This window comes from Triticum aestivum, chromosome 7B, assembly GCF_018294505.1.
Source record: "Triticum aestivum cultivar Chinese Spring chromosome 7B, IWGSC CS RefSeq v2.1, whole genome shotgun sequence".
Classification (NCBI taxonomy): Eukaryota; Viridiplantae; Streptophyta; class Magnoliopsida; order Poales; family Poaceae; genus Triticum; species Triticum aestivum.
This window is the reverse complement of record NC_057813.1, coordinates 205,329,872-205,401,960: the sequence shown is the minus strand read 5'-3', so window position 1 is coordinate 205,401,960 and position 72,089 is coordinate 205,329,872. Positions and strand designations below refer to the sequence as shown.

At 43.9% G+C, this 72,089-nt stretch overlaps 2 protein-coding genes across 2 annotated transcripts; one reads left to right on the top strand and one right to left on the bottom strand.

The window, feature by feature from the left end:
* Window positions 1–41,320: 41,320 nt before the first annotated feature.
* Window positions 41,321–46,164, top strand: LOC123156947 (uncharacterized). Its single transcript, XM_044575146.1, has 8 exons — window positions 41,321–41,579; window positions 42,815–43,646; window positions 43,745–44,051; window positions 44,331–44,537; window positions 44,619–44,792; window positions 44,964–45,164; window positions 45,253–45,366; window positions 45,564–46,164. The coding sequence occupies exons 2-8, from the start codon at window positions 42,847–42,849 to the stop codon at window positions 45,927–45,929; spliced, it is 2,169 nt and encodes a 722-aa protein (XP_044431081.1). The 5' UTR covers window positions 41,321–41,579; window positions 42,815–42,846; the 3' UTR covers window positions 45,930–46,164.
* A 7,685-nt stretch (window positions 46,165–53,849) lies between these two features.
* Window positions 53,850–55,272, bottom strand: LOC123161282 (uncharacterized). Its single transcript, XM_044579130.1, has 3 exons — window positions 54,814–55,272; window positions 54,607–54,718; window positions 53,850–54,487 (listed from the first exon to the last, which is right to left on the bottom strand). The coding sequence occupies exons 1-3, from the start codon at window positions 55,156–55,158 to the stop codon at window positions 54,309–54,311; spliced, it is 636 nt and encodes a 211-aa protein (XP_044435065.1). The 5' UTR covers window positions 55,159–55,272; the 3' UTR covers window positions 53,850–54,308.
* Between the last annotated feature and the right edge of the window lie 16,817 nt (window positions 55,273–72,089).

The following is a 72,089-nucleotide window of genomic DNA, read 5'->3' as shown; positions in this document are numbered from 1 at the left end:
CCCGGGGTTCGGACGAAGGCCGACTGTCCGCCGAGCACTATTTTGAGGAAGTCCTACAGGGCGCTCGTTTAATAGAGTCGCAGTGCTCGAAAGATGTTTTGTTTAAATGATATGTATGATTTCTGAGATCATGTTTATAATGCAACGGCTTTTTATACTTGTGCGTTCAAGTATTTAACTATCTCCTGTGCGGCCGTTTGTAAATAATCCTGAAAGATGGCAGTCTTTGGCTTCAGCCCCCACGCACAGAGTGCGGGGGTGTTTGCTAAAAAAAAGCGCGTTTGCACACTTAATCCAACGTCTTGGTCCTTTGAAGGAGGTGATAGCATAGCAAACTAGGCAACCGGACTATAAAGCTTTATAACTTTCACTTAGCCATAGGAGCTCGATGGTGGGGGTACTATATAGCCCCTAGAGGCACCGCGCTCTCCGAACTCGGGGCACGTATGTGCCTGACCGGGAAGCGGTCCTTCGTCAAAGCGGAGGAATTCTAAACATTCCAATGGTCGATTGAGTGGTTGACCAGTCTCTCGCTGTATCATGACAGTTAGTTTTTGGCTTTCTCTATTGAGGCGCTCGCCCGGCCGAACCGGGGCACAATCGCAGTAGTTCTCCTGGTGCCGCGTTAGCCGATGATACGGAATGTAAGGCAGCAAAACACAGGAGCCGGGCAAACCCAACATTTGACCAAAGACATGATTCGGAGCGGATGCATATAAGGCCTAACTCGAGACGCCGAACACTCCCTGAGGTATTCGGTCTTTATGATATCGGGCAGAACAATGCCCTAAGCCCCTAGTGTCCAGGTACGGCGGGAACTGCTGACGCGGCCGATGCCAAAACGTCAGCCTCCACCTCGGTTATGGTAACAAACCGGGGGATGTGTATCAACAAGAGACAGTAAGAAAGGTTTACACAGGGTCTTAATCTGAAAAGAATCCTTGCAACGGGTCCCTGCTACACGTCTGCGCCTGTGTCTCCGTTGTGCTGTATCCTGGACGGGTGTAGCACGTGTTTCATCTGTAAAAGAGAAGAACTTAGTTATGAAAAAATATCGTGCAAAAGATTTATTAAAATAAAGTATGATTTAGGAAGATGAATAAAGTTGAGCTTTATTGGCCCTCATCGTTTATGCGCGTGGCTCCTTGCAGAGAGGTATGCGGCTATGGAGCCCCTTGTTTATTTACGCCGGACTCGTCCAACCGTGTCCGAGGTCGGAATGACCTGCTCTTAGGGGTTTTGACCAGTAAGGTCGGTTTAGTGTGTGGCTGTCAAGGCAGTCTCACGTTTTCTGTGGCCGAGGAACACTCAGAATTATCTTTTAATGAGTTTTATGCTGCGTGGGCCGGGCATTTTAAGCGATAGAGACGCGTAATGCGGTATTGCGTTAGAGCGGGCGAAAGCTTCGCATCCCAATAGTGCTTGATGGCTACTTTTGAGTGGGGCGATATGGCAAATGAGCTTTTCGCGACGGAGGTTGTCGGGTGAACCGAACACGACCTCTAGTAGTACAGAGCCTGTATAATTGGCGTAAGGGCCTGGCGTCACTCTTTTGATAGAAGTGCCGCTACAGCGAATTTTGGTAGGGTCTATCCCCATTGTGCGGACGGTGTCTTGGTATAGCAGGTGCCGCACTAAGTTTCCGTGTTATCACATGAAGTGAGTTCACCGTTTTGACTTCTAGTGGGAAAGTCTTCTGTTTTCCGGCGTGCTGCTTGTGGGGTTCATCGTCTTCGCTTGGCGTGTCGAGCCCCTTGTGTTCGGCGTTAAGTCGGCCGGACTGCTTGAAGACCCAACAATCTCTGTGGGTATGGTTTGCAGGCTTCCCGGGGGTACTATGGATTTGACATATCCTATCCAGGATTTTATTTAGGTTTGATAGCTCATCACTGTTGTCCTTGAGGGGCAGTGTTTTATTATTCGGCCGAGAGCTTTTGAATCCGGCGTTGACCGTCGTGCTATTTGGGCCGTTTTCCTTATTTCGGCGCTGATCTTTTCTGCGTCGTGATTTCTCGTTTCCATCCCTTACTTCGGATGTACTCGGATCGCTGGTGCTGCATCTAGCCAGCCAGCTGTCTTCCCCCGCGCAAAAGCGGGTCATGAGACTTGTTAGTGCGGCCATTGTTCTTGGTTTTTCCTGGCCGAGATGTCTGGCGAGCCATTCATCGTGGACGTTGTGCTTAAAGGCTGCTAAGGCTTCGGCGTCCGGACAGTCGACTATTTGGATCTTTTTGGTGAGGAACCTGTTCCAGAATTTGCGTGCTGACTCTCCGGGCTGTTGAGTTATGTGACTTAAATCGTCTGCATCCAGAGGGCGGACATAGGTCCCCTGAAAATTTGCTCAGAACGCATCCTCGAGCTCCTCCCAACTTCCAATGGTATCTCCTGGGAGGCTTTTGAGCCAATGCCGAGCTGGCCCTTTGAGCTTGAGGGGTAGGTATTTTATGGCATGGAGATCGTCTCCTCTAGCCATATGTATGTGTAGGATATAATCCTCAATCCAGACTCCGGGGTCTGTTGTTCCGTCATATGCCTCTATGTTTACTGGTTTGAATCCAGCTGGAAATTCGTGGTCCAGCACCTCGTCGGTGAAACATAGTGGGTGTGCGGCGCCCCTATATTTGGGTGTGTCGTTGTCTTCAAACACTCGGCGGGTTGTGTTGCTTCTGGGAGTCTTCTTTTTTGGCCCATAGATGGACCTGACCGGGTCATCCTTTCTGCGAGGATCTTTATTGGGGTCGTGTGCCGGATTGTGTGTGGCGCCCCTTGCCGCTCGTGGCCTGTCCTCTGGTCGTCTATCCGGCCAGGCGGCCTCTTTCTTTTTCGACTGTGGGGGCTCTAAGGCCTCCTCGTCAAATTCGGGCAGCAGCTTGTGTTTCGGGTAGCTCTTTGCCTGGTGACTGGCGCCATTTTTATCTGTGGTATTGAGTACTTTGCTCCATCTCATTCTGAGTGCGTCCTCCGCTGTTTTGAGCTTCCGCTTTTGCTTCTTCAGGCTTCTTGCAGTGGCGACGAGGTTTTCAAGCTCCGGTGATGCGTTCGGCGTGAGATCGTTTGGGCTCTTGTTTTCGCCGGGGATGGGTTGCTTGTTCAATACATCCTGTTCGGATGGTTGCTTGGTGGCATGTTCGTCGTCCACTGCTCCGCCCTGCTCTAGGGCCGGGTTGGTATGGGTGCCGTTTTTATCAAGGCCGGACTTCGGTCGGCGCTTGCGTCGCCGTTTTGGTTGTTTGTTGGTGGAGTTGTTCTTCGCCATGTCCCGTTGTTCCTCGTTATCGCTTTCTTTTGGTGTATCCACCATGCATACATCATGAGTTGGGGTGGCATTCCAGTGCCTGGTAGGCGCTGGCTCTTGGTCGTCTCCGGAGTCGTCGTCCATACCGTCGATGCCTTCGGAGTCGTAGTTTAGCATGTCGGTTAGATCGTCAACAGTGGCTACCAAGTGGGTGGTGGGTGGGCTTTGAATTTCTTCGTCGTCTGCATCCCAACCATCCTGACCGCAGTCCGGCCATGGTTCTTCTGATAACGAGAGATACTTTAGCGAACTTAAGATGTCGCCAAAAGGTGAGTGTTGAAAGATGTTCGCCGCGGTGAACTCCATGATCGGTGCCCAATCAGATTCGATCAGAGGGGGCGCGGGAGGTGCGGAGTCCGGCGAGGAGTCCGGCACCTCGGAGTCACGAGCTTCATGAGGGACAAAATCAGTGTTCGGCTCTATCGCCGTAGAGGCTGCAGCCCCCGAGGCAGTGTCCAGCCACCCGCCCTCGATCTGCGCAGCCGGCTCCGAATTGAAGATCGGAGTGGGCTCGGGTGCGGCCTCCAGGATACTGTCCAGCTGCAGAGCTAAATCATGCTCGTCGTGACAGTGCGGCACGCTCGGCTGTGGCTCGAATCCATCGAGGATCAAGTCCCCGCGGATGTTAGTCGTGAAGTTCAAACTTCCAAATCTGACCTGACGGCCAGGGGCGTAGCTTTCGATCTGCTTCAGCTGGCCAAGCGAATTGGCCCGCAGTGCGAAGCCGCCGAATACGAAGATCTGTCCGGGGAGGAAGGTCTCACCCTGGACTGCGTTGTTGTTGATGATCGAAGGAGCCATCAAGCCTATCGGTGACGACACAGAGGAACTCTCAATGAAAGCACCAATGTCGGTGTCAAAACCGGCGGATCTCGGGTAGGGGGTCCCGAACCGTGCGTCTAGGCAGATGGTAACAGGAGACGAGGGACACGATGTTTTTACCCAGGTTCGGGCCCTCTTGATGGAGGTAAAACCCTACGTCCTGCTTGATTAATATTGATGATGCGTGTTACAAGAGTGGATCTACCACGAGATCAAGGAGGCTAAACCCTAGAGGCTAGCCTATGGTATGATTGTTGTTCGTCCTATGGACTAAAGCCATCCAGTTTATATAGACACCGGAGAGGGCTAGGGTTACATAGAGTCGGTTACAATGGTAGGAGATCTACATATCCGTATCGCCAAGCTTGCCTTCCACGCCAAGGAAAGTCCCATCCGGACACGGGACGGGGTCTTCAATCTTGTATCTTCATAGTCTTGGAGTCCGGCCGATGATGATAGTTCGGCTATCCGGACACCCCCTAATCCAGGACTCCCTCAGGGATGCCCAAGGCACCCCAGGATAATATTTCAAGAAGTCTCAAGCATCTAAGCTTGGGGATGTCCTGGTAGGCATCCCACCTTTCTTCTTCAACAACTATCGATTAGTATCGGTTGAGCCTAAGTTTTTGCTTCTTCACATGAGTTGTGCTTGCAATGTCATTTTATTTTGTTTTTCTTGCTGCTTGAATACAATACCAAGATCTGAAATTCTTAAATGAGAGAGAGTCTTCACATAGTTGCATAATTATTTAGCTACTCATTGATCTTCACTTATATCTTTTTGGAGTAGTTTTTCATTTACTCGTGTGCTTCACTTATATCCTATGAGTAAATGATTGAATGAGTTGAATGTCATAAATCTGAAATTACATATGTTTCATATGCTTACCCCGTTGGGAGTAATGACTTCACATCTAAGAAGTAGAGGTAGTAAGTGTATTGAAGGTTAGCAAGCATTGTATTGGTCATTTGAACAATTCATGAAAGAATATCGAAGGAAGAGAGATTTCACATATAAATATATTATCATAGACATCTTTTATAATTGTGAGCACTCATTAAGTATGACATGCTAAAGAGTTGATGTTGGACAAGGAAGACAACATAATGGGTTATGTTTTCTCACATCTCAGTTAAAGTATATTGTCATGGATCATTCAAACATGTTGAGCTTGCCTTTCTCCCCTTGCTAGCCTAAATATCTGTACTAAGCGGGAATACTGCTTGTGCATCCAATATCCTTAAACCCAGTTTTTTCCATGAGTGTCCACCATACCTACCTATATGCGGTATTTACCTGCCGTTCCAAGTAAATTTGCATGTGCCAAACTCTAAACCTTCAAACAATAATATGTTTTGTATGCCCGAATTGCTCATGTAGCAACTAGGGGTTGTCAGTGTCTTCCATGCTAGGTGGGTTATTCTCAAGAGGAGTGGACTCCACTCCTCATTCACGAGAAAGTGGTGGTAACTGGGATGCCCGGTCCCATGATCAAAAAGATCAAAATCAAATCAAAAATAATTGCAAACAAAACTCCCCCAGGAATGTTGTTGGTATGGATGGTACCACGTTGTTTTGGATGGCCGTGGAGTGTGATTGTTGGTGGAGGGGGAGTAAAAACATTTACCATTTCGTTTGGGAACCGCCTATAATGTATGTAGTATGGAAGATATTGGGAACTCTTGGTTGTTATGTTGACAATGAGATCATACCTCTCAAAATTATTTATCTCTATTTTAAAATCGAGCTCTGGCACCTCTGCAAATCCCTGCTCCCCTCTGCGAAGGGCCTACCTTTTACTTTATGTCATTTACTTTATGCAAGAGTCAAGGTGATCTTCACCTTTCCCTTTTTCATTTTATCCTTTGGCAAGCACTTTGTGTTAGGGTGATCCTGATATATATATCCAATTGTCTGTACATTAGCATGAACTATTATTGCTGACATCACCCAAAGGTGAATACGTTTAGAGGCAACATTATAAGCACCAATCTTTCTCTGTGTCTGATTAAAACTTCATAACCACAAGTATTGCGTGAGTGTTAGCAATTGTAGAAGACTATATGATAGTTGAGTATGTGAAGTTTGCTAAATCAAAGCTCTGACATAGACTCTTCCTGAAAGTAAGATGAATTGCAATTGTTTGATGACTAAGAATGAAGTTTGCTAGTTTTCAAGAAAGTTTATGGTCTATGCTTTAACATGTGAATTGCTAGTTACTAGTTCGTGAAAAGTTTTATGAGATGACCTACTGTTATGACATATAATGATGCTAGTAAAGGTGATTGAAATTTTCATTGATCAAACTTGTGCACCTCTAGCATTCACACTTCATAAATTCTTTCTTTATCATTTACCTACTCGAGGACGAGCAGGAATTAAGCTTGGGGATGCTGATACGTCTCCAACGTATCTATAATTTATGAAGCATTCATGCTATTTTATTATCTGTTTTGAATGATTATGGGCTTTATTATACACTTTTATATTACTTTTGGGACTAACCTATTAACCGGAGGCCCAGCCCAGATTGCTGTTTTATTGGCTGTTTCAGTATTTCGAAGAAAAGGAATATCAAACGGAGTCCAAACGGAATGAAACCTTCGGCAGCGTTATTTTTGGGAAGAATATCACCCAGGAGACTTGGAGTTCACGTCAGAAGAGCATAGAGGAGGCCACGAGATAGGAGGGCGCCCCCCCCCTACTGGGCATGCCCCCTGTCTCGTGGGCCCCTCGAGCACCCCCCGACCGACTTCTTTTGCCTATATAAGCCTACGTACCCTAAAAACATCAAATATCAAGATAGATCGGGAGTTCCGCCGTCGCAAGCCTCTGTAGCCACCAGAAACCTCTCGGGAGCCCTTCCCGACACCCTGCCGGAGGGGGATCCTTCACCGGTGGCCATCTCGATCATCCCGGCGCTATCCATGACGAGGAGGGAGTAGTTTACCCTCGAGGCTAAGGGTATCTACTAGTAGCTATGTGTTTGATCTCTCTCTCTCTCTCTCTCGTGTTCTCTCTCGTGTTCCCTCTATGGCACGATCTTGATGTATCCCGAGCTTTGCTATTGTAGTTGGATCTTATGATGTTTCTCCCCCTCTACTCTCTTGTGATGAATTGAGTTTTCCCTTTGAAGTTATCTTATCGGATTGAGTCTTTTATGAGAACACTTGATGTATGTCTTGTCGTGCTTATCTGTGGTGATAATGGGATATCATGTGCCACTTGATGTATGTTTTGGTGACCAATTTGTGGGTTCCGCCCATGAACCTATGCATAGGGGTTGGCACACGTTCTTGACTCTCCGGTAGAAACTTTGGGGCACTCTTTGAAGTACTTTGTGTTGGTTGAATAGATGAATCTGAGATTGTGTGATGCATATCGTATAATCATGCCCACGGATACTTGAGGTGAAAATGGAGTATCTAGGTGACATTAGGGTTTTGGTTGATTTGTGTCTTAAGGTGTTATTCTAGTACGAACTCTTGAGTAGATTGATCCGAAAGAATAACTTTGAGGTGGTTTCGTACCCTACCATAATATCTTTGTTCGTTCTCCGCTATTAGTGTCTTTGGAGTGACTCTTTGTTGCATGTTGAGGGATTGTTATATGATCTATCTATGTTATTATTGTTGAGAGAATTTGCACTAGTGAAAGTATGAACCCTATGCCTTGTTTCCTACCATTGCAATACCGTTTATGCTCACTTTTGTCACTTGCTACCTTGCTGTTTTTATAATTTCAGATTACAAATACCTTTATCTACCATCCATATTGCACCTGTATCACCATCTCTTCACCGAACTAGTGCACCTATACAATTTACCATTGTATTGGGTGTGTTGGGGACACAAGAGACTCTTTGTTATTTGGTTGCAGGGTTGTTTGAGAGAGACCATCTTCATCCTACACCTCCCATGGATTGATAAACCTTAGGTCATCCACTTGAGGGAAATTTGCTACTGTCCTACAAACCTGTGCACTTGCAGGCCCAACAATGTCTACAAGAAGAAGGTTGTGTGTGGTAGACATCAGCGGCCATGGCCAAGGACGCCGAGCTGAAGGCGGCCCTTGCCAAGGTCACCAACCTGGAGAAGGCGCTTCAGGACCATGACCGTGCCATCACCAGGGAGCGGCATGGTACGTTGCTTGAAGCGCAACACCTGGACGAGACCTTCGCCAGTAAGTGCTTTCTTTGGATTTTGCCGGGTTGAGAAGCCGGTTTTCTTTTCTTTTGTTGCTGACTCGTCTTGCTCTTCCTTTGATAGGGCACTTCCTGGAGATGCACAGGATGGCGAAGGAGGCCGTCCATTTCCATCAGGATCCGCAGGGGGTCATGGGTTCCGAGACTGACCTGCAGGTCGCCTGGGCCTTCTTGGAGATCATGGCTACCGTCGAAGCTCGTCTGCGAGTCTTGGGTGAGCATATGGTGCGGCTCTCCGAGGCCGGCGTGGGGATGATGGCGGCCCTCTGGCCTGGCACCATTGCATCGAATAGCTTCTCGCGGCTGGCGTGATGGTTGAAGGTGGGCCCGGAGCGGCTTCACGCATGGCGTGTCTCTGCCGCTCGTGCCGGCACCAAGATGGCGCTCCAGTTTGTGATGTCTTGGCATCCGGATCTGGCGCTGGATCGGTTGATGGGCCAGCGAGCCGGCGCAGAGCACCAGTTGCAGGCGGAGGCTGGACGTATCACAGCTCGGCCCAGCTACATCGTCGAGTTCGCGATTCATGATGAGTTCCAGCCGGAGCGAACGGACGATGGCAGAGTTATTCCTGTTGATGACTTCGGCCTGCTTCTGGGCGATCCAGAGGGCAGCTCTAAGGAGACAGGTGTTTACGGGGACGAGGATGCCGAAGTGGGAGATATCGGCGCCTCGGTGAACCCGGAGGCCACCGTGGGAGAGCTGGTAGCTGCGCAACCCGGTGTTGGAGATGCCCGAAGCTGAGGTCGTCATGTTTTATCTTTGCGACATTTTTTCTTAGGTAGCAGTTCCACCTACCCACTGGGGGGTTTTGGGTGTAATGTAATGAACTTTGGCCTTGGGCCTGTTTTAACTTGTGATGTAAATATTTCATGAGTGTTTGCACTTTTGCTTCTGTTTTTGAGCCATTTTCTTTCTTGCTTCCCTTCTCGTCCCCCCCCCCTCCCCGCGAGTCAAATGACCGGGCTCCGGTCTATGACAAGGAGTTCGGCCTTTGAAAGGGGTGTGCAGTACTTAGGCTCTTCAAATGTTGAGCGCGAGCGAAACACCCACTGGGCCGGTTGGCGAGCCGCCGGTCGTGCGGCAAGTTAAGGTGGTCGGACCGGGTTGGCCAACCCGACGGACCCAACTTAGTATCCGTAGTGTGCTTGGTGCTTTGGCCCATGTTTCTTGCCGGCCAACAGCAGAAGACGGTTCTGTGGCGTAGGGCAAAGTGGATGGCCGCAGCAACCTGAACACGCCAAGGTTTGCTAAGGAAGACGGCGGGTGGTGGCCAAGCCGGTCAGCCCCCGAGCCCCCGGGTTTGAGCGAGTCAACCCAACGGTGGGTTTTTTTAAGGAAAATTGCACAAGTGTGTGAGACACAATAACTTGGTCGGAAAGGGCAGCCCCCGAGCATCGTTCATCGAGGAGTTCTGCATTCCACGCCCAGGTTATCTCTTCACCGATGGTGTCTCACTTGCGCTTGTTTGACTTGCGGGCATCGATGAGGCAGTATGCGTTGCGATCACACACGGCTTTGCTGACGATCAAGGGGCCTTCGCATGGGGAGGACAACTTGTGGTGGCCGGCTTGCTGCTTGACGAATCGGAGGACGAGGTCTCCCTCGTGTAACGCGAGGGGCTTGATCTTCTTGATGTGGTAGTGCATCAGGCCTTGCTGATAGATGGCTAACCGGTTAAGCGCCAAGAGGCTTGCTTCTTCGAGTAGGTTGACGTCGTCTTCGCGGGCTTCCTTGGCTTCGGCTTCGGCGTACATCACGACTCGCGGTGAGTCGAACTCGATTTCGATCGGGATGACGGCTTCGGCTCCGTAGATGAGGAAGAACGGGGTGAACCCGGTCGACCGGTTTGGCATTGTGCGGAGACTCCAGAGGACGGCCGCAACATGTCGAGCCATCTGCCGGGTGAATGGACAAGTAGCTCCACAAGTCGCGGCTTGATGCCGGATAGAATGAGGCCATTGGCCCGCTCGACCTGGCCGTTGGACTGCGGGTGTGCCACGGAAGCCAAGTCGAGGCGGATGCCGGAGACGGAGCAATACTGCGCGAGCGCACCCTTCACGAAGTTGGTGCCGTTATTCGTGATGATGTTGTTCGGGATGCCATAGCGCACCACGTTATCCTTGATGAAGCAGACCGATGTTAGCCCGTCCAGCTTCTTGATTGGTCGTGCTTCGATCCACTTGGTGAACTTGTCTAGCACCACCAGCAAGTGCGTGATACGTCTCTGTCGTATCTATAATTTTTGATTGTTTCATGCCAATATTATTCAACTTTTACATACTTTTGGCAACTTTTTATATGATTTATTTGGACTAACTTACTTATCCAGTGCCCTGCCAGTTCCTGTTTGTTGCCTGTTTTTGTATCGTAGAAAATGCATATCAAACGAAGTCCAAATGTTATGCAGCTCCACGAAGAATTATTTTGGAATATTTGTGATTTTTGGGAGTTGGAATCACCACAAACGGAGGCCCACATGGACCATGATACACCAGGGCGCGCGCAAGGCCCCTAGTGTGTGGTGGTGGGTTGTGCTAACCTCGTACGTTGGTTGGAGTTGTACTTCGGGTGCAAGGAAGCTTATATCAGGAAAAAAATCGTGTAAAAAGATCAGCGCAATTGGAGTTACGGATCTCCGAGAATATAAGAACGGTTTTCGGCTAGATCTGGAGAGCGCAAAACGGAAAAGAACAGAGAGGGAGATCCAATCTCGGAGGGGCTCTCGCCCCTTCCATGCCATGGAATCCAAGGAACAGAGGGGGAACTCTCCTCCCATCTAGGGGGGAGGCCAAGGAAGAAGAAGAAGGAGGGGGTTTCTCTCCCCCTCGCTTCCGGTGGCGCCGGAGTGCCGCCGGGGCAACGATCGGGGCGGCGATCTACATCAACAATCTTGCTACCATCAACACCATCACCTTCCCACATCTATATTCAGCGGTCCACTCTCCCGCAACCCGCTGTACCCTCTACTTGAACATGGTGCTTTATGCTTCATATTATTATCCAGTGATCTGTTGCCATCCTATGATGCTTGAGTAGATTTTTGTTGTCCTATGGGTTAATCGTGATCTTGGTGGTATGATCATATATTTTATTTATGGTGCTGTCCTACGGTGTGATGACCCACAAGTATAGGGGATATATCGTAGTCCTTTCGATAAGTAAGAGTGTCGAACCCAACGAGGAGCAGAAGGAAATGACAAGCGGTTTTTAGTAAGGTATTCTCTGCAAGCACTGAAATTGTAGGTAACAGATAGTTTTGTGATAAGATAATTTGTAACGAGTAACAAGCAATGAAAGTAATTAAGGTGCAGCAAGGTGGCCCAATCCTTTTTGTAGCAAAGGACAAGCCTGGACAATTTCTTATAATGAGAAAAGCGCTCCTGAGGACACATGGGAATTATCGTCAAGCTAGTTTCATCACACTCATATGATTCACGTTCGGTACTTTTATAATTTGATATGTGGATGGACCAGTGCTTGGGTACTGCCCTTACTTGGACAAGCATCCCACTTATGATTAACCCCTATTGCAAGCATCCGCAACTACAAAATAAGTATTAAGGTAAACCTAACCATAGCATGAAACATATGGATCCAAATCAGCCCCTTACGAAGCAACGCATAAACTAGGGTTTAAGCTTCTGTCACTCTAGCAACCCATCATCTACTTATTACTTCCCAATGCCTTCCTCTAGGCCCAAATAATGGTGAAGTGTCATGTAGTCGACGTTCACATAACACCACTAGAGGATAGACAACATACATCTCATCAAAATATCGAATGAATACCAAATTCACATGACTACTAATAGCAAGACTTCACCCATGTCCTCAGGAACAAACCGAACTACTCACAAGCATATTCATGTTCATAATCAGAGGGGTATTAATATGCATTAAGGATCTGAACATATGATCTTCCACCAAGTAAACCAATTAGCATCAACTACAAGGAGTAATCAACACTACTAGCAACCCACAGGTACCAATTTGTGGTTTTGATACAAGATTGGATACAAGAGATGAACTAGGGTTTGGAGAGGAGATGGTGCTGGTGAAGATGTTGATGGAGATTGACCCCCTTCCGATGAGACGATCGTTGGTGATGATGATGGTTATGATTTCCCCCTCCCGGAGGGAAGTTTCCCCGGCAGAACAGCTCTGCTGGAGCCCTAGATTGGTTCCGCCAAGGTTCCGCCTCGTGGCGGCGGAGTTTCGTCTCGTGAGCTTGCCTCTGATTTTTTTCCAGGATAAAAGACCTCATATAGCAGAAGATGGGCACTAGAGGGCCACCAGGGGGCCCAGGAGACAGGGGGCGCACCCTGTAGGGGGGGGGGGCGCCCCCCACCCTCCTGGCCAGGGTGTGGGCCCCCCTCAAGTACTTTCGTTGCCCAATAATTCTTATTAAATCCAAAAATGACTTTCGTGGAGTTGCGGGACTTTTGGAGTTGTGCAGAATAGATTTCCAATATTTGCTCCTTTTCTAGCCAGAATCCCCGCTGTCGGCATTCCCCCTCTTCATGGTAAACCTTGTGAAATAAGATAGAATAGCCATAAGTATTGTGACATAACGTGTAATAACAGCCCATAATGCAATAAATATTGATATAAAAGCATGATGCAAAATGGACGTATCAACTCCCCCAAGCTTAGAGCTTGCTTGTCCTCAAGCGGAAGCCGAAATCGAAAAATATGTCCACATGTTTAGAGATAGAGGTGTCGATAAAAATAAAATACGGACATGAGGGCATCATGATCATTCTTATAACAGCAACATATATAGATTTTGTCATATGATTTCTTATGCTCAAGTAACAATCTATTCACAATGTCAAGTATGGAACATAAACTTCATTGGAAACTAACAAACTATAATCTTAGTCATTGAAGCAATTGCAATTTACCATAACATCAGAAAGAGTCAATAATAGAGCTTTTCAGCAAGTCCACATACTCAACTATCATATAGTCTTCTACAATTGCTAACACTCACGCAATACTTATGGTTATGGAGTTTTAATCGGACACTGAGAAAGATAGGGGCTTATAATGTTGCCTCCCAACGTATTCACCTTTAGGTGATGTCAACAATAATAGTTCATGCTAACGAACATCCAATTGGATATATATATCAGGATCTTTCTAACACGAGGTGCTTGCCAAAGGATAAAATGAAAAAGGGAAAGGTGAAGATCACCTTGACTCTTGCATAAAGTAAAAGACATAAAGTAAAGATAGGCCCTTCGCAGAGGGAAGCAGAGGTTGTCATGCGCTTTTAGGGTTGGATACACAAAATCTTAGTGCGAAAGAACGTCACTTTATATTGCCACTTGTATATGGACCTTTATTATGCAGTCCGTCGCTTTTATTGCTTCCATAACAAGCTCGTATAAAGTTTATTTTTTGTGTACTAATAATTCATGCATATTTAGAGAGCAATTTTTATTGCTTGCACCGATGACAACTTACTTGAAGGATCTTACTCAATCCATAGGTAGATATGGTGGACTCTCATGGCAAAACTGGGTTTAAGGATATTTGGAAGCACAAGTAGTATCTCTACTTGGTGCTAGGAATTTTTGGCTAGCATGAGGGGGAAAGGCAAGCTCAACATGTTTGAATGATCCATGACAATATACTTTAACTAAGATGCGAGAAAACATAAACCATTATGTTGTCTTCCTTGTCCAACATCAACTTTTTAGCATGGCATACTTTAATGAGTGCTCACAATCATAAAAGATGTCCAAGATAGTATATTTATATGTGAAAACCTCTCTTTCCTTATTACTAACTATTAATAGCAACGATGACCAAAACTACGTTTATCAACTCTCAACAACTTTTAAGCCTCATACTTTCTATGTGTGAAGTCATTACTATCCACAAGATCGATATGAACTCTTTTATTCTTTTTAATCTTTCTATTTTTTTCTCAAGATCATAGCAAGATAGCAAAGCCCTTTGACTCAACACTAATCTTTATTATAGATAACTCACAGACTCGATTACATAGGGATCACAAAGCAAAACTCAAAACTAATTCATACCAAGACTTCAATCTACTAGATCAAGATATTACTAAAAGGATCGAACTAAGTAAAACGGTAAAGATAGGAGTGTGATGGTGATACGATACCGGGGCACCTCCCCCAAGCTTGGCAGTTGCCAAGGGGAGTGCCCCTACCCATGTAATTATGTCCTCAGAGGTGGTGAAGAAGGAGTTGTTGATGATGTAGGCTTGTCGTCCATCTTTCAAGGCATAGACTCACCATCATAGAAGGATGATCGAGTCTCCGGGATTCTCAAATCTACAACCAAACTCATCCTCTTGAATCTATATTCATACTCACAGTTTTGGTTCTGCAGGTCATAGATCTGGGCTTGGAGGTGCTCGATTTTCTCATGAAGTTTGAAGATGGTTTCCCCAATGTTCTTGGCATCCGCTTGTGGTTGTTGGTGAACTCCGCGATCATCATCTGGTTGGTGTTGAGTCCATGTTCCACCATCTCTTGGCACTTGAAAATTTGCTGCTCATAGCTTCGAGCCTTGTCTCCACGCTTCCGGTACGCCTTGGTCCCTCCACATCACGGATGTGCAGCACCCCCTCACGCATCTCAATGGTTTGAGGGTGTTGCAGCACCTCCGCAAGATAGGGGTTGATAACCCTCTCGAAAAACATGTCCTTGGGAGCGCTTGGAGACACCATGATGCTCTAGGTCTGTCAGAAAAATAGCTCGAAACAAAGACAGAAGATTTTTGCGTGATACGGTGGTCAAAACTTTCGGGGGATTATATAATGAATTTTTACCAACCAAAATACGTAACTTGCAAGAAAACGGATTCCGGGAGGCACACGAGGTGTCCACGAGATAGGGGGGCGCGCCCTGTAGGGGGGGGGGCACCCTCCACTCTCGTGGATGCCTCGTGTCCTTCCCGGATTACTTCTTTCTTCCATAAATTTTTAAATATTCAAAAATGGAGGAAAATTGACATTAGAATTGTTTTGGAGTCGGTTTACTTACCGTACCACATACCTATTCCTTTTCGAAGTCTGAAACGTTCTGGAAAGTGTCCCTTATGTATTCCTCCGGGGTTACGGTTTCAATAATATTAGTTTAAACACTAATAGGGTTACCTGAGATATAATGTTTGATTCTTTGACCGTTCACCACCCTCGGACTTGTGCCTTCGAAGTTGTTGATTTTTATGGCACCGAAATGATAGACCTCCTCGATAACGTAAGGACCTTCCCACTTAGAGAGAAGTTTTCCTGCAAAAAATCTTAAACGAGAGTTGAATAGTAACACATAATCACCTACGTTAAATTCTCGCTTTTGTATCCTTTTGTCATGCCATCTTTTAACTTTTTCTTTAAACAGCTTGGCATTCTCATATGCTTGGGTTCTCCATTCATCAAGTGAGCTAATGTCAAATAACCTCTTCTCACCAGCAAGTTTGAAATCATAGTTGAGTTCTTTAATGGCCCAATATGCCTTATGTTCAAGTTCAAGAGGTAAGTGACACGCTTTTCCATAAACCATCTTATACGGAGACATACCCATAGGATTTTTATATGCAGTTCTATAGGCCCATAATGCATCATCAAGTTTCTTGGACCAATTCTTTCTAGATCTATTAACAGTCTTTTGCAAAATTAATTTGAGCTCTCTATTGCTCAACTCTACTTGACCACTAGACTGTGGGTGATAAGGGGATGCAATTCTATGATTAACATCATACTTAGCAAGCATTTTACGGAAAGCACCATGAATAAAATGTGAACCACCATCAGTCATGAGATATCTAGGGACTCCAAACCTCGGAAAAATAACTTCTTTAAGCATCTTAATAGAGGTGTTATGATCAGCACTACTAGTTGGAATAGCTTCTACCCACTTAGTAACGTAATCAACAGCAACTAAAATATGTGTATATCCATTAGAGGCAGGAAAAGGTCCCATATAATCAAAGCCCCAAACATCAAATGGTTCAATAACAAGAGAATAATTCATAGGCATTTCTTGACGTCTACTAATATTACCAATTCTTTGACATTCATCACAAGACAAGACAAACTTACGAGCATCTTTGAAGAGAGTAGGCCAATAAAAACCGGATTGCAATACCTTATGTGCAGTTCTGTCTCCAGCGTGGTGTCCTCCATATGATTCGGAGTGACACTTGCGTAGGATCTGTTCCTGTTCATGCTCAGGTACACAACGTCTAATAACACCATCTACTCCTTCTTTATAAAGGTGTGGGTCATCCCAGAAGTAATGTCTTAAATCATAAAAGAACTTTTTCTTTTGCTGGTATGTGAAACTAGGTGGTATAAATTTAGCAACAATGTAATTAGCATAATCAGCATACCATGGAGCAGTACGAGAAGCATTAATGACCGCTAATTGTTCATCAGGAAAGCTATCATCAATAGGTAGTGGGTCATCAAGAACATTCTCTAGCCTAGACAAGTTGTCTGCAACGGGGTTCTCAGCTCCCTTTCTATCAATAATATGCAAATCAAATTCTTGAAGCAAGAGAACCCATCTAATAAGTCTAGGTTTAGCATCTTTCTTTTCCATAAGATATTTAATAGCAGCATGATCAGTGTGAATAGTAACTTTAGAATCAACAATGTAAGGTCTGAACTTATCACAAGCAAATACAACTGCTAAGAATTCTTTTTCAGTAGTAGCATAATTTCTTTGGGCAGCATCAAGAGTCTTACTAGCATATTGAATAACATTTAATTTCTTATCAACTCTCTGCCCTAGAACAGCACCTACAGCATAATCACTAGCATCACACATAATTTCAAAGGGTAAATTCCAATCAGGTGGCTGAACAATAGGTGCAGTGATCAAAGCTTTCTTAAGTATTTCAAATGCTTCTACACAATCATCATCAAAGACAAAAGGAATATCTTTTTGCAATAAATTAGTCAGAGGCCTAGAGATTTTAGAAAAGTCCTTAATGAACCTCCTATAAAAACCGGCATGACCAAGGAAACTTCTTATACCTTTAATGTCCTTGGGACATGGCATCTTTTCAATAGCATCAACTTTAGCTTTATCAACTTCAATACCTCTTTCAGAAATTTTATGCCCCAAGACAATGCCTTCATTAACCATAAAGTGACACTTTTCCCAATTCAGGACGAGACTAGTGTCTTCACATCTCTGCAAAACTCGATCAAGGTTGCTCAAGCAATCATCAAAAGAGGATCCATAGACGGAGAAGTCATCCATGAATACCTCACAAATCTTTTCACAAAAGTCAGAGAATATAGCCATCATGCATCTTTGAAAGGTAGCAGGTGCATTACATAAACCAAAAGGCATACGTCTATAAGCAAAAGTACCGAAAGGGCAAGTAAAAGTAGTTTTTGATTGATCTTCCGCTGACACAGGTATTTGAGAGAAACCAGAATAACCATCTAGAAAGCAGAAATGTGTATGTTTGGATAGTCTTTCTAGCATTTGATCAATAAAAGGTAAAGGGTAATGATCTTTCTTAGTAGCTTTATTTAATTTACGGAAATCAATTACCATCCTATAACCTGTAATAATTCTTTGCGGAATCAATTCATCTTTATCATTAGGAACAACAGTAATACCTCCCTTTTTAGGGACACAATGGACAGGGCTTACCCATTCACTATCAGCAACGGGATAAATTATACCTGCCTCAAGGAGCTTTAGTATCTCCTTTCTTACCACTTCTTTCATCTTAGGGTTTAATCTTCGTTGAGGATCTCTAACTGGTTTGGCATCTTTCTCCACTTTAATTCTGTGTTGGCATAGAGTGGGACTGATGCCCTTAAGATCATCCAAAGTATATCCAATAGCAGCACGGTGCTTCTTTGGAGTTTTTAATAATCTTTCCTCTTCCTGCTCTGAAAGGTTAGCACTAATAATAACAGGATATATCTTCTTTTCATCAAGATAAGCATATTTAAGATTATCAGGTAATGGTTTAAGCTCAAACACGGGATCACCCTTAGGTGGAGGAGGATCCCCTAGGATTTCAACAGGTAAGTTCTGTTTCAAGATAGGAACCTGCTGCAGGAATACTTCATCTATTTCCCTTCTTTCATTCATAAACATATCATTTTCATGGTCTAGCAAATATTGTTCCAGCGGATCATTAGGAGGCATGACAATAGAAGCAAGACCAATTATTTCATATTTACTAGGTAATTCTTTATCACGGAGTTGTCTACGAAATTTAGCAAAATTAAACTCATGAGTCATATCATCTAAGCCAATCGTAACAACATCCTTTTTGCAATCAATCTTATCATTAACAGTGTTCAAGAAGGGTCTACCAAATATAATGGGACAAAAGTCATCTTGTGGGGAACCAAGAACAAGAAAATCAGCAGGGTATTTGACCTTCCCACACAAGACCTCAACATCTCTAACAATCCCAAAAGGCTTAATAGTATCTCTATTGGCAAGCTTAATTGTAACATCAATATCTTCCAACTCAGCGGGTGTAATATCGTGCATAATTTCTTTATATAAGTCATAGGGTATTGCACTAGCACTAGCACCCATATCACATAAGCCATGATAACAATGATCTCCTATTTTAACAGAAATAACATGCATGCCTACAACAGGTCTATGTATCTTGGCATCGGGTCTAGCAATATTAGCAGCCTGTTCAAGAAGTAAATAACATGCCCATCTAAATTATCATCCAAGAGATCTTTAACCATAGCAATACTAGGTTCAACCTTAATTTGCTCAGGAGGTGTATAAGTTCTAGTATTACTCTTACGAACAAAAGTTGAAGCTTTAGCATGATCCTTCATTCTAACAGGAAAAGGTGGTTTCTCAACATAAGTAGTAGGAACAATAGGATCATTATAAGTAATAGTCTTTTCTTCAACTGTAATAGGTGCAACTACTTTTACTTCAATGGGAGGATTATATTTAAACCACTTCTCCTTAGGGAGATCAACGTGAGCAGCAAAAGATTCACAGAAAGAAGCTACTATCTCAGAGTCAAGTCCATATTTAGCGCTAAATCCTTGAAAAGCATCGGTATCCATAAAAGATTTAACACAATCAAACTTAGGTGTTATACCTGACTCCTTACCATCGTCGGAACCCCAATCTTCAAAGTTGTGTTTAATTCTTTCCAATAAGTCCCACTTGAATTCAGTAGTCTTCAGCATATAAGAACCAACACGGGAAGTATCGAGCATGGTGCGATCATTGAGAGAATGTCGAGCATAACAATTTTGAATAATCATTTCTCTTGAGAGCTCATGATTGGGGCATGAATATAACATTGACTTAAGCCTCCCCCAAGCTTGAGCAATGCTTTCTTCTTTGTGAGGCCAGAAATTATATATGTAGTTACGATCACGGTGAACAAGGTGCATAGGATAGAACTTCTGGTGAAATTCCAACTTCAATCGTTTATAATTCCAAGATCTCGTATCATCACATAGCCTATACCATGTCAATGCATCTCCCTTCAAATATAAAGGTAATACCTTCCTCTTAACAACATCATTGGGAATACCTGCAAGCTTAAATAATCCACAAACTTCATCCACAAAGATAAGATGTAAATCGGGATGCAATGTTCCATCTCCTCCAAAGGGATTAGCTAGCAGTTTCTCTATCATACCCGAAGGAATTTCAAAGTAAACATTTTCAGTAGGTTCAGTAGGTTGAGGAGAAACTCTTTGCTCTACAGGTCGGGGTGAAGATACCCCGAACAAGCCCCTCAAAGGATTAGTTTCCATAGTAACAAGTGACAGAAAATTTCAGCACACTATATAAATGTTTCCTTACCAAGTTCCACTCACCAAAGGCGCTTCACTCCCCGGCAACGGCGCCAGAAAAGAGCCTTGATGACCCACAAGTATAGGGGATCTATCGTAGTCCTTTCGATAAGTAAGAGTGTCGAACCCAACGAGGAGCAGAAGGAAATGACAAGCGGTTTTCAGTAAGGTATTCTCTGCAAGCACTGAAATTGTAGGTAACAGATAGTTTTGTGATAAGATAATTTGTAACGGGTAACAAGCAATGAAAGTAAATAAGGTGCAGCAAGGTGGCCCAATCCTTTTTTTAGCAAAGGACAAACCTGGACAATTTCTTATAATGAGAAAAGTGCTCCTGAGGACACATGGGAATTGTCATCAAGCTAGTTTCATCACGCTCATATGATTCGCATTCGGTACTTTGATAATTTGATATGTGGGTGGACCGGTGCTTGGGTACTGCCCTTACTTGGACAAGCATCCCACTTATGATTAACCCCTATTGCAAGCATCCGCAACTACAAAAGAAGTATTAAGGTAAACCTAACCATAGCATGAAACATATGGATCCAAATCAGCCCCTTACGAAGCAACGCATAAACTAGGGTTTAAGCTTCTGTCACTCTAGCAACCCATCATCTACTTATTACTTCCCAATTCCTTCCTCTAGGCCCAAATAATGGTGAAGTGTCATGTAGTCGACGTTCACATAACACCACTAGAGGAGAGACAACATACATCTCATCAAAATATCGAACGAATACCAAATTCACATGACTATTAATAGCAAGACTTCACCCATGTCCTCAGGAACAAACCGAACTACTCACAAAGCATATTCATGTTCATAATCAGAGGGGTATTAATATGCATTAAGGATCTGAACATATGATCTTCCACCAAGTAAACCAATTAGTATCAACTACAAGGAGTAATCAACACTACTAGCAACCCACACGTACCAATTTGTGGTTTTGATACAAGATTGGATACAAGAGATGAACTAGAGTTTGGAGAGGAGATGGTGCTGGTGAAGATGTTGATGGAGATTGACCCCCTCCTGATGAGAGGATCGTTGGTGATGATGATCATGATGATTTCCCCCTCCCGGAGGGAAGTTTCCCCGGCAGAACAGCTCTGCCGGAGCCCTAGATTGGTTCCGCCAAGGTTCCACCTCGTGGCGGCAGAGTTTCGTCTCGTGAGCTTGCCTCTGATTTTTTTTCCAGGATAAAAGACCTCATATAGCAGAAGGTGGGCACTGGAGGGCCACCAGGGGGCCCAGGAGACAGGGGGCGCCCTATAGGGGGGCGCCCCCCACCCTCCTGGCCAGGGCGTGGGCCCCCTCAGGTACTTTCTTTGCTCAATAATTCTTATTAAATCAAAAAAGGACTTTCATGGAGTTGCGGGACTTTTGGAGCTGTGCAGAATAGGTTTCCAATATTTGCTCCTTTTCCAGCCAGAATCCCCGCTGTTGGCATTCCCCCTCTTCATGGTAAACCTTGTGAAATAAGATAGAGTAGCCATAAGTATTGTGACATAACGTGTAATAACAACCCATAATGCAATAAATATTGATATAAAAGCATGATGCAAAATGGGCGTATCACGGTGCCCTCCATTCTTGCGAAGACATGAGGGGCCCCTGCTGTAGGGTGTTGCAATATGTTCATGGTTTGCTTATTGTCAGTGTTGCAGGGGTGACAGCAGCCTAAACATGGATAAGTGGGTCATGGCATATGGGAGTAAAGAGGACTTGATACTTAATGCTACCGGAGATTCAAGACGAAAACGTGTGCAAACCCCTATGCATAAGTTCACAAGGGCACAGAACCCGCAAGTTTATCACCAAAACATACATCAAGTAGATCACGTGAATATCCCATTGTCACCACAGATAAGCACATGCAAGACATACATAAAGTGTTCTCAAATCCTTACAGACTCAATTCGATAAGATAACTTCAAAGGGAAACTCAATCCATTACAAGAAGATAGAGGGAGCGAAACACCATATGATCCAACTATAATAGCAAAGCTCGCGGTACATCAAAATCATGCCAAATCAAAAACACGAGAGAGAGAGAGAGAGAGAGAGAGAGATCAAACACATAGCTACTGGTACATACCCTCAGCCTGAGGGTGAACTACTCCCTCCTCGTCATGGAGAGCGCTGAGATGATGAAGATGACCACCGGCGATGATTTTCCCCTCCGGCAGGGTGCCGGAACAGGTTCCCGATTGGTTTTTGGTGGCTACAGAGGCTTGCGGCGGCGGAACTTCTGACCTAGGTTTCTTTTCGGGGGTTTATGTATTTATAAGAATATTTGGCATCGGTTTCACGTCAGGGGGGTCCACGAGGCAACCATAAGGACGGAGCACCCTCCCAGGGGGTAGGGCGCGCCCTCCACCCTTATGGTTGGCTCGGGACTCTTCTAGCCCAACTATTTTGCTTCGAGGGCTTCTTCTGGTCCATAAAAAATCACCATAAATTTTCAGCTCATTTGGACTCCGTTTGATATTCCTTTTCTACAAAAATCAAAACAAGGAAAAAATATAAACTGGCACTGGGCTCTAGGTTAATAGGTTAGTCCCAGAAATCATATAAAATAGCATATAAATGCATATAAAACATCCAAGATAGATAATATAAAAGCATGGAAGAATCAAAAATTATAGATACGTTGGAGAAGTATCAAGCATCCCTAAGCTTAATTCCTTCTCGTCCCCGAGTAGGTAAATGATAAAAACAGAATTTTTGATGTGGAATGCTAGCAAGTGCACAAGTTTGATCAATGATAATTTCAATCACTTTTTCTAGCATCATTATATATCATAACTGTAGCTCATCTCATAAAACTTCTCATGATCAAGTAACAAGCTATTCACATGTTAAAGCATAGACCATAAACTTTCTTGAAAACTAACAAACTATGTTCTCAGTCATCAAACAATTGTAATTCATCTTATTTTCAGGAAGGGTCTATGTAAGAGCTTTGATTTAGAAAATCCCACATATTAAACTATCATATAGTCTTCCATGATTGCTACCACTCAAAGCATATTTTTAGAACAAATAGCATCCATCGAACACAGAGAAAGATAGGGGCTTACTGTTTTGCCTCCCAACTTACTTATCATATAGATAATCGTCAACAATAATAATTCATGATCAAATATATTTGAATGGCCATATATGCTTAGATCTTTCCCCATCACATGATGCTTGCCAACTAAAGAGTAGGTTGGAATGAGAAGGAATACTACTAACTCTTCCATAAAATTAAAAGATGGGCTCTTTGCAGAGGGAAGCAGGGATTTGCAGAGGTGCTAGAGTTTGAAGCTTTTAAAACAGAGATGAAAATAATTTTGAGAGGTATGCTTTCATTGTCAACATAACAACCAAGAGTTCCCAATATCTTCCATGCTAAATACATTATAGGCGGTTCCCAAACAGAATGGTAAATTTTTTACTCCCCCACCACCAACAAGCACATTCCACGGCTAGTCCGAAACAACGGGTACCGTCCAAGGTCCAACTATCAACAATCCTGGAGGAGTTTTGTTTAATTATTTGCAATTTTGTTTTTAATCTTTTGATCATAGGACTAGGCATCCCAATTACCAGCCACTCTCTCGTGAATGATAAGTGAATAAACACTCATCGTAAGAATAACCCACCTAGCATGGAAGATACTGACAGCCCCTAGTCACTACATGAGCGATTCGGGCATACAACACATGCAAATTTACTTGGAACGGCAGGTAAATACGGCATATAGGTAGATATGGTGGACACTTATGTAAGAAACTTGGTTCAAGGATTTTGGATGCACAAGCAGTATTCCCGCTTAGTATAGAAATTTTGGCTAGCAAAGGATTCTAAATAGCAAGCACCACATGTTGGAGGATCCATAAAAATATAACTTCTATACAAATATACCAAAGCATAACTCATTATGTTGTCTTCCTTGTCCAACTACAACTAATTTGATCAAGTTTGAAAATAATTAATGGGGCTCACAAGCATAGAAGATTTCCAAGATAGTATATTTATATGTGAAATCTCTCTTCCTTCAATATTCGGTGATGAATTGTTCAAGTGACCAATACTATGTTTGCTAACTTTCAATAAATTTACCACCTATACTCCTTATATGTGAAGTCATTACTCCCCATGGGATAGGCATATGAAACATATATAATTTTAGATTTATGATATTCAATTCATTCAACCATTTACTCATAGGATATAAGTGAAACACGAGAGTAAATGACAAACTACTCCAAAAATATATAAGTGAAGATCAATGAGTAGTCAAATAATTAAGTAGCTATGTGAAGACTCTCTCTCTCATTTAATAATTTCAGATCTTCATATTTTATTCAAACATCAAGCAAAACAAAATTAAATTACATTCCAAGGATAGCACATATCATGTGAAGAAGCAAAAACTTAGGCTCAACCGAGGCTAACCGATGATTGTTGATGAAGAAAGGTGGGATGCCAACCGGGGCATCCCCAAGCTTAGATGCTTGAGACTTCTTGAAATATTAATTAGGGATGCCTTGGGCATCCCCAATCTTGAGCTTTTGTGTCTCCTTAATTCCTTTCATATCATAGTTTCCTGGAATCTTAAAAACTTCATCCACACAAAACTCAACAAGAACTCGTGAGATAAGTTAGTATAAATTCATGCAAAACCTTATCATTCTCTACTGTATAAAATCACTAAAATTATTATTTGATATTGCCTACTAAATTCCTTTGCATATGTAACACTCCTATCCTCAAATATAATCATTAAACAAGCAAACATATGCAAACAATGCAAACATAACAGCAATCTGTCTAAACAGAACAGTCTGTAAAGAATGCAAGAGGAATCATACTTATTTAACACAAACAATTCTGGAAATTTACCACACTGTAGAGAATTTATCATAGCTTATTCTGCAAAAAATCAACATTTTATCACATTTTGACTTTTCTAGGGAATTTTTGCAATAGTGACAAACTTTCTGTTTTGAAACAGCAACTCATATACTTGCAAATTGTGCATGGTGAAAGTTGTCCTTGACACTTTTATTGAAATAAAAGATACAAAACATTACTCTAAATAACAGCAAGCAAATCCTAATGAAAGAAAATGACGCTCTAAGCAAAACTCATATCCTGTGGTGAATAGAAATATAGCGTCAAGTAAATTTATCGATGAACGAAGACGAAAGAGGGGATGCCATCCGGGGCATCCCCAATCTTAGGCTCTTGGTTGTCCTTGAATATTACCTTGGAGTGCCTTGGGCGTACCCAAGCTTAGGCTCTTGCCACTCCTTATTCCGTAGTCCATCGAATCTTTACCCAAAACTTGAAAAGCAACACAAAACTTAACAGAAAACTCGTAAGCTCCGTTAGTATAATAAAGCAAATCACCAGTTAGGTACTGTCAAGACAAGATTCATAATTTTTCTCACATGATGCCTACTGTACCCTATCATTTCTAAAATTTATATTAAGCAATATAATCCATAAAAACTAGAAAACAAGCAAACTATGCATCGAAAACAGAATCTGTCAAAAACAGAATAGTTTGTAGTAATCTGTAACTCTCGAATACTTCTGTAACTCCACAAATTCTGAAAAATTAGGAAAATCTAGACAATTTGTATATCAATCTTGTGTAAAAAGTTTAGATCAAAAGCACATTCCAATGAATTTCTAAAATTCCGGCAATGAGTGCAAAAGTTTCTATTTTTTCACAGAATCAAGTTAACTATCACCATAGACCATCCCAAAGGTCTTACTTCGCACTTTATTGAAACAAAAGCTATAAAACATGATTACTACAATATCTTAATCATGTGGACACACAAAAACAGTAGGTAAAGGTGTTGGGTTATCTCCCAACAAGCACTTTTGTTTAATGCCTTTCTAGCTAGGCATGATGATTTCAATGATGCTCGCATAAAAGATAAGAACTAAAACACAAAGAAAGCATCATGAAGCATATGACTAGCACATTTAAGTCTAACCCTCTTCATATGCATAGGGATTTTGTGAGCAAACAATTTATGCATGGTAACAAGAATCAACTAGCATAGGAAGGCAAAACAAGCATAACTTCAAGATTTTCAACACATAGAGAGGAAACTTGATATTATTGCAATTCCTACAAGCATATACTCCTCCCTCATAATAATTTTCAGTAGCATCATGAATGAATTCAACAATATAACCATCACATAAATCATTATTTCATGATCACAAGCATCAAAATTTTACTACTCTCCACATAAGCAAAATTCTTCTCATGAATAGTAGTGGGAGAAAACTCAACAAAATAACTATCATGTGAGGCATAATCCAATTGAAAATTAAAATCATGATGACAAGTTTCATGGTTAACATTACTCTTTATAGCATACTTGTCATCACAATAATCATCATAGATAGCAACTTTGTTCTCATAATCAATTGGAACCTCTTCCGAAATAGAGGATTCATCACTAAATAAAGTCATGACCTCTCCAAATCCACTTTCATAATTATCACAATAAGATTCAACACCCTCCAAAATAGTGGGATAATTACTTCCAAAAGTTGACACTCTTCCAAACCCACTTTCATCAATATAATCATCATAAATAAGAGGCATGTTTTCATCATAATAAATATTCTCATCAAAACTTGGGGGACTAAAAATATCATATTCATCAAACATAGCATCCCCAAGCTTGTAGCTTTGCATATCATTAGCATCATGGATATTCAAGGAATTCATATACTAACAACATTGCAATCATGCTCATCATACAAATATTTTATGCCAAAAATTTTAATGCATTCTTCTTCTAACACTTCGGCACAATTTTCGGAATCCTTATTTTCACGCAAGACGTTAAAAAGATGAAGCATATGAGGCAACCTCAATTCCATTTTTTGTAGTTTTCTTTTATAGACTAAACTAGTGATAAAACAAGAAACTAAAAGATTCGATTGCAAGATCTAAAGATATACCTTCGAGCACTAACCTCCCCGGCTACGGCACTAGGAAAGAGCTTCGTTGACGGGATGTGAGTGCCGCTTACCTAGCCTCCCCCGCAACGGCTCTAGAAAAGAGCTTGATGTCTACTACGCAACCTTCTTCTTGTAGACTCGTGTTGGGCCTCCAAGTGCAAAGTTTTGTAGGGCAGTAGAAAATTTCCCTCAAGTAAATGACCTAAGGTTTATCAATCCGTGGGAGTTGGATGAAGATGGTCTCTCTCAAACAACCCTGCAACCAAATAAAAAAGAGTCTCTTGTGTCCCCAACACATCCAATACAATGGTAAATTGTATAGGTGCACTAGTTCGGTGAAGAGATAGTGATACAAGTGTGATATGGATGGTAGATATAGGTTTTTGTAATCTGGAAATATAAAAACAGCAAGGTAACAAGTAACAAAAGTGAGCGAAAACGGTATTGCAATGCTTGGAAACAAGACCCAGGGTTCATACTTTCACTAGTGCAAGTTCTCTCAACTATGATAACATAATTAGATCATATAACAATCCCTCAATGTGCAACAAAGAGTCACTCCAAATTCACTAATAGTGGAAAACAAATGAATAGATTATTGTAGGGTACGAAACCACCTTAAAGTTATTCTTTCTGATCGATATATTGGGTTTTTCCTATAAGTGTCACAAACAACCCTAGAGTTCGTACTAAAGTAACACCTTAAGACACACATCAACCAAAACCCTAATGTCACCTTGATACTCCAATGTCACCACAAGTATCCGCGGGTTTGATTATACGATATGCATCACACAATCTCAGATTCATCTATTCAAACCAACACAAAGAACTTCAAAGAGTGCCCCAAAGTTTCTATCGAAGAATCAAGACGAAAATGTGTGCCAACCCCCATGCATAAGTTAACAAGGTCACAGAACCCGCAAGTTGATCACCAAAACATACATCAAGTAGATCACTTGAATATCCCATTGTCACCACAGATAAGCACATGCAAGACATACATAAAGTGTTCTCAAATCCTTAAAGACTCAATCTGATAAGATAAATTCAAAGGGAAACTCAATCCATTACAAGAAGATAGAGGGGGAGAAACACCATATGATCTAACTAGAATAGCAAAGCTCGCGGTACATCAAGATCGTGCCAAATCAAGAACACGAGAGAGAGAGAGAGAGAGAGAGAGAGAGAGAGATCAAACACATAGCTACTGGTACATACCCTCAGCCCCGAGGGTGAACTACTCCCTCCTCGTCATGGAGAGCGCTGGGATGATGAAGATGGCCACCGATGATGATTTCCCCCTCCGGCAGGGTGCCGGAACATGGTCCCGATTGGTTTTTGGTGGCTACAAAGGCTTGCGACGGCGGAACTCCTGATCTAGGTTTCTTTTCGGGGGTTTCTATATTTATAGGAATTTTTGGCGTCAGTTTCACGTCAGGGGGATCCACGAGTCAACCACAAGGACGGAGCACCCTCCCAGGGGGTTAGGGCGCGCCCTCCACCCTTGTGGTTGGCTCTGGACTCTTCTGGCCCAACTCTTTTGCTTCGGGGGCTTCTTATGGTCCATAAAAATCACCGTAAATTTTCAGCTCATTTGGAGTCCGTTTGATATTCCTTTTCTACATAACTCAAAAACAAGGAAAAAACTGGCACTGGGCTCTAGGTTAATAGGTTAGTCCCAAAAATCATATAAAATAGCATATAAATGCATATAAAACATCCAAGATAGATAATATAATATCATGGAACAATAAAAAATTATAGATACATTGGAGACGTATCAGCCGTGTGTTAGTAGGACAGGAGTAATGAGAAAATATTTTTGAAATAGTTTCATTAACATTCGATATAGTTTCGAGAGGAACTAGAAGCGTTTCGGGGTCACCAGAAGCGTTTCGGAGTTTATCGAGCAATACCATGTATTACCGATAAATAATATATAGGTGGAATATGTTTCTGGTGATGTTAAATTAATATTAAAAGGCTCTAATAATAGTTAGGAGGCTTTTATATTTACTTTAATATCAACATGCCTTAAAAGGCCAATTGGTGGAAAGCATATTGGCCCAGTTGGGCCCAATAGGGGAGGTACCCCCTTTTCCTCATGGAGAAGGAAGGGGGAGGCCAAATTGGTGGGGACTCCCCCTCCTCATGGTAAGCGCAAGGGGGGAGATCCTTCCCCTCTTGTGGTGCCCCCTCCTCTCCCTCCAACCAATACATACTAGAGGTTTTGGGCACTTCTAAGATACACAGGTTTTTGGATCCCCCTCTAGTTCTAGTTCTAATTGATCCAATGTGCTTCTATTCTCCTCCCTCTAATTCTCTGCAACGATTAGCTCGGGATGGCGAAATGCTGCCGGATCATGAAGACCGTGCACTTGCAATCCGTGGAGAGGTCGTGCTTTCGGTATTTCGTTCGAGTGACTGTTTTTCGGCAGTTCGAGGGACCATTCATCTATGGCTCAAGGGACTTCAAGTATGATCTACACCAACTCTTCTTCGCTGCAACTCGGAGTTGGCAACAATCCGATCCAAACCACATCTTCATAGTGTTCACGGGTGATCGTAGGGCGTTTTTTTCTACTACCTTTCCCAATAGTTGTACCTGCGATGATGGATGTGCAAGATGAGATGACAATTCTTTACCATGAAAAGACCAATTTCAAAGGCACATACTCGAGAGAGGGCCTAACAGATGGAAGCCTAAAAGTTGATGGGTGGAGGCAAATATTGATTGAGTGCAGACCAGAAATTGGAGATCGGCGGATCTCTGTGCTCCACCATGGAGATGCACTGGTTTTCCTATTCTTTTTAATTTTTTCTAAAAGAGAAGAGTAGGCCCTACTACTTGTCAAGATGGGTTCTAATTAACTAGCGGATATTTGTACCATCGATCGTGTTTTGACTACTATGTTGGTGCATTTTAAGTCATGATTGGTTACAATTAGCTAGTGGTTAATATATGCTGCTATGTATCGTAATTTCATATCGCAATCAATGTAATGTCGATGAGTACTGCAATTTTTTATATGGGTATTATGCACAACGCAACCATGGTAACACAAATGTTGTCGTGGCTATGCAATTTTTATTTTGCATGCCTATGCTTTTAGTGATGGACGCTCTAATTTGATAGCCACTACTATAACTCTCACGAGTGGCGGGCATCTAAATGTGCCTGCCACTGCAGATTTGCTACAAGCGGTGGGCGCACGCCCGCCATAGATGCTATGTTAGCAGTGGTGAGGGGTCAGTGGTGGGCGCCCCTGAGAGCCTTGCCCGCCTATGCTAGGCTTTTGTTGCTCGCCACTGCTAGGCCTTCCTACATTAGTGAAAGCAAACTATTATGATGAGTTTTTTTTAAATAGTGGGTATTGTTACCTGGAACATCTAGAAGGGGCGCAACAATTATATATTTAGGAACATTACTCCATCATACAGAGCCTGGAAAGAGATAGCCAAAGTTGATCTATTGTGGCAGAAATACAGGATTAATTCTCACCTTTGGGAGTTCATCACTTTGCTAGCCTTTTCCTTGTGAAAGTCTTCCTCTTGACTTTGGTCCAGTTGACCCTTTGTAATTCTATACCCCCTCCCTTGGCTAGAACTTATTTACCCTTCACTTGAGACCCAACTCAACTTTTGTATATTGTAAGATTTCATTATTAATATAACACATAGGAGCCTATCCTACTATTTTAAGATAAAAAAATGGCTCCAGCAAGCATCTCAGCAAGGCCTTTCGCATCCCCAACCCCCCAACAAGTGTTGAGCTGAATGCCAGGGACAAGACAATCATGTTGAGCGTCGTGTCGAGGTGGCCACAAGCCGTTGATGGGGAATGCATCCATGGATTGGCCATAACTGAGGTTGTGAAAATGCAATACGGACTCCGTTGCTGGGTGGCCTGTGGTCACACACACACACACACACACACACACACACACACACACACACACACACACAAGAGCAAATGATCAACTAGCAAGTAAAGACATGATAACTTGCAACTATCAAAGTTTCAATGAATCTGGGTCAAAAGATCAAATGTCCCTCTCTAAAATGTTAGGGTCAAAATGTGGGAATATGAACTACTACTAATGAAATAAGGGAAAAAATGAACACATTAGATGTTTACCTAGAACATGTTGGTCCTTGAGTGGATTCCACATTATCTCGCACATGTTATTCTCTAAGTTATCAAAAAGTAAATGCTTGAGTGATATATCATTTTTTGAGAATTCTGTATAAAGGGAAGTTGAGAATATTATTTTGGATATTGGGCAAGAAAATATAAGGAATTTTTGTGTTTCAGCAATTGGTGCATAATTGTTTTTTAGATTTGGTACATAATTTTCTACTATGTCACGGTTTCAAATGCATCTTGTCTACTACACCGTTCCACTATAAAACATGTTTACGTTTCCGTTCTACTACATTGCTCCATTGCACCGCATGTTTCGGTGCATCACGTGTTTCTACTACAGGTCTACGGCCTACATATCATCGAAATGCATATATTTCACCGGAGAGCTTTTACTATTTGTTTTCCTTCGGAATTCTAGTCCTCGGTTTCTATGAGGGATTTTTTTCTCCTCCGCCCTTCTGTTGGAAATATGCCCTAGAGGCAATAATAAAATGATTATTATATTTCCTTGTTCATGATAATTGTCTATTATTCATGCTATAATTGTGTTATCCGGAAATCGTAATACATGTGTGAATACATAGACCACAACATGTCCCTAGTAAGCCTCTAGTTGACTAGCTCGTTGATCAATAGATAGTCATGGTTTCCTGACTATGGACATTGGATGTCATTGATAATGGGATCACATCATTAGAAGAATGATGTGATGGACAAGACCCAATCCTAAGCATAGCACAAGATCGTGTAGTTCGTTTGCTAGAGCTTTTCCAATGTCAAGTATCTTTTCCTTAGACCATGAGATCGTGTAACTCCTGGATACCGTAGGAGTGCTTTGGGTGTACCAAACATCACAATGTAACTGGGTGACTATAAAGGTATACTACGGGTATCCTCGAAAGTATCTGTTGGGTTGACACGGATCGAGACTGGGATTTATCACTCTGTATGATGGAGAGGTATCTCTGGGCCCACTCGGTAATGCATCATCATAATGAGCTCAAAGTGACCAAGTGTTTGGTCATGGGATCATGCATTACGGAACGAGTAAAGTGACTTGCCGGTAACGAGATTGAACGAGGTATTGGGATACCAACGATCGAATCTCGGGCAAGTAACGTACCGATTGACAAAGGGAATTGTATACGGGATTACTTGAATCCTCGACATTGTGGTTCATTCGATGAGATCATCGTGGAACAAGTGGGAGCCAATATGGGTATCCAGATCATGTTGTTGGTTATTGGCCGGAGAGCTGTCTCGGTCATGTCTGCATGTCTCCCGAACCCGTAGGGTCTACACACTTAAGGTTCGGTGACGCTAGGGTTGTAGAGATATTAGTATGCGGAAACCCAAAAGTTGTTCGGAGTCCCAGATGAGATCCCGGACGTCACGAGGAGTTTCGGAATGGTCCGAAGGTAGAGAATTCTACATAGGAAGTCCAGTTTTGGCCATCGGGAAAGTTTCGGGGGTCACCGGTATTGTACCGGGACCACCGGAAGGGTCCCGAGGGTCCACCGGGTGGGGCCACCTATCCCGGAGGGCCACGTAGGCTAAAAGGGGAAGGTAACCAGCCCCTGGTGGGCTGGTGCGCCCCCTTGGGCCTCCCCTGCGCCTAGGGTTGGAAACCCTAGGGGTGGGGGGCGCCCCACTTGACTTGGGGGGAAAGTCCCCCCCTAGGCCGCCGCCCCCCCTTGGAGACGGGATCTACAGGGCCGGCGCACCCCTAGGCCCCCTATATAAAGAGGGGGGAGGGAGGGCAGCCACACCCTAGTCCCTGGCGCCTCCCTCTCCCCCGTACCACCTCTCCCTCTCGCTGAGCTTAGCGAAGCCCTGCCGAGATCACCGCTGCTTCCACCACCACGCCGTCGTGCTACTGGATCTCCATCAACCTCTCCTTCCCCCTTGCTAGATCAAGAAGGAGGAGATGTCTTCCCCAACTGTACGCGTGTTGAACGCAGAGGTGTTGTCCGTTCAGCACTAGGATCATCGGTGATTTGGATCACGACGAGTACGACTCCCTCAACCCCGTTCTCTTGAACGCTTCCGCTCGCGATCTACAAGGGTATGTAGATGCACTCCTCTCTCTCGTTGCTAGATGAACTCCATAGATTGATCTTGGTGAAGCATAGAATTTTTTTATTTTCTGCAACGTTCCCCAACAGTGGCATCATGAGCTAGGTCTATGCGTAGTTTCTTTGCACGAGTAGAACACAAATTTGTTGTGGGCGTAGATATTGTCAATTTTCTTGCCACTTGGCGGCATCATGGGATGAAGCGGCCCAGACCGACCTTACACGTACGCTTACGTGAGACAGGTTCCACCGACTGACATGCACTAGTTGCATAAGGTGGCTAGCGGGTGTCTGTCTCTCCCACTTTAGTCGGAGGGGATTCGATGAAAAGGGTCCTTATGAAGGGTAAATAGAAATTGGCATATCACGTTGTGGCTTTTACGTAGGTAAGAAACGTTCTTGCTAGAACCCTATTGCAGCCACGTAAAACATGCAACAACAATTAGAGAACGTCTAACTTGTTTTTGCAGCATATGCCTTGTGATGTGATATGGACAAAAGGTTGTGATGAATGATATATATGTGATGTATGAGATCATGTTCTTGTAATAGGAATCACGACTTGCATGTCGATGAGTATGACAAACGGCAGGAGCCATAGGAGTTGTCTTAATTATTGTATGACCTGCGTGTCAATGATTAAACGCCATGTAATTACTTTACTTTATTGCTAAACCGTTAGCCATAGTAGTAGAAGTAATAGTTGGCGAGCAACTTCATGGAGACACGATGATGGAGATCATGATGATGGAGATCATGGTGTCATGCCGGTGACGAAGATGATCATGGCGCCCCAAAGATGGAGATCAAAGGAGCTATATGATATTGGCCATATCATGTCACTATTTGATTGCATGTGATGTTTATCATGTTTTTGCATCTTATTTGCTTAGAGCGACGGTAATAAATAAGATGATCCCTCATAATAATTTCAATAAAGTGTTCCCCCTAACTGTGCGCCGTTGCGAAAGTTCGTTGTTTCGAAGCACCACGTGATGATCGGGTGTGATAGAATCCAACGTCCACATAAAACGGGTGTAAGACAGATTTACACATGCATAAACACTTAGGTTAACTTGACGAGCCTAGCATGTACAGACATGGCCTCGGAACACAAGAGACCGAAAGGTCGAACATGAGTCGTATGGAAGATACGATCAACATGGAGATGTTCACCGATGATGACTAGTCCGTCTCACGTGATGATCGGACATGGCCTAGTTGACTCGGATCATGTATCACTTAGATGACTAGAGGGATGTCTAATTTGAGTGGGAGTTCATTAAATAATTTCATTAGATGAACTTAATTATCATGAACTTAGTCTAAGAACCTTTGCAAAAATGTCTTGTAGATCAAATGGCCAACGCTCATGTCAACCTCAACTTCAACGCGTTCCTAGAGAAAACCAAGCTGAAAGATGATGGCAGCAACTATACGGACTGGGTCCGGAACCTGAGGATCATCCTCATAGCTGCCAAGAAAGCATATGTCCTAGAAGGACCGCTAGGTGAAGCACCCATCCCAGAGAACCAAGACGTTATGAACGCTTGGCAGTCACGTGCTGATGATTACTCCCTCGTTCAGTGCGGCATGCTTTACAGCTTAGAACCGGGGCTCCAAAAGCGTTTTGAGCAACACGGAGCATATGAGATGTTCGAGGAGCTGAAAATGGTTTTCCAAGCTCATGCCCGGGTCGAGAGATATGAAGTCTCCGACAAGTTCTATAGTTGTAAGATGGAGGAAAATAGTTCTGTTAGTGAGCACATACTCAAAATGTCTGGGTTGCACAACCTCTTGTCCCAGCCGGACATTAACCTCCTGGACGAGGCGGTCATTGACAGAATTCTTCAGTCGCTCCCACTTAGCTACAAGAGCTTTGTGATGAACTCCAATATGCAAGGGATGGTGAAAACTATTCCTGAAGTATTTTCAATGCTGAAGTCAGCGGAGGTGGAAATCAAAAAGGAGCATCAACTATTGATGGTCAATAAAACCACTAGTTTCAAGAAAGGAAAGGGTAAGAAGAACTTCAAGAAGGACGGCAAGGGAGTTGCCGCGCCCGGTAAGCCAGTTACCGGGAAGAAGCCAAAGAATGGACCCAAGCCTGAGACTGAGTGCTTTTATTGCAAAGGGAAGCGTCACTGGAAGCGGAACTGCCCCAAATACTTAGCAGACAAGAAGGCCGGCAACACTAAAGGTATATGTGATATACATGTAATTGATGTGTACCTTACCAGTACTCGTAGTAGCTCCTGGGTATTTGATACCGGTGTGGTTGCTCATATTTGTAACTCAAAGCAGGAGCTGCGGAATAAGCGAAGACTGGCAAAGGACGAGGTGACGATGCGCGCCGGGAATGGTTCCAAGGTCGATGTGATTGCCGTTGGCACGCTACCTCTACATTTACCTACGGGATTAGTTTTAAACCTCAATAATTGTTATTTAGTGCCAGCTTTGAGCATGAACATTGTATCTGGATCTCGTTTAATACAAGATGGCTACTCATTTAAATCCGAGAATAATGGTTGTTCTATTTATATGAGAGACATGTTTTATGGTCATGCCCCGCTGGTCAATGGTTTATTGTTGATGAATCTCGAACGTGATGTTACACATATTCATAGTGTGAATACCAAAAGATGTAAGGTTGATAACAATAGTCCCACATACTTGTGGCACTGCCGCCTTGGTCACATTGGTGTCAAGTGCATGAAGAAGCACCATGCTGATGGACTTTTAGAGTCTCTCGATTATGAATCATTTGACACATGCGAACCATGCCTCATGGGCAAAATGACCAAGACTCCGTTCTCCGGAACAATGGAATGAGCAACCAACTTATTGGAAATCATACATACTGATGTGTGCGGTCCAATGAGCGTTGAGGCTCGCGGAGGCTATCGTTATGTTCTCACTCTCACTGATGACTTAAGTAGATATGGGTATGTCTACTTGATGAAACACAAGTCTGAGACCTTTGAAAAGTTCAAGGAATTTCAGAATGAGGTAGAGAATCAACGTGACCGAAAAATAAAGTTCTTACGATCAAATCGTGGAGGAGAATATTTAAGTCACGAATTTGGTACGCACTTAAGGAAATGTGGAATCGTTTCACAACTCACGCCGCCCGGAACACCTCAGCGTAACGGTGTGTCCGAACGTCGTAATCGCACTCTATTGGATATGGTGCAATCTATGATGTCACTCACCGATTTACCGCTATCATTTTGGGGATACGCTCTAGAGACAGCTACATTCACTTTAAATAGGGCACCGTCTAAATCCGTTGAGACGACACCGTATGAATTATGGTTTGGGAAGAAACCTAAGCTGTCGTTTCTAAAAGTTTGGGGATGTGATGCTTATGTCAAGAAACTTCAACTTGAAAAGCTCGAACCCAAGTCGGAAAAATGCGTCTTCATAGGATACCCTAAGGAAACCATTGGGTATACCTTCTACCTTAGATCCGAAGGCAAGATCCTTGTTGCCAAGAACGGATCCTTTCTGGAGAAAGAGTTTCTCTCGAAGGAAGTAAGTGGGAGGAAAGTAGAACTCGATGAAGTATTGCCTCTTGAACCGAAAACTAGTGCAGCTCAGGAAGATGTTCCTGTGGTGCCTACACCGACTGGAGAGGAAATTAATGATGATGATTAAGGTACTTCGGATCAAGTTGCTACTGAACTTCGTAGGTCCACAAGGACACGTTCCACACCAGAGTGGTATGGCAACCCTGTCCTGGAAATCATGTTGTTAGACAACGGTGAACCTTCGAACTATGAAGAAGCGATGGCGGGCCCAGATTCCAACAAATGGCTTGAAGCCATGCAATCCGAGATAGGATCCATGTATGAAAACAAAGTATGGACTTTGACAGACTTGCCCGATGATCGGCGAGCGATAGAAAATAAATGGATCTTTAAGAAGAAGACGGACGCAGATGATAATATTACCATTTATAAAGCTCGACTTGTCACTAAGGGTTATCGACAAATTCAAGGGGTTGACTACGATGAGACTTTCTCTCCCGTAGCGAAGCTGAAGTCCGTCCGAATCATGTTAGCAATTGCCGCATACTATGATTATGAGATATGGCAAATGGACGTCAAAATGGCATTCCTTAACGGCTATCTTAAGGAAGAATTGTATATGATGTAGCCGGAAGGTTTTGTCGATCCTGAGAATGCTAACAAGGTATGCAAGCTCCAGCGATCCATTTATGGGCTGGTGCAAGCATCTCGGAGTTGGAACATTCGCTTAGATGAGATGATCAAAGCGTTTGGGTTTATGCAGACTTATGGAGAAGCCTGCGTTTACAAGAAAGTGAGTGGGAGCTCTGTAGCATTTCTCATATTATATGTAGATGACATACTTTTGATGGGAAATGATATAGAACTTTTGGACAACATTAAGGCCTACTAGAATAAGTGTTTTTCAATGAAGGACCTTGGAGAAGCTGCTTACATATTAGGCATCAAGATCTATAGGGATAGATCGAGACGCCTCATAGGTCTTTCACAAAGCACATACCTTGATAAGATATTGAAGAAGTTCAATATGGATCAGTCCAAGAAAGGGTTCTTGCCTATATTGCAAGGTGTGAGATTGAGCTCGGCTCAATGCCCGACCACGGCAGAAGATATAGAAGAGATGAGTGGCATCCCCTATGCCTCAGCCATAGGGTCTATTATGTATGCAATGTTGTGTACCAGACCTGATGTAAACCTTGCCGTAAGTTTGGTAGGAAGGTACCAAAGTAATCCCGGCAAGGAACACTGGACAATGGTCAAGAATATCCTGAAGTACCTGAAGAGGACTAAGGATATGTTTCTCGTTTATGGAGGTAACGAAGAGCTCGTCGTAAAGGGTTACGTCGACGCTAGCTTCGACACAGATCTGGATGACTCTAAGTCACAAATCGGATACGTGTATATTTTGAATGGAGGGGCAGTAAGCTGGTGCAGTTGCAAGCAAAGCGTCATGGCGGGATCTACATGTGAAGCGGAGTACATGGCAGCCTCGGAGGCAGCGCATGAAGCAATATGGATGAAGGAGTTCATCACCGACCTATGAGTCATACCCAATGCGTCAGGGCCGATCACTCTCTTCTGTGACAACACTGGAGCTATTGCCCTTGCCAAGGAGCCCAGGTTTCACAAGAAGACCAGTCACATCAAGCGTCGCTTCAACTCCATTCATGAAAATGTTCAAGATGGAGACATAGATATTTGCAAAGTGCATACGGATCTGAATGTCGCAGATCCATTGACTAAACCTCTTCCGCGAGCAAAACATGATCAACACCAGAACTCTATGGGTGTTCGATTCATCACAATGTAACTAGATTATTGACTCTAGTGCAAGTGGGAGACTGTTGGAAATATGCCCTAGAGGCAATAATAAAATGATTATTATATTTCCTTGTTCATGATAATTGTCTATTATTCATGCTATAATTGTGTTATCCGGAAATCGTAATACATGTGTGAATACATAGACCACAACATGTCCCTAGTAAGCCTCTAGTTGACTAGCTCGTTGATCAATAGATAGTCATGGTTTCCTGACTATGGACATTGGATGTCATTGATAACGGGATCACATCATTAGGAGAATGATGTGATGGACAAGACCCAATCCTAAGCATAGCACAAGATCGTGTAGTTCGTTTGCTAGAGCTTTTCTAATGTCAAGTATCTTTTCCTTAGACCATGAGATCGTGTAACTCCCGGATACCATAGGAGTGCTTTGGGTGTACCAAACATCACAACGTAACTGGGTGACTATAAAGGTATACTACGGGTATCCCCGAAAGTATCTGTTGGGTTGACACGGATCGAGACTGGGATTTGTCACTCCGTATGACGGAGAGGTATCTCTGGGCCCACTCGGTAATGCATCATCATAATGAGCTCAAAGTGACCAAGTCTTTGGTCATGGGATCATGCATTACGGAACGAGTAGAGTGACTTGCCGGTAACGAGATTGAACGAGGTATTGGGATACCGACGATCGAATCTCGGGCAAGTAACGTACCGATTGACAAAGGGAATTGTATACAGGATTACTTGAATCCTCGACATCGTGGTTCATTCGATGAGATCATCGTGGAACATGTGGGAGCCAACATGGGTATCTAGATCCCGCTGTTGGTTATTGGCCGGAGAGCTGTCTCGGTCATGTCTGCATGTCTCCCGAACCCGTAGGGTCTACACACTTAAGGTTCGGTGACGCTAGGGTTGTAGAGATATTAGTATGCGGAAACCCGAAAGTTGTTCGGAGTCCCGAATGAGATCCCGGACGTCACGAGGAGTTTCGGAATGGTCCGGAGGTAAAGAATTCTATATAGGAAGTCCAGTTTCGGCCATCGGGAAAGTTTCGGGGGTCACCGGTATTGTACCGGGACCACCGGAAGGGTCCCGGGGGTCCACCGGGTGGGGCCACCTATCTTGGAGGGCCACGTAGGCTGAAAGGGGAAGAGAACCAGCCCCTGATGGGCTGGTGCGCCCCCCTTGGACCTCTCCTGCGCCTAGGGTTGGAAACCCTAGGGGTGGGGGGGCGCCCCACTTGACTTGGGGGGCAAGTCCCCCCCTCCTAGGCCGTCGCCCCCACTTGGAGATGGGATCTCCAGGGCCGGCGCACCCCTAGGCCCCCTATATAAAGAGGGGGGAGGGAGGGCAGCCGCACCCTAGTCCCTGGCGCCTCCCTCTCCCCCGTACCACCTCTCCCTCTCGCTGAGCTGGGCGAAGCCCTGCCGAGATCACCGCTGCTTCCACCACCACGTCGTCGTGCTGCTGGATCTCCATCAACCTCTCATTCCCCCTTGCTGGATCAAGAAGGAGGAGACGTCTTCCCCAACCGTACGTGTGTTGAACGCGGAGGTGCTGCCCGTTCAGCACTAGGATCATCGGTGATTTGGATCACGACGAGTACGACTCCCTCAACCCCGTTCTCTTGAATGCTTCCGCTCGCGATCTACAAGGATATGTAGATGCACTCCTCTCTCTCGTCGCTAGATGAACTCCATAGATTGATCTTGGTGAAGCGTAGAATTTTTTTTATTTTCTGCAACGTTCCCCAACACCTTCCCTATGAGCGCCCCTAAGCTGGCTAGGGTTTCCTCACCTCCCGCCACTGTTACCGGTCTATCTTGTCTTTTTGTGGCCTTAAGGCCATGGATGCACGGTGTATCCCAACCCTTACTAGCGGAAGGAGCACTGCTTTCTTTGTAGGTGTTTTTTCAGAGTTTGTTTATGAGTTGTGTCATGTTCAGGAAGCCGAGGCGGCGACGACTCCCGGAAGATGGAATGAGGTTCTCCCTGCTTAGCCCCCATCCCGACAGTGTGTCCAACATCGTCTGAGGGCGTGTGCAGGTGTGACTTCGGCGGATCTCATGAGATTCCGTAGTGTTTGTCTTCGGTGGATCTCACATGATTCAGTCGGTGTTTGCCTTCGGTGGATCATCATGTATCTGGTCTTTGTTCATCAGCGTTCATGTGTCTGGAGGTTGGCTCCTTCTGATCTACGCTTCTCTTCGTCGATGGCGGTTGTTGTTCTGGTGCGCTTGCTCTTTGGGGTCTTAGCACGACGACTTCTCAGCCGTCTACTACAACAAGGTTTGTCCAGCTCCGGTGAGAAATGAACGATGACGGTGACGCGCCTTCGGCTCGTTCCGGTGCTTTTAGTAGTAGCTAGGTGGCCTACAAAAATAGATTTAACTTTTGTTACTTCCGGTGCTATTTGTACTACCATGATGTTTGATGAATAATCAAAAGTTTTAGTTTAGAAAAAACGCTGCAGTACAAAAAATGAAAATGGGAAGAGAAAACCCATTTTTTTCTTGGAGAAAAGAAAGAGAGGAACCATTTGCCGGTTGGTACCCTCACCAATGGTGACCGGATCCGGGCCGTGTCGGATGCTTCTCAAGCGGAAAAGGAAAACACACTGGACGGCCGATATAAGCAGCGACTCCACCTCCTCCCCCACACACGACGACCACTTCGCCCACCACTCCCACGCCCGCACCGGCAGCGCCAGTTCACCCACGAGCCCGACGTGCGTCGCCTCTCGCGCCGACGGTCGCGCGCGGCGCCAGACGCGGGGACCCCCACCTCGAGCAAGGCCGAAGCTGCCGCGAACTCCTCTCCTGCGCCAGCTCCCCGCATTGAGCCGCGCGGCTCCCGGCAAAACGCCACGCCGGGGCGGTCGCCGCCTGCCGTCGCGCCGGAGTCGGTGAGCGCTGATTTTCTATTCCGTTCGACCGCTGCGCTCGTCCGAGCCTGGAACCTTGCTCCGCGATGCCCCCACCGGATCTCCGGAGGGATTCGTGAGCCGCGTGGCTCTTGATTTGAACAGCCTTCGGCGCCGGATTTGCTTCTTTCTTGGTTTATTTCTCTGTCTGGATCATTGATATCTGGGAGTGGTTCCGCTTGGAGTTCCATCGCTCTGCTTGCGACCAGCGACCGGGATCTCTGGTTGAGCGGCATTGTTTCGTTTGTCTCTACACTAACCTTCTGTTTTCCTGATGGATTGGGCGTTTGGGGCTGTGGAATAGTGTATTAGTTCTAGTTTGTGATCCACATTCACGAATTTTGTAGCCCTGTTGTTCCCGTGAGCGCTTGATTTGCTGGTGCACTCTTGCTTGCCTTTTCCTTGTCGTCCACGGCGAGCTCTCCCTGTGATACGAGCAAGTTGGTTGCAGACTTGAATAGTATTAGGACTTTCGGGTCGGCGGTTTGGTTTGGTTGGCGATCATTTACAATCTGCATTTATGGAGGAATATTGCCCAGCGAACTAGTACTAATTTCTTCATTTAAGATGTTCGATGAACCAATTGGCCGTGTGCAGCAATTACTGGAAGTCCTACGCCTATCTAGTTGTTATTGGTTATTTTTTAGGCAACGATTAAGACTTGCTGATCTGCTATGCCATTTCATGTGAAGTAGTTAAGCAGCGTATCTTTTTAGATCTTTTTCGAGAATTTGGCTCTATTTATTACATTTTAAAAGAAAGAAAGATGAATTTTAGTTTACTCTGGTAGCACACCCCTGTCCTCCACAGTATAACTAAGTAGCAAATATTTTGATGAAGTTTCAAAGAAAAATATAAGATGGACGGGACGCCTAAGGTCTCTTATCAGTGGAGTCCTTTGGCACCTTCCTTGATTTCGACATCACATCCTATATGAAAATGAGAGTGACGATTTGGTTCAGAAAGTTGCGTCTTCACCTTTTTGAATTAGACAGCACGTCTTGGAGGTGTGTATTCTTACTACTGCAAACCAGTATAAGCCCCCATTTTGTGTAGCGTTTCTTCTTCCGACGTGTTTGTTTTTAATTCCTTTATGCCTGAATTTGAATGCTGTATTTCTTCTGGCATCGACATTTTCCTCATTTTTCAGTCTTATGTGGACAGGCTTGTTTTGCAAACGTGGTTATGTAATTATTTGTGTCTTATCATTTCTCCAGGAATCAGATTAACAAATTAGAGGTATCCTGAAATGGGTGCCAAAGATAATGGTGAAGTGAGAGATGAGAAGGGAGTTAGATCAGATTATGAACCATCCAGAGTTTCTGTTTCATCACAAGGTGAGGCTCATGGTAGTGAAGACAATAGAGCGAAAAGAGGTTCAGTAGTTCCAAAGAAGCTCTTGAAAAAAGAGACCAAAGAAAATAGCCCTCGCATGGCCAAAAGCAGCACAAGTCGTCAAGTTCAAAACAAGGTGCAACAGAAAGCACCAAACAACACTCAGAACAGATCACCAAAACCTAGGAAAGCAGCAATTAATGCTGCTAGAGCAATTGAAGTTAGAAGACCAGATATTGTGAAAATCCCTTCTCGCCCTCCATCAGAACTGTCCGAGGAGGCAGATGATATAGTTAGTGAAGCAGGAACCATTGATGATAGAGGCAATGAAGAGGCCAAAGAGATCGATGTGTTAGACGAAGCTCCACATTGCGATCAGAGTACTGGTACTGATGATGAAATTGCTGATATTGAAGAAAAAATTGTTGATGATGACAAAGCAATTTTACATCGGAGAAATGAGGAACTGCAGTCAAAACTTGAGAAGATGGAGCAGGAACTTCGTGAAGTTGCTGCACTCGAAGTTTCTCTTTACTCTGTATTGCCTGAGCATGGAAGTTCAGCACATAAGTTGCATACCCCGGCTCGGCGTCTTTCTAGGCTGTACACTCATGCATCCAAGTTTTGGTCCCCGGATAGGAGAGCTTCAGCAGCAAAAAATACTGTGTCTGGTCTTGTTCTCGTTGTGAAATCCTGTAGTAATGATGCTTCAAGGTAAGATATGACTACACTTAATCTCACTTTTGAATTCAGCGTATGAGATGTGGCACAAGAATAAAGCTTCCCCCATTAACATTCTACTGTTGATGTAGGTTAACATACTGGCTGTCCAATACAGTTGTTCTCAGAGAGATAATTTCAAAATCTTTTGGCATCTCGCGTCAATCAACTCCAACCATGACGACTAAAAACTTAAATGGCAGTGCACCATGGTTTGATGGAAAATCCACACCCAGATCCATGCCAGTGCCATGGAAAAACAACTCCAACGGCAAGCAAACTGAACTTGCTTTCATACAGATAGCAGATAATTGGCAGGAAACCAGTACACTTTTGGCTGCATTAGAGAGGATCGAATCTTGGATATTTTCTCGGATTGTTGAGACAGTGTGGTGGCAGGTAATATTTTCCTTAGGCCATATATATAATCACTTGCTCCAAACTGGTCTTGCATTCCTAGTCAAGTGTTTCACAAATAAATACTCCCTCCGTTCGGAATTACTTGTCTCGGAAATGAATGTATCTAGAACTAAAATATGTCTAGATACATCCATTTCTGCGACAAGTAATTCCGAACGGAGGGAGTACTCTGCAGTGATTCTCTCAAGGACCTACTGTTCTCTAAATTTGTCTTCTTTCTCCACATTGTGGACTTCCTGAAGAATATTTCTTTTCCAGGCATTAACTCCTCATATGCAAACCCCGGCAGAAGGTTCGTCAACCCCAAAAGCTAGGAAAGTGTTAGGCCCTTCCTTGGGTGATCAGCAGCAAGGCACCTTCTCTGTTAACTTGTGGAAGGCTGCATTTCACGATGCATACAGCAGACTCTGCCCTCTTCGTGCTGGTGGGCATGAGTGTGGCTGTTTGCCAGTATTGGCAAAACTGGTATTGGTTGACATCTTTAGTTTAAAGAAAACATATTTATTATTTCTAATTTGTGTATTTGACGTGTTGTACTATTATCAGGTGATGGAGCAATGTGTAGCCCGTTTAGATGTTGCAATGTTTAATGCCATTCTTCGTGAATCAGCTAGTGAGATACCAACTGACCCTATATCTGACCCAATCGTTGACCCGAAAGTCCTCCCGATCCCAGCTGGTGAGCTAAGCTTTGGGTCAGGAGCGCAGCTGAAAAATTCTGTATGTACCTGATTCCAACTTTTGAGCGCACCCCGAAATAATTTTCCTATATTTTCTTTATCAAATTGTTTGTTAGGATGATGATTGTGGTTGAGATCAAAATTATTGTGCATTCTCACATATTATGAATGTGCTAGTCGATTTTATTATAATAAATGAATGTCTATGCAGATTGGAAATTGGTCGAGATGGTTGACGGATAACTTGGGCATTGATGCTGATGACCCTGAGGATGAAGGTTTCGTCATAGGAAATGGGAATGATGAAAGAATTGGTGCAGCTGAAGCAAAGTCTTTTAAGCTGCTTAATGAACTGAGCGATCTCCTGATGACCCCGAAGGACATGCTTATTGAAAAATCCATCAGGAAAGAGGTCAGTGTCCGTGCATAGCTCCAGACAAATTTATCGTACTGTTTTCTGTTGGATTGAGCTGTCGTTAAGCTTTTGCACTGTCTATCAGATCTGCCCTTCGGTCGGGCTTCCACTTGTAACAAGAATCCTGTGCAACTTCACTCCTGACGAGTTCTGCCCCGATCCTGTCCCTAGCATAGTGTTAGAGGAGCTGAATTCTGAGGTGTGGTTTCTCTCTCACGAAAATGTTTTGGGATTATATAGTTACAAGCATTATCATGCTGACATATCAAAGTGGCCGTATGCCTCGTACATGCAGAGGCCGGGGAGTCCCCCCTTTTCGAAAAAAAAAATGCTGACATATCAAACATTTGCGCAACAGACATGGTATTTGACACTGCACTTCATATTATGATGCAGAGCTTGCTCGAGCGTCACACCGCAAGACATGCGATCAGTGCATTCCCGTGCATCGCTGCTCCTATCGCGTACCGCGCCCCTTCCCAACTGGATGTGGAGGAGAAAGTGTCGGTAGCCGGAGGCAGCGCAAAGCTGGACAGGAGAGCCTCGATGGTCCAGAGGAGAGGGTACACCAGCGACGACGATCTAGATGACCTGGACTCACCCCTCGAGTCCCTGTTCGACAAGAGCGCTCCACCTTCGCCAGAAAACGGCGCCACGCCTTTCACTGCTCAGCAGAGAGGAGCTTCCTTGGAGAACGCCAGGTTTGAGCTCCTGAGAGAGGTATGGTCGGAGCGGCGCGGCAGCGGTCCGGTGAACTTGTGAAGATCACCTCTATAGTTACTCATTATTACATAAAAGAAAAAAGGGTTGGGAAACCCTGGAGAGGTGAAAACCCCGAAAGAAGTTGCTTTTGCAGCAGAACTAGGGCCCCTTGTATGATATGTTTGTACATCTCTATATGTTGTTTCTTTTTTCTGTAGTAGTGTATAGGACATAAAAGGACGGCACTATGGCCCCCTGGGGGCTAAAAAGATTTGGTCTATGTCCTTTGCCGATTCGTCAGCAGTTCTATACTGTTTCCTCCTACCGACGAATCTGACGAGCGCTTTCGTGTGAGCTGTCTCCACTATAGTCTAAACATATCGATGGACGTGAAGATGCGAATGCGACGGCCCAACGGCAGCCGGTCGCCGTCGTCAGACGATTCGGACGGCCGCCGACGAAGGGGACTCGCCACCCACGCCTCCGGATGCTGCATAGGCCGCCGCACAATCGCATTGCTCCTGCAGCAGTAATGGGTGCAGCGGCGAGGGAGACTGTATTTGGCACGAGTGCACAGTGAGAGGTCTGGTCTGGTTGATGGTTGGCCGGCTCGTTCGTCGGACCAAAGATGGCCGCGTCAGGGTTCCACTCCGCCGACTGTCTAGCGAGAACAAGATAGAGAGCAGTGGCAGCGGTAGGTATCGGTGCCCCGACCCCCGCTACCACTGCCAAATCGCATTTTAGAAACACCGGCTTTGGAATCTATCGGTACTCAAGCCACATAAAGCAATGTTTAAAGGATTTTTAGAGGACTATTTTCTACAGTATTTTCTAAAGAAAATTACCATCGTCGTCTCATACACTTTTTTTTAAGAAAAAGGACAGCTTTATTGATTTGCAAAGCAGTTTTACACCGTTCACAAGACAGGGTAACAAAACTCTAGGAGGTTCATCGACCCATTTACAATCAGTTCTAGAGGTAACTAGCTATGCCGCGCGCGCGGCCGCACGCCGCCCCTCATCGATACGTTATATGTATTATGTTATTTTCATTTTCTGTGAGAATTTAGACCTAAAATATTGTGCTTCTATGAACATAAGTTTGTACTCACGCAAAAGGCAAGTCATGTACAGAAGCAATTTGAAAAGGTATATTATATCACCATGAATGATACATATTGCAAGATGGAAGGTACACATTGTCGCGCTAGTCCATGTGCCAGGATGAAATGTGATACGCGATAGTAATGTTGTGTTGTCATTCTTGTTAGAGTAGTCATTATGGTATACGACTTCTAGTCCAAGTCAGTTTTGTACCCCTACCCCAAGTCGGTTTGTACCCTCTTATATACTCTTGTATGCCGCACCAAACAATCAATAAGAAACAGTTTTATTCAGCTTTCATGGTATCAGATACCGGTCCCAGGGTTTAGGATATGGCTCCGCCTACGCCACCGCCGCCCGGCTACTTCGAGCGCCGGGCCGCGCTCATCGCCAAGGCTGCCAACGCCGCGGCCGCTTCTCTCTCGGCCCTCACCATAGCTCCACAAAACTACCCTGCACCCATCCTCGTCGCACCAATATCTCTTGCTGACACAATCTCCGACGTCAGCCCCTACATCCCCATAGTTCTTGATCTCGCCGCCCACAACTACTACCATTGGAGACATCTCTTCGATCTCCACCTCGGCCGCTGCAACCTGCGCTAGCATGTCGCCGCCAACTGTCTTCCCCGCCCCGACGATCCGCAATGGTTGAAAGATGATCTCGCGATCGTCCAGTGGTTCTACACCCGCATCACCACCGAGATCTTCAACATGCTCGATCACGACGGCGCCACCGCTGCCAACATCTGGCACTCCCTCTGTCAGCTCTTCCAAAGCAACACCGACGCTCGGAAAAACGCTCTCCACACCGAGCTTCGCAATATGGTGCAAGGAGACGCCCCGGTGAACCTGTTCTGTCAGCGCGTTAAGACCATTGGTGATGAGCTTCGCGAACTCGGCGACACAGTCAGCGACTCACAGCTAATCAACATCGTCGTCGTCGGCCTCAGCGAAGACTTTGACAAGCAAGCCTCGTTCATACCGATGATACGGCCTCCTCCTACCTTCGCTGAAGTTCGTCCCCTGCTACAACTCGCGGCGGAAACACAAGCTCGCAAGGACTCTCGCCCCAAGGTCTTTCATGCTGCGGCTCGTCCTCCTCCGCCGTCTACACCAGGGCTGCCTTCCATGCCGGCTCCTGCCACTGGGCCGTCCGCATCATCATCTGCTCAACTGCCCCCAGGCTGGCGTCCTAGTCCGAACTACCGCGGCAAAAACCCTATCTACAGGCCGCCGTCGACTCGTTCGGTTCCGCCTACGACATCACCAGCACCGAGTCCTGCACCACCCACCAGTGCTCCATCTGCGGTTGCATGGCGGCCTCCTCATGATCCTTGGACGGGGCTCGTTCAGGCATGGCCCATGCCCTGGTACGCTCCGTCCGCCCTCGGTGCTCCGCCGGCATACTCAGGTGCATGGCAACCCGGCCTTCGGCTGCCTACTGGTGCTCCCGGGGTTCTCAACCCCCGACAGTCGGCCAATGCCTATCACGCCGCCCCGACATATGCTCCTTATGGTCATTACACCACCGATGGCTGCGCCTACTACACACCTCAGCCGGCCCTGCTCCCGACGCCACCACCACCACAGCCGGCCAATGCCTATCACGCCGTCCCGACGTATGCTCCTCATGGTCACTACTCCACCGACGGCGACGCCTACTACACTTCCCAGCCAGCCCTACTGCCTTCACCATCGTATCCGCCGGCACTGCTCCCGACGCCACCCTCACCTGCGACGCCGAGCTGGGATCAAGCTGCTTTTCTCCAGGCCATGAATAACTTTGCTGCACAAGGAAACTCAGGTACGGATTGGATCTTTGATTCAGGGGCCTCTAGTCATATGTCTGCATCTAGTAATTGGTTATCATCTTGCACTAAATCTCCTTTCCCTTTCATTACCCTTGGAGATGGATCATCTGTTCCTATATATTGTGTTGGTCAGGCTCAACTTCCCTCTTCCACTAAACCTCTTTTACTTCGTGATGTTCTAGTTGCACCCGCCCTCATTAAAAATCTTATTTCTGTTCGCCAATTTACTTGCGACAATCTAGTTTCGGCTGAATTTGACCCTTTTGGTTTATCTGTGAAGGATTACCTGACCAAGGCCGAGATCGCTCGCTTCAATAGCTCCGGAGATCTTTATTATCTTAATGGAGTTCCTGCCGCCACCCCTCCAACATCCATGCTGGCCTCCGTCGATCTCTGGCATCGTCGCTTGGGCCATCCCAACCCTGCCGTCTTAGCTTCTATGCTTAGTGAATTTACCATACCATGTAATAGGGATTCCCATAATTCTGTGTTTTGCGAGTCATGTCAATTAGGCAAACATGTGCGTCTTCCCTTTAGTTCCTCTAGTTCTTGTAGCACTTATCCCTTTGAATTAATACATTGTGATTTATGGACCTCTCCCATTGCAAGTGTTTCGGGTTTTAAATACTACCTTGTTATCCTAGATGATTTCACCCACTTTGTCTGGACTTTTCCTCCACGCAACAAATCTGAGGTCCATTCTCTTTTTCTTAATTTTCAACGATATGTGTCTGTTCACTTCTTCCTCCCAATTCGCTTTATCCAATGTGACAATGGTCGCGAGTTTGATAACATTAAAAATCGTACTTTCTTCTTACAACATGGCATCCTGCTTAGGTTCTCGTGTCCCTACACCTCCCCTCAAAATGGTAAAGCCGAACGTTCTCTTCGCACCCTCAATGATATAGTTCGCACTCTCCTCATTCAATCATCTATGCCTCCCAAGTTTTGGGCTGAAGCCCTCCACATGGCCACCTTCCTTCTAAATATTCGTCCTTCTAAAACTAAACCCAACACTACACCCTATTATTCCCTCTTTCTTTCCCACCCCGACTACTTCGCGGTTCGTGTTTTCGGCTGTCTCTGTTTTCCCAATGCCTACGCCACTTCTGCAAATAAATTGTCACCATACTCTATTCCATGTGCTTTTCTCGGCTTCTCTGACGAGCACAAAGGTTATCGCTGTCTCGACCTTCACACCGGACACGTTCATGTCTCTCGTCATGTCACGTTTGCTGAGCACATTTTTCCTTTCTCACAAAGCACTAGTACACCATCCAACACCCGTAGCTCCGCAAACATTCCCTCTCCCCGTCCTTTCCAACTATATACTCCCCTACCTGCCGAACACAACATACCACCACCACCATTAACACCCACCATAGCCGATCCCAGCCCTACCCTCACCCCACCCGAAACGTCCCCAACACCCTCGACCCCTACTCCCTCCCCAACACCCCCGACCCCTACTCCCACTCCACCACCCAGCCCTGCTCCCACTCCACCACCCAGCCCTACTCCTTCGTCCGACTCTTCCGCTGTGCCGGACTCACCAGTACCCACCATACCCCCTCGTGCTATTCCTACAGCAGCCCCGGTTAATGATCATCGCATGCGTACTAGGGCCAAATCAGGACTTCATCAACCCCAAGACCGCCTAAACCTTCATACCTCCGTATCTCTCACTTCCCTTCCAAAGAATTACAAAACTGCTCTACTTGATCCCAATTGGGCCGCTACCATGCAAGAAGAATATAATGCTTTACTTCAAAACAACACCTGGCAACTTGTTCCTTGTCCTCCCAATACAAATATTGTTTCTGGCAATTTTTTCGCCAAAAGTTCCACTCCGATGGGAGCCTCTCACGATATAAAGCCAGGTGGGTTTGTCGTGGCTTTTCTCAGCAACAAGGAATTGATTACGAAGAAACCTTTTCTCCTGTTGTTAAACCTAGCACCATTCGCATCGTTCTTAGTGTTGATGTCTCCTCTTCCTGGCCTATTCACCAACTTGATGTTAAAAATGCTTTCCTCCATGGTTCCCTTCAAGAAACTGTCTACTGCCAGCAACCTTTGGGTTTTGAAAATCCATCCTTTCCAACTCATGTATGTCTTCTTTAGAAATCTCTCTACGGTCTTAAACAGGCCCCACGAGCTTAGTTTCAACGCTTCTCCTCCTTCATTCAAACAATAGGCTTCACTCCATCTCTCTCCAACACCTCTTTTTTTGTGTATCATCACACTTCTGACGCTGACTATTTACTTCTCTATGTAGATGATATCATTCTTACCGCATCCTCTCAAAAGTTCTTAGATCATATTGTCTCTCTTCTTAGATCTGAATTTTCTATGACTGGCCTAGAACTCCTTCATCATTTCTTAGGCATTGTTGTTGTTCGAGATTCCTCCAGCCTTTTTCTTTCCCAACGTCAGTATATTCTTGATCTTCTTAATCGTGCTGGTATGCTTGACTGTCAATCATCTCGCACTCCTGTCGATACTAGTTTTAAACTTTCGGCTACCGATGAACCCTTTTCCGATCCTACTCTCTATCGTAGCCTCATAGGTGCTCTCCAATATCTCATCATTACTCGTCCTGAAATCTCTTTTGATATTCAACAAGCATGTCTCTATATGCATGATCCCCGGGTTCCTCACTATAATCATGTTAAACGCATTCTTCGGTATTTAAAAGGAACTCTCAATCATGGTCTCCACCTCAATAATTCTTCTCCAAACTCTCTTACCGCATACTCTGATGCAGACTGGGCTGGTTGTCCTGACACTCGAAGGTCCACTTCCTTTTGACAACATATCGGCAGTCTACATGACCGGCAATCCAGTTCAACACCGACACACAAAGCATATTGAGATTGATATTCATTTTGTTCATGAAAAGGTTGCTCTTGGTCAGGTTCGGGTGCTTCATGTTCCCTCTACGGCTCAGTTTGCTGACATTTTCACCAAGGCACTGCCTACTAAGCCGTTTCAAGATATCTGTTTCAGTCTCAACATCGTCGAGCCTGCTGTTGATACTGCGGGGATGTTAGAGTAGTCATTATGGTATACGACTTCTAGTCCAAGTCAGTTTTGTACCCTTACCCCAAGTCGGTTTGTACCCTCTTATATACTCTTGTATGCCGCACTAAACAATCAATAAGCAACAGTTTTATTCGGCTTTCAATTCTGTTTTATTTGATTAATTTGAATGTAGGCTACATGATAGTAATGTTGGATTGTCATTCTGTTTCATCTGATTAATTTGAATGTTGGACAAAAGCTGCATGTGATGACCCCCGCTTTGTTGCTAAGTTTTGGTGTTATTTTTCTGTACACATTGAATAAATTGTACAGATCCTACTAAACTTTCGCAAAAGGGTCAAACACGAAATTTAGCCTCGAGAAACAACCACACCTTACAATTTAGCGTCGGGACGCAACTGCATGCATGAAAACGCGTGGTCATATCATGTGTCGTGCCAGTTATAATGCAAAAAACACAAGAAACAAACCGATCGACCTCTACACCCACTCAACAACCCAACATGGATCACCCATCAACAAACAATTGGTAATCTACCCTAGAAAATGTTCCCAACCAAATCCCCAAATAATGCACGTGACAGCCACAGATTAGCCCAATGCCAAAAAGAATTCTAAAAAATTCAGACACAAAATCCTCTTCAAAAATAGAGAATCAAAGATAACACAGATTCATCAAATGGTAAAATAAATTTTAGAAAGATTAATATCAATTTTAAATTTAAAAAATGGGAAATCATGCAGCACAAAGAAAAAATTGGTATATGACTTCACTAAAAAAAGTTTGTAAAACGTTTTTCACTATCTAAATGAAGCAATTGTATAATCAACTAATTAAACAGAGAGTCAAAGATATACAGATTCATCAAGTGGTAGAATAAAATTTAGACAGATAATTAAATAGCATTTTTTAAATAATAGCAAAATGGGAAAATCATGCAGCACAAGCAAAACAAATTAACTGGTTATGATTTCAGTATAAGAATGTTTGTAGAAGTTATTCACCAACTAAATGAAGCAATTGTATAATCAGTTAAGTACAAATATGCATTGAACAACCAGTTGTATCAAATAGTAATACAATCCTATTATGTGAGAATTTTTTTGCGGGATATTACGTGAGAAATTAATACTTAGTCGAAGAGATCCATCAATGCTGACAAACTGGAGACCAGTTCCAGATTTGGGGAAAAAACGTGTCGAAAAACTACATCTTATACCAATTTCTCTAACAAAGACCATATGTGTCCAAGATTGTCTATTTATCTAAGCACTAAGAAGGAAATTTCATCTTTGTTCTACAGCTAAATCGAGTTCAAAGTTCTGAAGTTAATCATGATTAATGAGGAACTACTTGTGAAATCACACAACTCAGTGCAATATCATGGCATATGTGCGCGCTGTAGAACACAAAACCAATAGTAAAACATAAGTATATTTGAATGAGTAGCTACAAGTGAAAATTTTGTATGTAAGCCTGAGAGAGAAAGGCCCCACGCAATGCTTATGAGTATTATCTACCCATCTTGTCGAACAAACAAACCAAAAACCTTCATACTGCTAATGATACAATGCTAGCAATTTGCACACGGTCACTATTAATCGTAAAATCTTTTATGTAAGCGAAAAAATACCCCCGGAAGAGAGAAAGGCCCCAGTTGAGAGGACATTGCATTTGCATATCATCTGCGTACTCACCTTGACAAAATAAAAACAACAATCGTAGCTGATGGGATTTGTTAAAGTAGTACATGAAACATTTCCATTCTGGTAGCAAATCGTGCTAAATACTCCCTCCGTCCGGAAATACTTGTCGAAAAAATGCATAAAAATGAATGTATTTAAAACTAAAATACATCTAGATACATCCATTCCTCCGACGAGTATCTCCGACGAGTATTTCCGGACGGAGGAAGTAGTTCAGAAAGAAAGGGTCAGCGAAAATCAATACTTACACTGTTTTGCGTGCGGTCACTGCCTTCGTCCATGGAATCACGCACGGGGACACGTCATCCCACGTGTTCCTCACCGGCGACAGCGAGGGCGCAAACATCACGCAGAACGCCGCCATGTATGTTAATCAAAAGCACACTGAAGAACTAATCCAGCAGGTTGCTACCTGAGAACATGGTCCTACTACCGTGATTGGCAAAAGCTAACTAACAACACACATGTCACGCATAGAATTATCCTTTCTAGGTATTACTGCTCCAGATTGCCTGTCGCTCCCGACCAATCTCTGGGTTCCCATCCTATAGCGGATGCCGCATGCATTGCACAATGTGTGTGGCCCGTCGGTGCAGCGTGTCCATCCCGTACCACTTCACAGCTTCTTTTTGAAAAGAAAATAACTTGAAGCTAAATCATACATGTCATAAAGACATGATTCAACTGAAGATTATCGATTCATTATGCATTGTGCAGAGCTGCGCCCACCTAGTCGCCATTGTTGACAGGGGCAGAGGCACTCTTCACTCGCGTTACCATGCACGGCTGCCCTGCACCTCCGTCCAGTGCCAGGCTGCTAGCATCGCGTCGATAGCGTTGTTCGTGGCTTCTCCAGTCCCCGCCGCCGAGGTGGGCCACCCTGAGGCGCCGTCACGGCGAGCTGCCGTTGCCGAGCTGCTGGCAGTTTCTCGGCGTCCAGTACATGTGCATGCTGCGACAGCCATTACACAAGAGAATGAGATTGACCATGTGATAAAAAAAGGCGTGTTTCATGCCGTGCTGCAGAGACGGGAAAGCACGGTGCGATATTAAAAACTATTCCCTCCGTACCTGGAAGAAGATGATGACCAGATGCTCGTCGAGCGCTAGCGCCGACGCCTCGTGCAGTGGTGAGGAATCGATGGAGAGCGGTCCCATCCGCCCACGCGCTGCTCGTGCGTGCCTACAATCCAGCGCACACACGCGGATTAGCTTCTTCGGCAGGCATCAGACACAAGAACACAAGGCACACAACCAAGAACGTCGTCGAGGCAAGACTTTATGGTGCTGGCCGCGATGTCTCCATCGTTCCACGTGATAGGCGATGCCAGAAAAGGCGGGAGCCGGCCGCCGGACTGCCTCGCCAGGTGGGGAGAGCGCCGAGGCTTCACTCACAACGGGGTTGGGACGCCTCCCGAGCTGCCTTCCCCGTTGCCGCCTAAAGAGGTACAGAATCCAGGATTTGAGGGGCCGCGGGGCAGGAAGTGGGGCATCCCGAAGGCCGAAGTTGTGTCGTCCAGCGTGCAGCGGGACACAAGGCGGGCGGCGCGCCGGGCCGCTCACCAGCGATGCGGCGGTAAGCCTAGCAAGGCGGCGGGACGTATCGAAGCTGTCGTCCAACATGCAGCGGAACACAAGGCAGGCGGAGAGTCAAAGCCGTCGGCTAGCAATGCGGCGGGCGGGCCTCCCAGCTCTCCAGGGGGTGCCGCTACTTGTGCATCTACGCTGGGAGGAAGGGCCGGGCAGCTGCTGAGCCTTTATTGGACCGCACGGCGGTGGAACGCTTTGACAAGAGGTTTTCAGAGAATGCAATATAGGCGGTTTAGCGACACACGTCGACACGTTACGCGCCAACCTCATCGAACAGCGGCGTCCAGAACCAACAAGGCCTTCCAGCCGACGACACGTACAGAAGACCTAGTCAAATCCACATGCACCATGCACAAACCTACAAAGACTGCAAAAGGAATGTCATAAATCTCAGGCAAAATCACTGAATCCACACATAAGTACACCCGGCTAGCTCCCCCAATAATTTGCATGGCAGCCACCGATTGGCTCGCTTTTCACTAATAAAAAAAGTCAAAAAATCCAGGTAAATCAAACCTGGCTAGGTTTAGTATATTTAGAATAGCAAGCCCGGGCAATTTTAAGAGCCGTGCCATTAGCTTTTCTAAGGACATCTCTAACCGATCATTTATCTGAGGTCAGACGAGGATAAATTCGGTTATCCTCCTCTAACCGGCACCTCAACGAACCCCTATCATCGTTAGAGTAGGAAAATATATCCTCCTCAACCGCCCCGATTCCTAAATATACTCGGTCACCCACCCGACGAGCAAAGGCTTGGGCTCCTCCCATGCTGTCCCACCCTGCACTCCATCGTCGCCACGTTGCTTACGGCGACACCCCACCGCCTCCCTTCACCCTCACCGCTCTCCGGGCCGGTCGTCGGCCGTTGCTGTCATCGAAATCGAGCTCAAACGTCACCGCCGCCGCATCGATCCCGTCGCAAAAAAGAGGCTTGGATCTTCTTCCCCCGAGCCTTTCTGTCCACTATCGGTCATCTCATTGCCTCACCGGCCGCTAGTATCTACTTGTCGGTGTATTGAACATGGGTGTTCATAGCCCTAACTATGCACAGACAGTTGTAGCCTCTCCACCGGGAAGAGCTTGGCGAAAGATGAACTTACTTCAAGCACTCAAGGCTTGATAGATAAAAACCATGAAGAAGACATCTAGGCACGTCATCGGGAAGTACTAAAGAAGTACTAAATATCAAGACAAGTTGCTGCTACGTCTTGAGCTTGCGTTGGTTTTCCTTGAAGAGGAAAGGGTGATGCAGCAATAGTAGCGTAAGTATTTCCCTCAGTTTTTGAAAACCAAGGTATCAATCCAGTAGGAGGCTTCTCACAAGTCCCACGCACCTACACAAACAAACAAGAACTCGTAACCAACGCAATAAAGGGATTGTCAATCCCTTCACGGCCACTTGCGAAAGTGAGATCTGATAGAGATAATATGATAAGATAAATATATTTTTGGTATTTTATAATATAGATTGGAAAAGTAAAGATGCAAATAAAAGTAGATTGAAGCTTATATGATAAGAGATAGACCCGGGGGCCATAGGTTTCACTAGTGGCTTCTCTCAAGATAGCATAATTATTACGATGGGTGAACAAATTACTGTCAAGCAATTGATAGAAAAGCGAATAATTATGAGATTATCTAGGCATGATCATGCATATAGGCATCACGTCCGTGACAAATAGATAGAAATGATTCTGCATCTACTACTATTACTCCACACATCGACCGCTATCAAGCATGTAACTAGAGTATTAAGTTCATAAAGAAAGAGTAACGCATTAAGAAAGATGACATGATGTAGAGGGATAAACTCATGCAATATGATATAACCCCCCATCTTTTTATCCTCGATGGCAACAATACAATATGTGCCTTGCTGCCCCTGCTGTCACTGGGAAAGGACACCGCAACATTGAACCCAAAGCTAAGCACTTCTACCATTGCAAGAAAGATCAATCTAGTAGGCCAAACCAAACTGATAATTCGAAGAGACTTGTAAAGATAACTTAATCATACATAAAAGAATTCAGAGGAGATTCAAATATTTCTCATAGATAAACTTGATCATAAACCCACAATTCATCGGATCTCGAAAAACACACCGCAAAAAGAGTTACATCGAATAGATCTCCAAGAAGATCAAGAAGAACTTTGTATTGAGATTCAAAGAGAGAGAAGAAGCCATCTAGCTAATAACTATGGACCCGAAGGTCTATGGTAAACTACTCACAACTCATCGGGGAGGCCTTGGAGATGATGTAGAGGCCCTCCATGATCGATTCCCCCTCCGGCGGAGCGCCGCCGAAGGCTCCAAGATGGGATATCGCGGATACAGAAGGTTATGGCGGTGGAAATAGTTTTTCGTGGTCGCTTCTGATATTTTCATGATACATGGGTATATATAGGAGGAACAAGTATGTCGGTGGACGATCAAGGGGCCCACAAGGGTGGGGGCGCGCCCACCTCTAGGGGGCACGCCGGGCACCCTCGTGGCTGCCTCGCTTTTTTCTTGACTTCCACTTCAAGTCCTCTAGATCACGTTTGTTCCAAAAAGATCGCTCCCGAAGGTTTCATTCTGTTTGGACTCCGTTTGATATTCTTTTTCTTCGAAATACTGAAATAGGCAAAAAAACAACAATTCGGGCTGGGGCCCCGGTTAGTAGGTTAGTCCCAAAAATAATATAAAAGTGTAAAGGAAGCCCATAAACATCCAAAACAGGTAATATAATAGCATGGAACAATCAAAAATTATAGATACATTGGAGACGTATCAAGCATCCCCAAGCTTAATTCCTGCTCGTTCTTGAGTAGGTAAATGATAAAAACAGAATTTTTGATGTGGAATGCTACCTAGCATAATTCTCAATGTAATTTTCTTTATTGTGGCATGAATGTTCGGATCCAAATGATTCAAAATAAAACTTCATATTGACATAAGAAATAGTAATACTTCAAGCATACTAATCAAAGCAATCATGTCTTCTCCAAATAACATGTCTAAAGAAAGATCATCCCTGCAAAATCATATAGTTAGGTCATGCTTCATTTTCGTCACACAAAAATGCTCCCATCTTGCACACCCCCGATGACAAGCCAAGCAATTGTTTCGTACTTAAATAATCTCAAACTTTTTCAACTTTCACGCAATACATGAGCGTGAGCCATGGATATAGCACTATGGGTAGAATAGAATATGATGATTGAGATTGTGTGGAGAATACAAAAAAGAAGAAAGTCTCACATTGATGAGGATAATCAACGGGCTATGGGGATGCCCACCAATTGATGTCAACATGAGGAGTAGAGATTGCCATGCAACGGATGCACTAGAGCTATAAATGCATGAAAGCTCAACAAAAGAAACTAGTGGGTGTGCATCCAACTTGCTTGCTCACGAAGACCTAGGGCATTCTGAGGAAGCCCATCGTAGAAATATACAAGCCAAGTTCTATAATGAAAAATTCCCACTAGTATATGAAAGTGATAACATATGAGACTCTCTATATGAAGAACATGGTGCTATTTTGAAGCACAAGTGTGGAAAAGGATAGTACATTGTCCCCTTTTTTATTTTTTTATTTTTTTGGGCCTTTTTTTATTTGGCCTTTTTTTGGCCTTTCTTTTTTTTATTTGGGGACAATGCTCTAATAATGATCATCACACTTCTATTTATTTACAACTCATGAATTACAACTCAATATTAGAACAAGATATGACTCTATATGAATGCCTCCGGCGGTGTACCGGGATGGGCAATGAATCAAGAGTGACATGTATGAAAAATTATGCATGGTGGCTTTGCCACAAATACGATGTCAACTACATGATCATGCAAGGCAATATGACAATAATGATGCGTGTCATGATGATGAACGGAATGGTGGAAAGTTGCATGGCAATATATCTCGGAATGGCTATGGAAATGCCATAATAGGTTGGTATGGTGGCTGTTTTGAGGAAGATATAAGGAGGTTTATGTGTGATAGAGCGTATCGTATCACGGGGTTTGGATGCACCGGTGAAGTTTGCACCAACTCTCAAGGTGAGAAAGGGCAATGCATGGTACCGAAGAGGCTAGCTATGATGAAAGGGTGAGAGTGCGTGTAATCCATGGACTCAACATTAGTCAAAAAAGAACTCATATACTTATTGCAAAAATTTACAAGTCATCAAAAACCAAGCACTACGCGCATGCTCCTAGGGGGATAGATTGGTAGGAAAAGACCATCGCTCGTCCCCGACCGCCACTCATAAGGATGCACAATCTAAGAACACCTCATGTTTCAAATTTGTTACACAACTTTTACCATACATGCATGCTACGGGACTTGCCAACTTCAACACAAGCATTCTTTCAATTCATAATCACCCAACTAGCATGACTCTAATATCACTACCTCCATATCTCAAAACAATTATCAAGTATCAAATTGATCATAGCATCCAATTCACTTCCTATGATAGTTTTTATTATACCCAACTTGGATGCCCATCATTCTAGGACCAATTTTATAACCATAGCAAATACCATGCTGTTATAAGAGACTCTCAAAATAATATAAGTGAAGCATGAGAGATTAACAATTTCCACAAAATTAAGCCACCGCCGTGCTCTAAAAGATATAAGTGAAGCACTAGAGCAAAAACTATCTAGCTCAAAAGATATAAGTGAAGCACATAGAGTATTCTAATAAATTCCAATCAAGTGGGTTTCTCCCAAAAGGTGTGTACAGCAAGGATGATTGTGGTAAACTAAAAAGCAAAGACTAATATCATACAATACGCTCCAAGCAAAACACATATCATGTGGCGAATAAAAATATAGCTCCAAGTAAAGTTACCGATAGACAAAGACGAAAGAGGGGATGCCTTCCGGGGCATCCCCAAGCTTAGGCTTTTGGTTATCCTTGAATATCTTGGGGTTCCATGGGCATCCCCAAGCTTAGGCTCTTGCCACTCCTTATTTCATTGTCCATCAAATCTTTACCCAAAACTTGAAACTTCACAACACAAAACTCGACAGGAAATCTCATAAGCTCCGTTAGTGCAAGAAAGAAAAACAGCCACAGAAGATACTGTAATGAACTCATTCTTTATTTATATTGGTGTTAAACCTACTGTATTCCAACTTCTCTATGGTTCATACCCTTACATACTAGCCATAGATGCATCAAAATAAGCAAACAACACACGAAAAACAGAATCTGTCAAAAACAGAACAGTCTGTAGCAATCTGTAACTCTCGAATACTTATGGAACTCTAAAAATCCTACCCAAATAGGAAGTCCTAGGCAATTTGTCTATTGATCTACAGCAAAAAGAATCAACGCAAAAGTACGTTTCTGTGATTTATTGAATTTTTTCTCGTGAGCGCAAAGTTTCAGTTTTTTAGCAGAATCAAATTAACTATCACCATAGGTTATCCTATAGGTTCTACTCGGCACAAACACTAATTGAAACATGAAAATACATCTAAACAGAAGGGAGATGAAATATTTATTACTAAACAGAAGCAAAAACAAAAAACAAAAGTAAAATTGGGTTGCCTCCCAACTAGCGCTATCGTTTAACGCCCCTAGCTAGTCAGCCTGTGCATTCGGTTTTTTTGGTTTGATTCGGTTCGGTTTATACGGTTTTCGGTTTATACGGTTTCTATACTTCGGTTTATACGGTTTTATACGGAGATACGGTTCGGTTTCGGTTGTAACCGTTTGGTTTCGGTTTGGTTTCGGTAATAACCAAATTAACCAAAGTTGACGCGAATTTTTGAATGAACAACAAATATTTTTGGTCACATGATTCGATTTGTGCATGTAGCCATGTACGTAAGATTTTCCCATAAAAAATGTACATAAGATTTTTCTTGTAAGAAATGCCTACATGGATTAGATCATTATTAGATGGCAGTGGCAGACATGATTTGGTCCTAGGCATTACAGCAGATACGAGGATTAGGCAGGTTTTTTATTACGTGAGGGAGCAAGAAAAAAAAGAAAGAAAAGAGTTTGACCCAGGAGCCACGACCCACTCCAGCGGCCGGCCGGCCTTTCTTTTAGGCAAGCGACCGCCAACGTGCGCCAGAATTGGCTGTATGGGCTGGATAATCGAGGCCCAAGAAAGCAAAACGAAGCGCCAGGTACTCAGGTCGTTGGTTTCTGCAATGTTTAGTACCACCTCGAGTATGGAGCTAAAGCGCGGTGGGCAGAAGGCTATAAAAGGAGGGGTGGCTCTAGCTTAAACTAAATATCTTCACATTGTGGAGCTAATTTCGGTTTAATTCAGTTTAACTGAAAACCATCGGTTTCTAACCGAAAAAACCGAAGGCTATATGGTTTTCAAAATTGAAAACTGAAACTGAAACCAAAATCTGAAAAAACCGAAATTCGGTTCGGTTTTATTTTTTTTGGTTTGGTTTTTGGTTTTCGGTTCCGTTTTGCACAGGCTGACTAGCTAGGCATAAAAGCGAGGATAGATCTAAGTAGTGCCATCTTTGGCACTTGATTCATAAGTAGCTCGCATGATAGATTCATAAGGTAATTTAACTTTCTTTCTTGGAAAGTGCTCCATGCCTTTCCTTAACGGAAATTGGAATCTAATAATCCCTTCATTCATATCAATAATCGCACCAATCGTTCTAAGGAAAGGTCTACCAAGAATAATAGGACATGAAAGATTGCAATCTATGTCAAGAACGATAAAATCTACGGGCACATAGTTCCTATTTGCAACAATAATAACAACATTGATCCTTCCCATAGGCTTTTTAATGGTGGAATCCGCAATGTGCAAATTTAAAGAGCAATCATCAAGATCATGGAAACCTAGAATATCACATAAAGTTTTCGGAATCGTGGAAACACTAGCACCCAAATCACACAAGGCATAACACTCATGATCTTTAATTTTAATCTTTATAGTAGGTTCCCACTCATCGTTAAGTTTTCTAGGTATAGAAGCTTCCAAACTAAGTTTTTCATCGTAAGATTGCATCAAGGCATCAACAATATGTTTGGTAAAGGCTTTATTTTGACTATAAGCATGCGGAGAATTCAACACGGATTGCAACAAGGAAATACAATCTACTAAAGAACAATTATCATAATTAAATTCCTTGAAATCCAAGATAGTGGGTTCAATGCTATTTAAAGTCTTGACCTCTCCAATCCCACTTTTACCAAATTTAGCATCAAGATCTAAAAACTCCGAATCATTGGGACGCCTTTTAACTAAAGTTGACTCATATCCAGTCCCATCATTATTAAGATTCATATTGCAAAACAAAGATTTAATAGGGGACACATCAATAACTTTTAGATCTTCATCATTATTTTTATGGAAACTAGAAGAACACGCCTTCACAAAGCAATCTTTCTTAGCACACAATCTAGCAGTTCTTTATTTGTATTCATCAATGGAAATTCTCATAGCTTTGAGGGACTCATTGATATCATGCTTAGGAGGAGTAGATCTAATTTTCAAAGAATCAACATCAAGCGAAAGTCTATCAACGTTTTTAGCCAAATCATAACCCTTAAGCAATTTTTCTTCAAGCAAGGCATTAAAATTCTTTTGAGAGATCATAAATTCTTTAACGCTATTCTCAAAATCAAAGGGTATCTTATTAACATTTCCTCAAGAATTATTGTAAGAATTTCCATAATTATTAGAGGAATTATTAGGGAACGGTCTAGGATTAAAGTTTCCTCTATAAGCATTGTTACCAAAAATATTCCTACCAACAAAATTCACATCCATAGATTCATTATTATTCTCAATCAAAGTAGACAAAGGCATGTCATTGGGATCAATAGGAGCACTCTTAGTAGCAAACAATTTCATAATTTCATCCATCTTTCCACTCAAAACATTGATTTCTTCTATAGCATGCACTTTTTTACTAGTAGATCTTTCGGTGTGCCATTGAGAATAATTAGCCATAATATTATCAAGGAGTTTAGTAGCTTCTCCTAAGGTGATTTCCATAAATGTGCCTCCCGCGGCCGAATCTAAAAGATTTCTAGAAGCAAAATTCAATCCGGCATAAAAAATGTATGATCATCCATAAATTCAAACCATGAGTAGGGCAATTGTGAATCATCAATTTCATTCCTTCCCAAGATTGGGCAACATGCTCATGATCAAGTTGTTTAAAATTCATAATATCATTCCTAAGAGAGATGATCTTAGCGGGAGGAAAATATTTACAGATAAAAGCATCTTTGCATCCATGAATCAATATTATTCTTAGGCAAAGATGAAAACCAAATTTTAGCACGATCTCTAAGTGAAAACGGAAATAACTTCAATTTAACAATATCATTATACGTATCTTTCTTCTTTTGCATCTCACACAAATCAACAAAGTTGTTTAGATGGGTAGCGGTATCTTCACTAGGAAGGCCGAAGAATTGATCTTTCATAACAAGATTTAGCAAAGCAACATTGATTTCACAAGACTCAACATCATTAAGAGGAGCAATCGGAGTACTAAGGAAATCATTATTATTGGTATTGGAAAAATCACACAATTTGGTATTGTCTTGTGCCATCGCGACAAGCAATCCAACACACAAGCAAACAAAAAGGCAAGCAAAAGAGAGAGGAGATTGAGAAAGAGAGGGAGAATAAAACGGCAAAGGTGAAGTGGGGGAGAGGAAAACGAGAGGCAAATGGCAAATAATGTAAGTGCGAGGGAGATGAGTTTGTGATGGGTACTTGGTATGTCTTGACTTGAGCGAAGACCTTCCCGACAACGGCGCCAGAAATCCTTCTTGCTACGTCTTGAGCTTGCGTTGGTTTTCCATGAAGAGGAAAGGGTGATGCAGCAATAGTAGCGTAAGTATTTCCCTCGGTTTTTGAGAACCAAGGTATCAATCCAGTAGGAGGCTCCTCACAAGTCCCACGCACCTACACAAACAACCAAGAACTTGCAACCAACGCAATAAAGGGGTTGTCAATCCCTTCACGGCCACTTCTGAAAGTGAGATCTGATAGAGATAATATGATAAGATAAATATATTTTTGGTATTTTCTAATATAGATTGGAAAAGTAAAGATGCAAATAAAATTAGATTGAAGCTTATATGATAAGAGATAGACCCGGGGGCCATAGGTTTCACTAGTGGCTTCTCTCAAGATAACATAATTATTACGGTGGGTGAACAAATTACTGTCGAGCAATTGATAGAAAAGCAAATAATTATGAGATTATCTAGGCATGATCATGTATATAGGCATCACGTCCGTGACAAGTAGATCGAAATGATTCTGCATCTACTACTATTACTCCACACATCGACCGCTATCCTGCATGCATCTAGAGTATTAAGTTCATAAAGAACAGAGTAACGCATTAAGAAAGATGACATGATGTAGAGGGATAAACTCATGCAATATGATATAGACCCCATCTTTTTATCCTCGATGGCAAGAATACTATATGTGCCTTGCTGCCCCTATTGTCACTGGGAAAGGACACCGCAAGATTGAACCCAAAGCTAAGCACTTCTCCCATTGCAAGAAAGATCAATCTAGTAGGCCTAACCAAACTGATAATTCGAAGAGACTTGCAAAGATAACTTAATCATACATAAAAGAATTCAGAGGAGATTCAAATATTTCTCATAGATAAACTTAATCATAAACCCACAATTCATCGGATCTCGACAAACACACCGCAAAAAGAGTTGCATTGAATAGATCTCAAGAAGACCAAGGAGAACTTTGTATTGAGATTCAAAGAGAGAGAAGAAGTCATCTAGCTAATAACTATGGACTCGAAGGTCTGTGGTAAACTACTCACAACTCATCGGAGAGGCCTTGGAGATGATGTAGAGGCCCTCCGTGATCGATTCCCCCTCCGGCGGAGCGCCGACGAAGGCTGCAAGATGGGATCTCGCGGATACAGAAGGTTACGGCGGTGGAAATAGTTTTTCGTGGTCGCTTCTGATGTTTTCGGGGTACATGGGTATATATAGGAGGAAGAAGTACGTCGGTGGACGATCGAGGGGCCCACGAGGGTGGGGGGCGTGCCCACCTATAGGGGGCGCGCCGGGTACCCTCGTGGCTGCCTCGCTTGTTTCTTGACTTCCACTCCAAGTCCTCTGGATCATGTTCATTCCAAAAAGATCGCTCTTGAAGGTTTCATTCCGTTTGGACTCCGTTTGATATTCCTTTTCTTCAAAATACTGAAATAGGCAAAAAAAACAATTCGGGTTGGGCCTCCGGTTAGTAGGTTAGTCCCAAAAATGATATAGAAGTGTAAAGTAAAGCCCGTAAACATCCAAAACGGGTAATATAATAGCATGGAACAATCAAAAATTATAGATACGTTGGAGACGTATCAGTTGTCCGTAAGCTCCCTCCACCGCTCCACCTCAGCAGTATGTCAGGATCGTGTCAACAAGTGGCAGGTGTGCAGGCGGTTAGGTGTGATGGAAATATGCCCTAGAGGCAATAATAAAATGGTTATTATTATATTTCCTAAATCATGATAAAGGTTTATTATTCTTTCTATAATTGTATTGATTGGAAACCTAGATACATGTGTGAATACATAAAGAAATAATGTGTCCCTAGTAAGCCTCTACTAGACTAGCTCGTTGATCAAAGATGGTTAAGGTTTCCTAACCATGGACATATGTTATCATTTGATAACGGGATCACGTTATTAGGAGAATGATGTGATGGACAAGACCCATCTGTTAGCTTAGCATATGATCGTTCAGTTTATTACTATTGCTTTCTTCATGTCAAATACATATTTCTCCGACTATGAGATTATGCAACCCCCGGATACCAGAGGAATACCTTGTGTGCTATCAAACGTCACAACGTAACTAGGTGATCATAAAGATGCTCTACAGGTATCTCCCAAGGTGTTTGTTGAGTTGGCATAGATCGAGATTAGGATTTATCACTCCGAGTATCGGAGAGGTATCTCTGGGCCCTCTAGGTAATACACATCATAAGCTTGCAAGCAAATGACTAAGGAGTTAGTCACAAGGTGATGTATTATGTAACGAGTAAAGAGACTTGTCGGTAAAGAGATTGAACTAGGTATGAAGATACCGGCGATCGAATCTCGGGCAAGTAACATACCGATAGACAAAGGGAATTACGTATATTGTCATAACGGTTCGGCCGATAAAGATCTTTGTAGAATATGTAGGAGACAATATGGGCATTCAGGTTCCGCTAGTAGTTATTGACTGGAGAGGTGTCTCGGTCATGTCTACATACTTCTCAAACCCATAGGTCCACACGCTTAACATTCGTTGACGATATAGTGTTATATGAGTTATATGTTTTGGTGATCGAATGTTGTTCAGAATCCCGGATAAGATCACGGACATGACAAGGAGTCTCGAAATGGTCGAGAGGTAATGATTGATATATAGGACGATGGTATTTGGACATCGGAAGTGTTTCGAGACGTACCGGGAAGGAATTGGGTCGCCGGAAGGGGTTCCGGGCACCCCCCCCCCCCGGGCAACATATGGGCCTTATGGGCCAAAGGAGGGGACAGACCAGCCTACAAGGGGGCTGGTGCGCCCCCTGTTGGAAATATGCCCTAGAGGCAATAATAAATTGATTATTATTATATTTCCTTGTTCATGATAATCGTTTATTATCCATGCTAGAATTGTATTGATAGGAAACTCAGATACATGTGTGGATACATAAACAACACCATGTCCCTAGTAAGCCTCTAGTTGACTAGCTCGTTAATCAATAGATGGTTACGGTTTCCTGACCATGGACATTGGATGTCGTTGATAACGGGATCACATCATTAGGAGAATGATGTGATGGACAAGACCCAATCCTAAGCCTAGCACAAGATCATGTAGTTCGTATGCTAAAGCTTTTCTAATGTCAAGTATCATTTCCTTAGACCATGAGATTGTGCAACTCCCGGATACCGTAGGAGTGCTTTGGGTGTGCCAAACGTCACAACGTAACTGGGTGGCTATAAAGGTACACTACGGGTATCTCTGAAAGTGTCTGTTGGGTTGGCACGAATCGAGATTGGGATTTTGTCACTCCGTGTAAACGGAGAGGTATCTCTAGGCCCACTCGGTAGGACATCATCATAATGTGCACAATGTGACCAAGGGGTTGATCACGGGATGATGTGTTACGGAACGAGTAAAGAGACTTGCCGGTAACGAGATTGAACAAGGTATCGGTATACCGACGATCGAATCTCGGGCAAGTACCATACCGCTAGACAAAGGGAATTGTATACGGGATTGATTGAGTCCTTGACATCGTGGTTCATCCGATGAGATCATCGTGGAACATGTGGGAGCCAACATGGGTATCCAGATCCCACTGTTGGTTATTGACCGGAGAACATCTCGGTCATGACTACATGTCTCCCGAACCCGTAGGGTCTACACACTTAAGGTTCGATGACGCTAGGGTTATAAAGGAAGTTTGTATGTGGTTAACGAATGTTGTTCGGAGTCCCGGATGAGATCTCGGACGTCACGAGGAGTTCCGGAATGGTCCGAAGGTAAATATTTATATATAGGAAGTCCTGTTTCGGCCATCGGGACAAGTTTCGGGGTCATCGGTATTGTACCGGGACCACCGGAAGGGTCCCGGGGGCCCACCGGGTGAGGCCACCTGCCCCGGGGGGCCACATGGGCTATAGGGGGTGCGCCTTGGCCTACATGGGCACCAGCCCCTAGAGGCCCATGCGCCAAGATATAGGAAAAAGGGGAGAGTCCTAAAGGGGGAAGGCACCTCCGAGGTGCCTTGGGGAGGATGGACTCCTCCCCCCTCTTAGCCGCACCCCTTCCTTGGGGGAAGGGGCAAGGCTGCGCCTCCCCCCTCTCCCCTGCCCCTATATATAGTGGAGGGGAGGGAGGGCATCCATACCTGAGCCCTTGGCGCCTCCCTCCCTCCCGTGACACCTCCTCCTCTCCCGTAGGTGCTTGGCGAAGCCCTGCAGGATTGCCACGCTCCTCCATCACCACCACACCGTTGTGCTGCTGCTGGATGGAGTCTTCCTCAACCTCTCCCTCTCTCCTTGCTGGATCAAGGCGTGGGAGACATCGTCGAGCTGTACGTGTGTTGAACGCGGAGGTGCCGTCCGTTCGGCACTAGGATCATCGGTGATCTGAATCACGACGAGTACGACTCCATCAACCCCGTTCACTTGAACGCTTCCGCTTAGCGATCTACAAGGGTATGTAGATGCACTCTCTTTCTACTCGTTGCTGGTCTCTCCATAGATAGATCTTGGTGATTCGTAGGAAATTTTTTGAATTTCTGCTACGTTCCCCAACAGTGGTATCAGAGCTAGGTCTATTGCGTAGATTCTTTGCACGAGTAGAACACAAAGTAGTTGTGGGCGTCGATATTGTTCAATATGCTTGCCGTTACTAGTCTTATCTTGATTCGGCGGCATCGTGGGATGAAGCGGCCCGGACCAACCTTACACGTACGCTTACGTGAGACCGGTTCCACCGACAAACATGCACTAGTTGCATAAGGTGGCTGGCGGGTGTCTGTCTCTCCCACTTTAGTCGGATCGGATTCGATGAAAAGGGTCCTTATGAAGGGTAAATAGCAATTGGCATATCACGTTGTGGTTCATGCGTAGGTAAGAAACGTTCTTGCTAGAAACCCATAGCAGCCACGTAAAACATGCAAACAACAATTAGAGGACGTCTAACTTGTTTTTGTAGGGTATGCTATGTGATGTGATATGGCCAAAAAGGATGTGATGAATGATATATGTGATGTATGAGTTTGATCATGTTCTTGTAATAGGAATCACGACTTGCATGTCGATGAGTATGACAACCGGCAGGAGCCATAGGAGTTGTCTTTATTTATTTGTGACCTGCGTGTCAACTTAAACGTCATGTAATTACTTTACTTTATTGCTAACCGTTAGCCATAGTAGTAGAAGTAATAGTTGGCGAGGCAACTTCATGAAGACACGATGATGGAGATCATGATGATGGAGATCATGGTGTCATGCCGGTGACGATGATGATCATGGAGCCCCGAAGATGGAGATCAAAAGGAGCAAAGTGATGATGGCCATATCATGTCACTATTTGATTGCATGTGATGTTTATCATGTTTATACATCTTATTTGCTTAGAACGACGGTAGTAAATAAGATGATCCCTTACAACAATTTCAAGAATTCTCCCCTAACTGTGCACCGTTGCGACAGTTCGTGTTTCGAAGCACCACGTGATGATCGGGTGTTAGATTCTAACGTTCACATACAACGGGTGTAAGACAGATTTACACACGCGAAACACTTAGGGTTAACTTGACGAGCCTAGCATGTACAGACATGGCCTCGGAACACGGAGACCGAAAGGTCGAACATGAGTCGTATAGAAGATACGATCAACATGAAGATGTTCACCGATGATGACTAGTCCGTCTCACGTGATGATCGGACACGGCCTAGTTTGACTCGGATCATGTAATCACTTAGATGACTAGAGGGATGTCTATCTGAGTGGGAGTTCATAAGATGAACTTAATTATCCTGAACATAGTCAAAAGGTTTTTGCAAATTATGTCGTAGCTCACGCTATAGTTCTACTGTTTAGATATGTTCCTAGAGAAAAAATTAGTTGAAAGTTGATAGTAGCAATTATGCAGACTAGGTCCGTAAACTGAGGATTGTCCTCATTGCTTCATAGAAGGCTTATGTCCTTAATGCACCGCTCAGTGTGCTGAACCTCGAACGTTGTCTGTGGTTGTTGCGAACATCTGACATACACGTTTTGATAACTACGTGATAGTTCAGTTAAACGGTTTAGAGTTGAGGCACCAAAGACATTTTTGAAACATCGCGAAACATATGAGATGTTTTGAGGGCTGAAATTGGGATTTCAGGCTCGTGCCCATGTCAAGAGGTATAAGACCTCCGATGACTTTCTTAACCTGCAAACTAAGGAGAAAAGCTCAATTGTTGAGCTTGTGCTCAGATTGTCTGAGTACAACAATCATTTGAATCGAGTGGGAGTTGATCTTCCAGATAAGACAGTGATGGTTCTCCAAAGTCATTGCCACCAAGCTGTTAGAGCTTTGTGATGAACTATAACATATCAGGGATAGATATGATGATCCTTGAGGTATTCGCGATGTTTGACACCGCGAAAGTAGAAATCAAGAAGGAGCATCAATTGTTGATGGTTGGTGAAACCACTAGTTTCAAGAAGGGCAAGGGCAAGAAGGGATACTTCATGAAACGGCAAATCAACTGCTGCTCTAGTGAAGAAACCCAAGGTAAAACCCAAACCCGAGACTAAGTGCTTCTGTAATAAGGGGAACAACCACTAGAGCAGAATTACCCTAGATACTTGGTAGATAAGAAGGCTGGCAAGGTCGATAGAAGTATATTGGATATACATTGTGTTAATGTGTACTTTGCTAGTACTCCTAGTAGCACCAGGGTATTAGATACCGGTTCGGTTGCTAAGTGTTAGTAACTCGAAACAAAAGGCTACGGAATAAACGGAGACTAGCTAAAGGTGAGCTGACGATATGTGTTGGAAGTGTTTCCAAGTTTGATGTGATCTAACATCGCACGCTCCCTCTACCATCAAGATTAGTATTAAACCTGAATAAGTGCTCTTGCACCTAAAGGAATGGTTTATTGAATCTTGATCGTAGGGATACACATTTTCATGCCAAAAGATATAAGATAGTAATGATAGTACCACTTACTTGTGGCACTGCCATGTAAGTCATAATGGTATAAAACGCATGAAGAAGCTCCATGTTGATGGATCTTTGGACTCACTCGTTTTTGAAAAGTTTGAGACATGCGAACCATGCCTATTGGTGTATATGCATGAAGAAACTCCATGCAAATGGACCATTTTGACTCACTTGATTTTGAATCACTTGGGACATGCAAATCATACCACATGGGCAAGATGACTGAAAAGCCTCGTTTTCAGTAAGATGGAACAAGATAGCAACTTGTTGGAAGTAATACATTTTGATGTGTACAGTCCAATGAGTGCTGAGGCATGCAGTGAATATTGTTATGTTCTTACTTCACAAATAATTTGAGTGGATGTTGAGTACATTTACTTGATGAATCATGAGTCTGAATTATTGAAAGGTTCAAGTAATTTCAGGGTGAAGTTGAAAGATCGTCGTGACAAGAGGATAAAATATCTATGATATGATCATAGAGATGAATATCTGAATTACGAGTTTTGGCACACAATTAAGACATTGTGGAAATTGTTTCGCAATTAATACCGCCTGGAACACCATAGTGTGATGGTGTGTCCGAACATCATGGTTGCACCCTTTTGGATATGGTGCGTACCATGATGTCTCTTATCGAATTACCACTATCGTTCATGGGTTAGGCATTAGAGACAACCACATTCACTTTAAATAGGGCACCACGTAATTCCGTTGAGACGACACCGTTTGGAGAAACCTAAGTTGTCGTTTCTTAAAGGTTTGGGGCTGTGACGAACCCAAAGCGGATAAAATACATCTTCATAGGACACCCAAAACAGTTGGGTATACCTCCTAATTCAGATCCGAAAGCAATATGAATTGTTTCTAGAATCGGGTCCTTTCTCGAGGAAAGGTTTCTCTCGAAAGAGTTGAGTGGGAGGATGGTGGAGACTTGATGAGGTTATTGAACCGTCACTTCAACAAGTGTGTAGCAGGGAACAGGAAGTTGTTCCTGTGGCACGTACACCAACTGAAGTGGAAGCTTATGATAGTGATCATGAAACTTCGGATCGAGTCACTACCAAACCTCGTGGGATGACAAGGATGCGTACTACTTCAGAGTGGTACGTAATCCTGTCTTGGAAGTCATGTTGCTAGACAACAATGAACCTACGAGCTATGGAGAAGCGATGGTGGGCCCGGATTCCGATAAATGGCTCAAGGCCATAAAACCCGAGAGAGGATCCATGTATGAAAACAAAGTGTAGACT

Coding starts and splice junctions, on each gene's coding strand:
- LOC123156947 (XM_044575146.1), top strand. CDS start 42,847: ATGGGTGCCAAAGATAATGGTGAAGTGAGAGATGAGAAGGGAGTTAGA. Junction 43,647..43,744: donor TGTAGTAATGATGCTTCAAG/GTAAGATATGAC, acceptor CTGTTGATGTAG/GTTAACATACTGGCTGTCCA. Junction 44,538..44,618: donor TGCCAGTATTGGCAAAACTG/GTATTGGTTGAC, acceptor TACTATTATCAG/GTGATGGAGCAATGTGTAGC.
- LOC123161282 (XM_044579130.1), bottom strand. CDS start 55,158: ATGTTGGACGACAGCTTCGATACGTCCCGCCGCCTTGCTAGGCTTACC. Junction 54,719..54,813: donor ATCGCGGCCAGCACCATAAA/GTCTTGCCTCGA, acceptor GCTGGATTGTAG/GCACGCACGAGCAGCGCGTG. Junction 54,488..54,606: donor TGGTCATCATCTTCTTCCAG/GTACGGAGGGAA, acceptor TGGCTGTCGCAG/CATGCACATGTACTGGACGC.